Raw genomic sequence first — 72089 nt, forward strand, 5'->3', positions numbered from 1 at the left:
CCAGGCAGTGGGCTGGGGTGCGGTGCGAGCTGCTGGTGGGTGGGGGGCTCAGGAAGTCGTCGGTCCAGATGACCGCGCTGCGTTCGCTTGTGACCCCGACCCTCTGCAGTGAACCCAGAGGTCTAGGCGCCCCATTGCACCAGCTACTTGGGCTCGTCGGTTTTTCCCGTTGGTGTTAAGCACTTTGGCAGGGTTTTGAGGAAAACTTAATAGTTGTGACCCGAGGGAAGAGGAATCCCAACGCGCCCACCTACAGTCTGTTTGAAGATAAACCTGTTCACATCGCCACTACCTTTGTTCAACTGGTTCTAGAACATGGCAGCTTTTCTTAACCTCTGGTGGTTATCCGTGCTCATCTGTAACGTTTTTACTCCTGGGTGCCTTGAGAGGTGTTGAAAGTCTCAGTTGACTATTTTCATCACCAAGTTGTTTGCCTATGCCCACACCACTTCTTCCTCATTAAGATTTGCTGCAGTTCTGTATGGAACCTGTCGGTGCTATCAGTTGCGTTTCATCCCACTAGAGCGCAATCTGACCCTAGGTGTACTAGGTTGCATTTAAATAAGGATTGCTTGACTCGAGTAGCGAGTAGCTAGAATTCACCTGTCCCGCCCGCCCACTGAAGCCACCGGAATGAAAAGGACTAGATTCTTAACCTATCGTTTTTCAGGATCCCACGTAACTTAAAGGGAATCTTTCACGATGTCCGGGGCCCTTGATGTCCTGCAAATGAAGGAGGAGGATGTCCTCAAATTCCTCGCCGCAGGAACCCATTTAGGTGGCACCAACCTTGACTTCCAAATGGAGCAGTACATCTACAAACGGAAAAGTGATGGTCAGTCATTGTTTTAACTTCTTTGCAATTCCAGTTTGAAGACACATTTTGACCCTGTTCTTCTGATGGGTAGTGCTGGGTGAAGTAATTTGTAAATCTTACTTGGTTCTCTGCTGAGTGATAAATGAAACCAGAGCCCTAGATTGGAAGTGGGCTGTAAAACTAAGTAAAAGCGTCCTGGCTGTTTTGAGAAGGAAAGGTTTCTGGATGCCAGTGGAAGAGCATGGCATATGCTAGGCTGTGGGACTTGAGTTGGTTCGTGGAGGAGGTGTGAGATGCGAAGATGATGAGGAAGTTGATTAGCTGAGTTCCAAATAACTTTTCTCACATAATGCCTTATATTTTATAGGTACTGATATAGGTTCAACTGAATTGTGAGGAAAGAGCATGAGATGGGGATAAACATTTTGGCTTGGGAGGGATTAGGAAAGGGAAGGTAGGTTGCCACACAAGTGTGGAAGGCATTAGGATGGATAAGGCAGTTATTCAGCTTAGAGACACAGCCACTGAAGGGTTTAAGCCTGGGAGTGGTATGCTGTAAAGGAGCTTTAGGTTGAGTTTGAGCTCAATGCAGATAAGAAAGTGGTAAGAAGCCAGGAAGTGGGCAAGATCCTGCAGGGACCCAAATGGGGGCCTGGTGGAGGATGACTACAGGGAGAGAGAGACCATGCACTTGGCCTACGAATCAAGGCTGCACACTATTAAAGCTCAGGGTGGAGGCCAGTCTTGGCCAGTGAACTTCTGAGTGTCGGAAGTGTGCTATATTAATGGCAGGATTTTCGCTAACACCAGTAGAGCTTGTCTCTATGACTGGAGTTTGATAGTACTTTCTGCCACATTCAACTTTTTGAAGATTGTCCACTTGCCAAGCTAGGTCAGGTGTTCAAAGTCTTCTGTCACTAGGCATCTACATCATAAACCTGAAGAGAACCTGGGAGAAGCTTCTGCTGGCTGCCCGTGCCATTGTTGCCATTGAAAACCCGGCCGATGTCAGTGTCATATCGTCCAGGAATACTGGCCAGGTTTGTGGAACAACATGCTTGGTTTTTTATTCTCAGAAATAAAGATTATAGACATTTTAGGATATATAGAGGAGTATAAAAAATAACCTGTAATTTCACTGTTTGGAAATCTTCAGTTGCCAATATTTGACATTTTCAACATACCACTTGGTACCTGACAGTATGTGGAGCTTCGTTTTGCGTGGCATGTAATTTCGTATGCCACTAAAGACCAAGAAATGACCCTATTAAAATAGCTGCGCTGTTTCTGTTTTGACGATTCTTTGTTGCTTTTCTGTTGAGAAAACTAATGGATCCTGGAAGAATTTATTTATATGAGTTCCAGCAAGGATTTTATTCACCCCATTTCTGGTTTTTTAAAATGCTTGACTTGGATTTGGACAGCACTTTTAAAATTATGTAGGAAGAATCCTTTTGTATCCATTGTTTCGATTGACAGTAAAACTGGTTCCTGTGAACGTACGATGTGTTCTGTAGAGGGTTGTTCCCCAGAGGCTGGCTTGTGACTGGACCCCTATAGTTCGGTGCCGGGTAGAAGAGAGCTTTAATTATTCCTGTAGAGTGAACCTAGTACCACTCATGCTCCCTTAGCAAAAATGTACTGCGCATCTAGACTGATCTAGGCAGTGTTGCTAGGTGCTTGGGATACAGCATGAAAACGGCAAGTCTGCCTTTGGGGAGGGCGTATTTCTGCTTAATACAGGGTAGCTGTGAGGAAATTTGACCAGAGGCTGGATGTGCTTACTGGGTACCAGGTACTGTTCTGTGTATTGATTTGTTTCATTTTATAACCCTATGAGGAACTTGCCCAAGTCACTCACAAAGCGGCCTCCTTGGCATTAGAAACCAGGCAGTGTGCCTTCAGCCTCCAGAAGCAAGGAAGCCAGTGAGCCTCAGATGCCTGAGGGGAGTGGGAGTGGGGTGCGCATTCCAGGCAGGGGGCTGAGGGCAGGCACATGCTCAGCATGTTTCCTGGCGTCCAGGTTTGTAAGTACTTTTCAGGTAACATGGAGGACAGAAGAGTTGCTGTGATTTGATGCTTTTATTTTTGAGGAAGGGCTATTGGGGGTTCTGACTAGATAGTCTGCTTCGTGTGATTATAGAACTGATTGTCGGCACATGTACACTCATTTACACTCAGGCTTGCTGTGACCCATCTCTGGAGCACTAACTCTTAGTGTTAATTCTTCAAGCGAGCTGTGCTGAAGTTTGCTGCTGCCACTGGAGCCACTCCCATTGCTGGCCGCTTCACTCCTGGGACCTTCACTAACCAGATCCAGGCAGCCTTCCGGGAGCCGAGACTTCTGGTGGTTACCGATCCCCAGGCTGACCACCAGCCTCTCACAGAGGCGTCTTATGTTAACCTGCCAACCATCGCTCTGTGTAACACAGACTCTCCTCTGCGCTATGTGGACATTGCCATCCCTTGCAACAACAAGGTAATGACTTGCTGATACAAACTAGAGCTCGAGAATGAGTCCTCTAGAAACAGTTGGGCATTCCTGTGCACATTGTTAGAGCTTGGAGTTGAGGCCACTGGCTGGCCGATGAACTCACAAGTGTAGGTAGTGTGCTACACGAGAGGCAAGTTTTTCGCTAACACCACAAGGGTCTCTGGCCCAATGAGTGGAGTTGGATAGTAATCCTTGCTACAAGTGTGATTTGCATGTATTAGAATTTTGATAGAATATGAAAATAGTCTGTTTTCTTCTGCTTTTCTCTGTATTTCTTGTTGTACTTGGGCCTCAGGCGTTACTTGGCCTTTCTGTTTTCACACCAACTGATGAATCCTGCTGTAACATCATAAGGTGGGTTGCATATGGTTCAAGTTGGTCCAGGGTCTCAAAACCCTGATTCTACATTAAGAGTCACTCAGATTTTAAAAATAACCAATGTCTAGGCACTGATCCAAGGGGATGTTTCATTTTGTTGCCTAGGGTGGCATGTCAACAATAGTACTTTTTAAAATCTGTTTGATTCCAGTGGCAATCAGGGTTGAGAACAACTGATTTATTTTTTGAGTAATCTTCTTTGTTATACTTTTAAATTACGACATGTCTGTTCTGGTACCAAAGACTTCGCTGATGTGGAGCCAGGTTAGGTACAATGGGGAGGTGCTTGCTGTTTGGGGTAACCAGATGGCATTCTTGCAGGGAGCTCACTCTGTGGGTCTGATGTGGTGGATGCTGGCCCGGGAAGTTCTGCGCATGCGTGGCACCATCTCCCGCGAGCACCCGTGGGAGGTCATGCCTGACCTCTACTTCTACAGAGACCCTGAAGAGGTAAGCTTCTGCAGAGGCTTATGGCTGTCACATAAGCAAATGGGATACCTTGGTCTGCTTCTTGGAAGTAAAATTTGTCAGTCCCTATTAACCTTTCCTCTTTTTTAAACCAGATTGAAAAGGAAGAGCAGGCTGCTGCTGAGAAGGCTGTGACCAAGGAAGAGTTTCAGGGCGAATGGACAGCTCCAGCTCCTGAGTTCACTGCTGCTCAGCCTGAGGTCACAGACTGGTCTGAAGGCGTGCAGGTGCCCCCTGTGCCCATTCAGCAATTTCCCACTGGTATGTGTCATGATACAAGTTCATTGAGCTGTGGTTTGGGATGTCTTGTGTTTTTAGTCTAACTTGAATGATCTCCGTGGCTGTGTTAAAAGTTCATCTCAGTATATTGTAGCTGTGCTAATAACTGGACAGGTTCATCTGAAATGGTGTGGCCTTAGTGTGCTTGAAATGGGTGTCTGATGGGATTCAAGGCAGATGCTGGTGGGGTGAGGTGACTTGGGAACGGAGCTAATGGCTTTTTTCGTCATTTTCTTAGCAGAAGACTGGAGCGCTCAGCCTGCCACTGAAGACTGGTCTGCAGCCCCCACTGCTCAGGCCACTGAATGGGTAGGAACGACCACTGAGTGGTCCTAAGCTGTTCTTCCACAAACTCTTATGCAAAATGGAAATAAGGTTGACGGAAAATAAACAGTTTCTAAAAAGTTATGTCTATTTCAGTTTTTTATTGTAGATCAGGATGCCTAGGATTACTTTTCAGTCTCTTGACATCATTTTCACTTCTAAAGCCTACTGCAGATAAAGTATATTGCTTTTCACATGGGAGTTTTCCTCAGCTTCCTTTTTGTGTAAGGAACACCTGTGTTCTGAAAATGTGAATAACACCTAAGTGTTAACTCTAAAAATGTTTTTCCAAGGTCCTGATAATCTTGACTTTTTTTTTTTAAGATTTTTATTGGGGAATGCGGTGGAGGCAAACAGACAAGTTGCTGTCCTTTTGTTCTTCAGTTTAGTTGTGGAGGACGTCACTTCACTGGCCCATGTTGGTGTTATTGCGCTCTTCCCAGGTGAGGCAGATCTGCTGCCGGCCACACATGGTAGCTTATGGCAGCGCGTTGCAGCCTATGCAGTTGCTGGCGACTCATGGCAGCCCAGCTCCAGGTTGAGCTGTTGTTCAGCATCTTAGCTGTAGAGGGCAGTGTCACTGGCCCTCATATGTGGGATCCGAACCGGGGCCCTGCTGCTCAGAGCTGGCGTCCCAAGCCAGCTCTTAACCAATGCGCCACTCGGTTGGCCCTAATCCTGACTTTTATTAGCATCTGTAGGTTAATTCTGGAGTCCAGATTTTAAAGTAAATGGGTTTTGATTGACAGCCCTATTTGCCAGCTGTGTGGCCAATGTATGAATAACGTCTGGTGTTAAACACACCTTGGGCAAAGGCAGAATGTAGTCACCGATTCTGGAGAAGGGGATCTTGTTCATGTCAACAGCTGCTACAGATCCTGCCTCAACCCAGGACCACAAGCTGGCCCACACCCAAAGTCACCCCACTGTGGGACTCTAGGTGATCCATGGCTGTGGAGGCAGTGCCCTTGAGCTGGCACAGACCAGTCCAGCCTAGTATTCTTAGTAGCCTGGTGCCTACCTAAAAGGGCAGCCCAGAAGCACTGTTGCATCGAAGGGACAGGATCCCCTTGGATCACCAGGCGTTTACTCCGCACCTGCGCCTGGCAGCTTTCTCCGTTGGCGTTGGCAGTGACAGAGAAGCCCTCTGCCCCTCGCTTGCACTGCACTAGTAAGCCGCCTTCCCTGGGAATAGTAGCTCATTCAGTTCCTTGTCCTGCCTGAGCTTGGTGGATAACATCGAGTGGCGCATTGGTTAAGAACTGGCTTGGGATGCCAGAGGGACCTGGTTCGGATGCCACATTTGAGGGCCAGTGACACTGCCCTCTGCAGCTAAGATGGTGAACTGCAGCTCGACCTGGGGCTGGGCAGCCATGGGTTGCCGACAACTGCAGTCCCTGCTGCAGTGGGCTGCCTTAAGCTACCGGGTGTAGCCGGCAGCCAGTGTGAGCGGCCGGCCAGAGGCCGGCGAATCAGCCTTGCCCGGGAAGAGCGCAGTGATGGTGCTAGGTTGGGCCAGTGAAGCAACATCCTCCACAACTAGACTGAAGAACAAAACGACAGCAACTTGTCTGTTACCCTCCCCCAAATCCCCAATAAAATCTTCAAAAAAAAGAGTTCACAAGTTCCTATCACAGCTTCCAGCTCATACACTTCTTGGGGCTTTGTCTTCTAAGCTAATAGAAATGCAACCCCATGCAGAACTTTTTTAAAATTATAGGTTCAGGTGTACAAAGCATGATTATAGACATTTACACCCCTCACAAAGTGACAACCCCAAGTCTTACCCATCTGACACTGTACATAGCTATTACAATACCATTGACTATATTCCCTCTGCTGCACTTTACAACCTGTGACTATATTTTTAATTACAGTTGACATGCACTATTATATTAGTTTCAGGTGTATAGCGTAGTGGTTAGGCATTTATATAATCTAAGAAGTGATTACCCCATAAGTCCATTACCCATCTGACACCCTACATAGTCTTTACAACATTATTGACTATATCCCTATACTGTACAACTTTGAGTTCTTCTCATTTTTCTAAGCTTCTTCCATAGGACACATTTTCCTAATAAGTCCCAAATACAAAGGTGAATCAACCCCATTGAATTCAACCTAACATAGAACTTGACACTTAGTAGATGCTAATAAGCACATTCTGAATGAATAGAGAGGAAGTGGTTAAGAATAAATCTCATAGACTTATTAACATTTGAGAAAGAGCTGGAGTTAAATTCCATTTGGCAAGCCTGAGACTAGCGTGGTGTCCGGGATGGGTGGGGCGGGGTGGGGGCTGTATCACCTACTTTGAACTTCACTGGGCTGTTACAATCCAGTCCCCTACAGCTGGCCACTGCTGTTTTGTGAATGAGCTACAGTTCCCTCAGGTCGGCATGGGTTGTGGTCTCCTGGTAAGTGGGTGGGTGAGACTGGCTCTGGGCAGAGCCATGGCCCAGCACCGAGGATATCCTCACCTCCAGGTGGCCTGGGAGGGGTCTCTGGCCATTGCATTACCATCAACATCATGTGTTGAGTCATGAGGGGGAGAGGAGTGTGGGAACTGGCAATGCCTGAGACGGTGAAAGCACTGCTCAGCCCATTACTAGTGTGTGTCTGGGCAAGAGATGATGTCTCCTGGCCCAAGTGCCCTCAGCATCAAAGGGATAATCATGAGGTTGTGATTCAGAGATTGTCTTGCAGTTAGCCTGGGTCTGGGGATGTAGCAAACACTCATTTTATACATCACTTGGTCCTTTGTTAGTGTATAATGTGAAAATAATTTTTAATGGTAAATGTATCAATACAAGACGTATCCGTATATTCTTGAAGTATCAAGTTCAAGCCCCTGTGACCATTATGCAGGTTATGAAGTAGAAAGGTGCCAGGACCTGAGAAAGTCTTCGCTGGTGCCTCTCTGCCCCTCCGTGAGCTCACATCGCTTGTCTCCTGCTGGTCCCTGGTTGACTTGATCGGTTTACGCAAGTATGCTCTTTTCAATCAGGAATTGTTAAGTTTCCCTGTTTGTTTTACGGCTTCCTACAAATGGAATCATATCTTCTTGTGTGACTAGCTTTTTTTCCCTCCATGTTATTTTTATGCTTTTAATACTGTTCCCATGTGTCTGTAAAGGCATTCATGATGTCTGTACAATACTGGCTATTCGGGTTGTTTCCATGATCTGGCCATTATCAACAGAGCTATTTTGAACATTTGATAGATCCTGGTGCACAGAAATTTCTCCTCTGTGGGTTTTAAACTCTTAACTTCTCTAGAAAGTATCAAATGGTTTCACAATCATGTGAAACATATAAAAACACAACCACAACCCTTAGCACTTTCTGTTGAAAACACAGTCCTTTCTTCACTGGTCATAAGTGCTGCTTCTCAAAGATCCAGGGTCCGTCCATGCCAGGTCTGATCCTGGCCTCTCTGTTCCCCTTCCCCATCCCCTCACTCTGTGAGTCTGTCCCTGGGCCAATGCCGCACTGTCCTTCCTCTTTACCAGAATTTTATAATCTACTATGACAATGGATAGACCAATCCCCCTGCCTTCCTCCTCTCCAAAAGAATCTTGGCTAGTATTGAACCTTTTGCACTGTCACATACATTTTTTACCAATGAGTACAGTTCCACTATAAAGCCAGTTGAGATTGCATTCATTCTATAATTTGGAGCAGTATTGACTGATTCATAATACTGAGTTTTTCAGTCCATGAAAAATCTATGTATCTTGCCTGTCTTTCATGTTTATGTCCCTTCCTCAATTCAGTTTTATAATTTTCCCAAAGAGGTTTTGCATATTTCATAAATTTATTCCTAGAGATTCAAGATGTTTTAAATTGTACAAGATATTTAAATTGTTAAGAAACTAACTACCATTAGGGATCCTGTTGGAATAGCTCAATCCTTATTCTAAATAACACAGACATCCAGTGGTAAGTGTCACTATTGCCACGGCGTTTCTGATCCTGCCTGAGCAATCTAGGCCTTTTGTGCACGTCAGGGGTGAGATAACTAAATTCCACTCACGAAAAACCTGCTCCAAACCCACAGGCCAAACTGTCCTCAGTTAGTGGAGCAGAACCTGCTGCACTTCTGCTTATGCTAAGGTCAGCGGTTTCACTAGGAACAACCCAAGAATTATTCCATTCTGCCTTTGCAAAGAACCTCAAGGGAAATAAAATTCAACATTCAACAAACATTTATTAAGCACTTAATCTGAACCAGACACTATTCTAAGCTCTGGGGATACAGCAGTGAGTGAAGGCAAAGCTTGTGACCTTGTGGCAGTTATATTCCAAATGGGGAGGCAGATAACAAGTTACCAAGCATACTACCTTCCATGGGGACAGAAGTGAGGATGACGGAAACATGAACGTTTGTCTAAAACAAGAATCACAGTCATCAGGCCATAGAAAAGAGACAAATGGGGAGAGTCATTGGGCAGAATCAAAAGAGAGCACAGAAACCCATCTGAAAGGAGGCCCTCAACTCAGCCTCACCAGGTGGAGCTGAGAGAGGTTCTGCCCTCACGGGGCGCTTCTACCGGAAGCCATGGAGTCTCTTGGACACTAGTATGTATGAAAGGTGTAGACCTCCACTGCCCAACTCACCTAAGTTTTTTATGTCCTCTCTTTTGGATATTCCTGGAAATGATTCAGGGACCAGAAAAAAAGCTAACTACACAGACGTTTACCCCAGTTCTGCCCCCTGCTGTACCCTCGAGTGGCCCACGGAGCACTCCCTTCTCCATGGGTGGCTGGCTCAGTTCACATTGAGGCAAAGGGCACCCAACAGTACCAGAAGCGTCCATTATGTCCCCTGGAAGGCCCTCCACTCACAGCCACTGACCTCTACTTCCCGTCCATCCAATACCCTATCCCACCCCAAGGGGTATCTTCTATTTATGATTTGCAAGAGACAGTTACAGCCTTCATCATGGGAAAATAGTCCCGGGTCATCATGGCCTACACGGGACTCTGTATAGGGGCCTTGTAGGCTTTCAAGCCTGGAGGGATGAATGGGCTGGCTTGACATCTGTTTCAAAATCCTTTATACAGGATTGGTTTTTTTTTTTTAAGCTGAGCCATCCTGCCACCTGTTGGCATCTCAGCAGCAGCTCAGCTCGGGCCAGGCATCAAACCGCTCTTGCTCAGAGCTCAAACTCTTGAGCGAGCTCTTAACCAACTGAGCCACTCGGCTGGCCCCTGTTTTTGTTTTTTTTTGTATTAGTGTAAATCATTTCATTTAGATACAATTCTGTTAAGTAAATTGTCTTTTTCCAAACAATGTCTAATTATCAATACTCTGTGCTCTTGCAATTTAGAAATAAAGAATGTGATCATCATAATTGAAAACACAATGGGCATACAGAGAAAAAACTGATGGTTGCTAGAAGGGAAGGGATTAGGAAGTACAAATTGGTATCACAGTGTAGTCACGGGGATGTGAAATACAGTGAGGAATATAGTCAATAATGTTGTAAAAGCTATGAATAGTGTCAAATGGGTACTAGAGTTATCCGGGGGGATCACTTCATAGATTATATAAATGCCTAATCACTGTGCTGTACACCTGAAACTAATATAAAATAATAATGAATATAAACTATAAATATACATATGTCATCATGGGATACAAAGTACAACATAGGGAATATAATCAATGGTATTGTAATACTTTTGTATGGTGTCAAATGGGTAGTAGACTTGTTGGGGTTATCGCTTTGTGAGGGGTGTAAATGTTTAATCACTGTTGTTTGGTATACCTGAAAAAAAAATAAAGCCACTTTTTTCATTCTCTATTAAATTGTACATAATTTATTATCCTTATTTTTCATATAACCTAATAGTTTTATGAAAACAGGGGTGTTCATCTCACTTGCATTTTTTTTTTTGTGTATAATAATGTCTCAAGTGAGTCACTCCTGCATGTCAGGTAAGGCTCACTGAAGGGACCCCTCCCAGAACTAGAAAATCTCTACACAGACGACAAACTCAAGTCCACACTTACTGCCAAAGAAGGCAGTTTTAGAAAGCTTGCTTTGTCCTGCTTTTTGGTGATCCAAGTTTCAGAAATATTAAAATCACCTTTCTAGTTAGGTATTTTAAAGTTCAAGCACACAAAAATAGGATTTCTTTGCTGCTGTATTGTATTTTTAAAATTATCCTTTAATCAGTCAGGACACAGAAGGCAGGCAGGCATGGTCAGGTTTAATTCTGGGCAGTGGCGATACTATACTTATAAATGTTGCATATTTTGTCAGAATTTAAAATAAAACCAATCGGCCCCTGAGAATTTCACTTTACTTACAAAATAAGGGATTTGGTTAAGTGCCCTCTAAGTTCTTTTTTCTCCCAAGTAGTCTTGATGGACCAGGCCTCAACCTTCCCCACGTGATTGGATAAAACTGAGCGTGGGAATGGACAAATTAAAGAAGTGAGGCTGCCTTCCAGGGTCACTCAGCTGCCTGGTGGCAGGATGGACACTGGTACCTGCACCTCTGGAGAGTGCAAAGCTCCTTGGGTCACATTCCCAGGCACGGGTCACGGACAGAGACTGACTCATCCCTTGTTAGGCTGTAGCTTCAGATAGCAGCTGATAGATGATGGGAAAAGGTCTCTATAAAGTTACCTCAGAGGGCGTCAGGCTGCAGGGGCAGAGCAGAGGTTGCCAAGGCCTGACGGTCCTTGCTTCTTAGTCCACTTAGCTGGGCCCACACTCAGGAGCTCTGGTCCATCCTGTATCCTCGGACTGTGTGTGTGCCCCATAATAGCCCCTGTCTATGAATGTAATTTGGGCCCCTGGAGATAGAAACTAAAGAAGGAATGAATAATATAGTGATTGCAAAATTATAGGTCCTCTGGCATATGAATTATATAATACACAATAATTCTTGATTCAATTGTTTATTTACCCAAAAACTATGCACTTGGAAACCATGGGGATCCAATCTTTGTGCTGGTTGCTGGGGCAATAATGACCAGAATTCAGAAATTTCAAATAATGAACTGCTTTTGCTCAGCTTAGGGACTAAACTCCCCATGTAACCAGCAGAAAAAGTCATAGTTTTTCTCTGCTCATGTCTCCAGGCCCATTTCACTATCACCTTATTAAACCTCTAACCTCTGTTTATACAATTGTCCTGAGGAACCCTGATCCCTCTGCCTGCCAGGACTTCACAGGAACTGTTATCTTTTCTTCCACAACTTTTTGCTTGTTTTTGCACATGGCAGTTTCACACGTTTCTTTGGGGGGGTGGGAGGGGTGGGAGGGGAAGGACATATTTTTATTGTTGAAAAATACGTTTCAACAACTGTGCAATACCACATGCTGATAACCCCAATAAAAAGGAAAAATGTAATAGCTATTTGCTTTAAAAATGCTACTGAAAAATTCGTAATCGCAACTGTTTGTGTGTGCTGCCAACTCCAAATTATCTTATGCTTGAATTATTTATTTTATGGAATATCTGTAAGAAAAATTGAAATCCCAGATTGCTCCTGGCTTGTGCTCTAGACGTAACACCTGGAGCTCTCTGTATTTTCAAGTTAGTATATTCCCAGAGCATGTGAACTAATTTGAGTGGCTGCCTAATGAAGTATTAATCCATGCTAAAAATTATGTTTTCCACAGCTAAAGAACACAGCAACCAGAGTTTTCTTCCATATTCATAGAAAACTAGGACTGGCATAATTGATATTACAGATATAATCAATAAGTTACACTTGTTATAGAAAGAGTAAAAAAAAACAAACCAAACACCCAACATCTAAATTCTTTAAATCCCCAAACCTGGGGACTATGTCTAAAGCACTGAATACTTAAAGAGCTTTTCCATTTTTAAACTTGTAGAAAAATAAATATTACAGAAGCCACCTACCCTGTTCCACAAAGTCCCTCTCAGTGGAGGTAAAAGGAGATGAGATCACTACATTCAGCTCTGGTTTTCTTGACACAACACACTGATACCTTCTTTTCCGGAGTCTCTCTTTTTCCTAGAATCCATGTATCTTGTCACCCTTTCCTTCTCTAATAGTAATATTGCAAGGGGTGAAATCCATGAATTGGACCCAGAGAGTTGAACAGGAGAAGCATGTCTCCTAAAGTGTGAGTTTTAACACAGCAAGTTGGATAAAACTCAGTCCCTTAATTACGGAACATAATGTACATTACTACACAGGTCACTACTGGCCAGAACACAATTGTGACTGGGTCCAAGCACAGGGGAGAGAGAGTTGGGTGTGGAACTTGGAAACACACAGAAGCTTTGTCTGTTCGGCTGGCAGCTCAGTTGGTGTCGTATTCTGTTTACCATTGAAAGTTGGGGACTGTATAGCTAAAAATCTGTCAGATCAAGGCCAAAGTCTTAAGAGGAGATAAATTTGCTCTGAAAGTGAGGATTGAAGGGCAAATGAAGAACCATTTAGGTTTGTTTCTCTCAGATTTGATCAACCAATTCATTATATACTTTGAAATAATTAAATGGTCTTATAGCTATTTATCTATTCATAGTTCATCTATTATCTATTACCATAGATAATAGCTCATCTATCATATATTATCATGGCTTATCTATAGCTCATCTGTTCATATTTCCACAGGACAAATGTCATTGTTGTCATGAATCCGAAAAATCTCTGACCTGTCTTTTATCTTTGGAGTCAAAAACCAATTTTTACAACACATAATTTTGATAACACAATTTTGTTAGGTAAACAATTATTTAATTGTGGATATGACTTTATGTACATTTAAGTTTTTAGGTGAAACAATGGCGATATCATCTCACCAGTATCTTCCCTAAGGTAACTTTCTTTTAAAGACGACTGACTCCTTTTATACTAATTTTCAGTAATTCCCATAACAAATGTTTGTCACACCCTCCAGCCCTTTTTATTCTTGACTCTTTCTATGTGCACCTATAAAATAGTATGTTTCTCTGCTAATGAGCATGGATTTATTTTTGGGGTGATGAAAATGTTATAGAATCAGATTGTGGTGATGCCTCCACAACCCTTACATATATTAAGTATCTCTACATTTTATACTTTAAAATTTTGAATTTTATGATACATATGTAAATTATATTTCAATAAAAACAGTTACCGTGTTTTTGGTAAAAGATGGCAGGTTAACTGCACATACTTATTTTATCTACTCTTTCTTCCCCAAATGTACTAAAATTATAGTAGTAAAATATGTTTAAAAGGTAAAGAATTAAAAAATAATTTACTCCATACAGTGTGGGGAATGGAGTCAGTGGAATTGTAATAGATATGTATGATATTGGAGTGGGGGGATGGTGGATTGGGGTTGTCACTTTGTGAGGGGTGAAGAGTATAACTAGTGCATTGTTTTGTACACCTGAAACTAATAAAAATAATAATTTACTCCACCGGGGTAGTAGAGAATTTTTAAAAAGGTTTTAACCTCCAAAGAAAAGGAAACACCAGAAATGATAGATTATAACACAGTTTTGGGAGATAGAAAGTGGATGGAGGATGGTAACTAACTTGGCAGAGTGGAAGAAATTCCAATTTAAGTGCCTGTAGAGGAGATGCCAGAGAAAAGCGTGTATAAAGTAGGTGTTAAAACGCCAAGAATCTCCACACTTGGAGTGCCAGGTGGAGTGGAAAGCAGAGCTGAGGCACGGGAAGCTGCACATCCCAAACAGATTCCCAGGGTCACGGCACCAGTTTGTTGTTGTTGTTTTTAATTTTTATAATCAACAGACATTTATTTCTTAACAGTTCTGGAGGCTAGAAGTCCAAGATCAGGCACCAGCAAATTTAGTGTCTGGTGAGAGCCTGCTTCTTGGTTCCTAGACAGCCATCTTCTTGCTGTGTCTCACGTAGTGGAAGGGCCACTGCACCAACTTGTTCACAGGAAGTCCATTATGAAGAAATTTCCAGACTCAGAAACTGTGGAGCACATGGATGAAGGGCAGGGCTTAGAAAAGGGAAATGTCCACATATTTATGTGGGTCCCTTACCTACCTTGATCACAGAATATCATCAGCAAGATATTCCAACTCCCCTACCAAGCTATAAAATGGATTGCCCTGCCCTGAAGAAACTGAATGATCAAGAAAAATCTTCCAGCTACTTAGACTTTGAGGTCTGCCCAAGAAAAGGCCAGCATGGCTGCCCATTACATCACTCATCAACAGGCCCTGTGCTTGTACTTGGAGCTTTCAGTCACCTCTTGCATGCCTAATTATTAAACATCAGTGGACAGTGAAAGATCACTAGACAAAATGGGAAAACTTCCAACAAGAAGGGGAGAGATGAAAACAAAACCAGGATGAAGAGACCTGAAGTAAAGAAGCCTACTCAATGCAAGAAACAAACAAAACAAAAAATAAACATTCCCCAATGTAGTGTTATTACTATTTTCCTAGAGTTTAGAGAAAATACCATGTACTTTGGAAAAGGGAAAGTCAACGAACAAGAATGAGGTCTTAGAATTTAAAAATACGATTACTAAAATAAAATATAAAATTCAATAGGAGGTATATAATGAATAAAATAAAAAGTTACGAAAGATAAAACAAAAAGGCAAAGAATTTAAAACTAGGAAAGAAGAATGCGGAACAATTTAGTTTTCTGTCATTAGTTTTCATTAGTTTTCAATAGCCAACTAATATAAATTTCAGAAAGAAGAAAGAAAAGTGAGGGAAATAAATTCATAAAAACAAAAAAAATTACAGACTAGAATGGTATAAATTTCTAGATAAAAATGGTTGACCAAGCAGGGATAAAGAAAGACTCACGATGAAGCATGGCACAGAGAAGTTTCAGGACAAGAGGGTTAAAATGAGATCTTGAACATTTCTAGAGATTAAAAAAAAAAATCTTAAAAGAATGGGAATCTGAAAGGCCTACAACTTCTCAACAACACTGAAGGAAAAATACAGAAAATCCATCCACAAATCTGAGGGAAAATGATTTTCAACCTAGAATTCTATACCTAGCCAGATAGGCAACAAAAGCAAGTGTAGAATAAAGTGGCAGGTATGCAAGCACTCAAAAAAAAAAAAACAATCACTAAATATATGCCCTTTCTAGTGGAAGTACTAGAGGGTAAGCTTCAGAAAATGAGAGAGCATGCAAACCAAAAAATGAGAATGACATGGGACCCAATACAGAGGTGATCCATTACAGCAAAGCAATGAAGGGAAATCCAGTCCATCAGGCTTAGAGAACAACCAGTCTAAAACAGAACAAGAGAATAGAGGATTACAGAAGACAATAAAAGTAAAAACAATTATTTGACATATTGGAATGCTTGAAAAATTGATAGTTCTTGGACAGATCTGTTGGAATATTTGGAAAAAATGAGTGTGATAAATAAATAAGCAAATTAAAATAAATGAAAGCAAACAGGGCAATTATTAATTTCAGGAAAAACAAAATTGTACAAAGAAAGGAAACAGTTATAATTGATCACAAGGTTGTGTAGAGATATTTACATATTTATAATAATATAAATACTGATACAGCTACATCCAGTGGGTAAGGGAAAAGGGAGAGGAAGGACTAGATTCTAAGAAAATTAAACCCTTTAGGAAGCCAACAGCCTACAATAAATAAGTACATAATAGCTGTTTCTGAGAGTCATTTAACGATACTGAAATAAGTAGAGAAAAAATAGCTAAAAAAAGTTAAATGTGGTTGCCTCAGGTGAGTGGGATAATGGAGTGGGATGATGTGGCAAAAAGGGCTATTTTTCAACATAAGCCTTTTACTACTATCAGAACTTTGTGCAAGTATTATTTTGATAAATATTAATTAAAACTAATTAAAATACTTATAGGAACAGGTGTATTAGTTTGCTAGGGTTGCCATAACATAGTACCACATAGTACCACTGGGTGGCTTAAATAACAAAAATTTATTGTCTCCAGGCTAGCAGTCTGATATCAAGATGTCATGAACGTTGGTTCCTTCAAGGGATGGAGAGAAGGATCTGTTCCAGGTCGCTTTCCCCGGGTTGTAATTACCATCTCCCTGTGTCTCCACATTGTCTCCCCTCTATGAGTGTTTCTGTGTCCAAATTTCCCCTCTTTAGAAGGACATCAGTGTCCACCCTAATGACCTCATTTTAACTTAATGACCTCTGTGAAGACCCTGTCTCCAAGCAAGTAACATTCAGAGGTACTAAGGGTTAGGTCTGCAAAATATGAATTTGGAGGGGATACAATTCAGCCTATACCATGTGGGAATTGCCAGTTGCACCCAAAGGTTCTATGGAGGAATTATCTGTCATGTTAGCAAGTTACTTAATTTTGGCCATGAGTCCACTTGGAGTTCTGGGAGGCCTTGCCCTCTGCAACACAAAACTGCCGTTCACAGGAGTGACACTGACTCAAATGTGACCTTCTAAATTGTCTTTCTGGGACTGAGAACACCACTGCATGAAGGACAAACACCAAAATTTAAATAGGAATAAAAAGAGATGGCATAATGAGTGTCCTGTGGGACCTCCATGCTTTGGTCGCGTAAGTTATATGTCACTCCATATATTAAATGGAGTAGAAGATATAAGATGGGACTTCACAAAAATTTGCATTTAAAGACTTTCTTCGTAAAGGTTTGAGAAGTAGAGTCCTTTAAAAAAGATGAATCTTTATAATCTACCCACTCTACCTTGCACATTTTTAATAAGAAAATTACCACTTTATTAGGTGTTTAGCAATAGAAAAATAAACCCTCCTTGTACATTTCCAAAAAAAAAATAATTACAATAGTAACAGTGGGTTTTTTCAACTCATTTACATGTAAATTTATAAAGTGTTTCAACTAATCCATTATTTTCTATATATTTACTTCACATCAGAAATATCCAAACATCCCTTTCGAACTGCCAGAAGAACAAGCAACTAAAAATAATAAAAATATTTAATATCACAGATATCTAGAAGTTTCAAGATGGCTATCTTTGATAAAAATAAACAATTTGGGGTAAAATTAGTTGATCCTAATTAGATGCAAGCAATAGAATTATGAGACTGCTTAATTATACCACTTAAGCAATGTGAGTTTCCCACAATGCACTTAGCTCCATATTGCTACTATTATGTCTTCCAATATTACTTAAAATTTCATGTGCTTTTAACTTCCACTTTTAAACCAGACAGAACTCATCTCCAGTTGCTTTCTAGCTAGAAAGCGTGTCCTTGTAACTGCTGCCCACACCTGTTTTGCAAGCTTCTTTAGGGCCAGAGCCACTATAGCTAACATTGATGCATCTCTATGTGCTAGGCACGATTCCAACCAGTGTGATATCTTAACTGATTGAGTGACTATCCCTGAGACCTCCAGAGCCCATGCTTTGAACCACCTGGCTCTGCTCCCATCCCTCAAGCACATCCACGGCAGCCTAAGCAAAGGGCTGGCCTCACAGCAGGAGTGAATCAACCAGCAAACACGTACAACTGGTTGCTCAGATCACGAATATTTAATTAGCCATGAAGTCAGTGTATGATGAGATGTATATTGGATGCATGCCGTCTCATTGGACTGCCTCTTCAAGGTCCCCTAGGATGATTCTTTTTTGCATAAACTGTGACAAGAGCCTAAAAGGAAACTTAATGACAATGTTGGCATGTATATCTCACCATCATGCAGGGAGCTATTGTGGCTGCTGATTGGATTAGTTTCAGAAATGTCCTTTCATCTTTCAAATCATTGGTATGTAGTTCTACACATATGCGTATAAAATAAAATTTAGCAGAAGCTCTGGGTTATAGGACCTGTGAAATTTAACAGAGGCCCAGAGTTGTAGGACTCACTGGTGTGATGCCCAAATTTTAGGAAAGTGATAGGAAAATGCCCATATCTAAGACTGAAGCAAATATCATGCCAATTGAATGAGGTTCATCATTTACAGAAATCATCTACCATCAGATATGGTTTTTCAAATGTGAATGCAAATAGTAATTGTCATAGAATCCTCCAGATCCAATCTCAGTTGTCACTGCACTGAGGTGCTCGTGTTCCATTGTGTGAGGGCTCGCACGTGTGAATGTAGTCAGGTGTGAGTGTGTGTGTGTGTTTATGGGGGGTGTGTTAGGGAGGTGGGTGTGGATAGGTAATTTCTCTGTGAAGAGTATGAAGACAGGATATCCCAAAGATAGGAATTTGTCAGTATGATGCCAGTTCTGCTCACAGCTTGTGGGTTTGGCTTGTGGGTTTGGCTTGCAGCATGTGTGATGAGGTATAGTATGGTGGGGTGGGATTGTTGTTGTGTTGGGTACCACACTGGCAGAAGGCTGTGTGGTTTGGGGTGGGTGAGCTGACGTGTGGTGAGGTGTGATGTGGTGTGGTGTGGTGGGACCTGACATGTAGTTTGATGTAGGTTAGAGTTGGTGTGGAGAGAGCCTTGGTGAGGGGTTTATCACGAGGCATTCATGATGTGGGCTGTGGGAGGTGGGAGACTGGACTGTATGAGTGTGTGTGGGGATGTAGTATAGATAGGGTGTGAGTGTGAGTGTGTGTGTGTGTGTGTGTGTGTGTGTGTGTGAGAGAGAGAGAGAGAGAGAGACATGGTTGTTACTAAGCTACAACCATATAGCTTTTGTTTAGATTTTCTTTTGCCCTTTGTTTGGGTCTTTGTTTTTCTCTTTGTTAGCCTTTGTTTTGTCTTTGTTTCACTCTTTGTTTAAACTTTCTTTGGCTTTTGTTTGGTCTTTCTTTAGCCTTTTGTTTAAACTTTGTGTGGCCTTTTTGTAGTCTTTGTGTAGCTTTTGTTTTTAAGTGGATCTTGGCTGAGGACCCATCAAAAACACCTTGTGTAATGAAAGCCCAGGATATATAATCTCTCCCTATATATTCTGCAGGCATTGAGCACCCTCAATCGCCCCAGGGACCTGGTACAGACGTGGAAGCTGTTTCACACGACAACTGCTACTTGAAGGTAAGGGGATTCCATGGGTTTTCATCTTACTTCATCTTCAAGTGGCAAGTGCACTTGTTTGTATAAGGAGTGGGACCTGCCTGTCCTTTCAGGGTCTACACTGGGGATCCCACATGTATGAGCCATTTCCTTACATCCCAGGGGAAACTTGCTATAATAGCAGTCAAGATTGGGAGGACATAAAAGGATGGAGAAAACAAGAAGAGAGGACACCAAGTTTATGCAGAGCGCCCTCCATTCCGGCTAATGTTTGGGAACTGGCTGAACCTGGGGAGAGGCTCTGAACCCTAACTCAGGTTCTCTCGGGTATACAGCCCCATGTTTCTGGAGCTAGATCAATGGGGCTAACGGCTTCTTCTTTGTCTAGTTCTTCTTTTATTATTTATCATGATTGAAAATGAGTTCTTCTTATCTAGGAACAATGCCTTCCCGCGTACAGCTGGGTTTATGTGTGTGGGATACTAATGGAACAATGAAGTTCAAATCTTGTAAGAATTTTGTTCCCTATAGACTAGAAACCTTAACTGGAAATGCATTCATACTTTATCTTGTACAGACTTGCAGAAATCAGGTTTGGTTTTTTCTTTTTTCAGTTTTGTGGTTGATAGAAAAAGACAAAAGAGCCTGTCAGGGGAATAAAGTCATGAACTTGGCTGGAGTTCTAGGAAGAAACTGGGGAAAAGAATGCTTTGTGAATAAATCAGGGAGACAAAAAACAGATTGTTGTAAGATGTGCAGCTATGCTATTTTATGTTTATTTAGAATAGCAGGAGAATGCCTTGGTGAGTGGATTTTAAAAATTGTTTCATATGTACAGAAAAATTGGAAATAATACAAAAATTCCAGACGTATCCAGATTACTCAAATGTTGACATTTTACAACATTTGCTTTATCATTTTTTCTTTCCCTGTGTACACATATATGTTTTTTTTTTCCTGAGCCACTTGAGATTAAATTAATTACAGACATGGTCAAAATCAGGAAATTAACATGGAGAAAGTACTATTGACAGACCTTGACGTGACCTTGACAGTTTGAAGAGTATAGGCCTGCTATTTTGCTAAATGTCCCTCAGTTTGGGTTTGGTCTGATGTTTTCTCATGATCTGGTCCGGATTATACAGTTTTAGAAAGGATATGCTTGCATTTGAGATCATGCATATAGAAATTCAACTTGAATCTGACTGTACAAATTTTTAATTCTTGTTTACCTAATGGTAACTAGGATTTTACATGGGTGCCTAAAATCTTACAAGAAAATACAAAAATTGAAAACTCCAGGGCGTTTTGGTGAATAACCCCCAAATATTCACCAAAAATGTATAAACGCTGCCCTTTATTTATAAATGGTAATTACACTGATATGTACGTGAACTCGATAGGTGTACAGTAAGGTATTTAATCTAGATTCTTTGTCTGTGTTGGATTTATGTCTACTACTCTGAGTATTCATTGCATAAATGTGGAAATTCTTTTCTAAGCAAAACCATCTGCGGAAAACAGATACAGTTCAATAAAGAGCTGTCCTGAATAGCCACCCTGGGCTTGCTGCCACCTTAAGCATGTCGACAGGAGAAAGAACTTGCATTTTGTTTGTTTGTAAGTGGGAAAAATTCTATTTGGAGGTGGCTGACAGTTTTATTATACTTAAAATACTTTTTTTAAATACGCAAATCTAAATCATCCATTTTTTTGTCCTCCAAGAAAACTCTGAAGTCATCATAAATGTGGGGAAATTGATTAATTGGTTATATGCTCTTTATAGTCAAGTGAATGTATTATGACTTGAACAGGACTGTTCCCTGGATGAGGTAGATAAATACCTTCTTTTCTACATATGGAATTAAACGAGAAGCTTGGGTTTCTGCACGAGGTGCAATTTAAGCTTGAGAAACTCGGCTTTTGGGAAAATGTAGCATTTGCTATTCTGGTTGTCTTATCTGCACTATAGAAGTCACTCTGGAGTTTGAGAAAGTGTTTTCTACTTAAAGGATGATGTGTTCCTATGATGAGCCATTCTGGGGTGGAAAATGAAAGCCTCCTCTCACTCAGTCAAAAGAATTGGGGGTTAGGGCATGGAAGACTTGGAAGGCCCTTGTGGATGGGATTTGAGTTGCTTTCCACAACCTGGAAGCCTGGAACCCTAGGATTAGGTCCCAGCATGTGGGATCCCAGAATGACCTCTTCTATGGGCTGTGCAGGCTATGGTGGCTTCTGGTGCTTTTGTTATAATGCATTAGGTGAAAACTTGGTGTGAGCTGTGCTCTGGGTGGTTAAGGAACCAATGTGTTTTTAAATGTACCTGGGGTTTGTTTTTATTCAGGCATGGTGAGGCCAGCAGATCAGGAGATGACTGCCACTGAAAAGATAGTTCTCACAGTTTCCAAGAGGAGGCGGCATGTCAGGCCAAGAAGGGCCAGATGGGGAGGCACCAGGGTCAGTCAGGAGCCAGAAGGAGTGAGGAAAGCATGGGCCAGAGAGTTTATTGCATTTTTTTTGCAGGGCGGACTGAGCGAGGCAGGGTAAACCATGAAGATAAACGTGATTCCCCTGGTGGCAGAATGTGGAATGAGAAGAGGGTGTCACTATGCTTCGGGGCACTCCCACATTTACAGGTTAGGTGTTCGAGGGGTGATTGGCACAGGATAAAGAGAAGAGTCGGAGAGGAAGGAGGGGATATGGAACGTGGTATCATGGAAGCCAAAGGGAAGGAAGACAAAAGAGGGAGTGGCCATCTTTGTAGAACGATTCTGAGATGTGGCGTGATGTGAAGGGATATGTGATTAGTGATATTCGATTAAGTGATATGGAAATAATTGGTGGCTTTACCAAGAATTGTTCCCATGGAATGGTTAAAGCAGGAATGAGAGGGTTTGTGGTGGGGAACAGGGGCTGAAGAGTTGGAGAGAAAAATTATAGTCATCTCAGACCAAAAGTTTGAGATATTTCTGCTCAGTTATCAGCCTCTTAGCAACCGTTTTTTCTTAGGATTCCCACAGTCTCACTCTGAAATTGCACAATTTTGGAATTGGCTAAGTATCTAAGAGAAATTTTATATATATATATATATATATATATATATATATTCATTCTTAGTAGTTCCTACTGTTTGTTACTCTCCCTTCCACCCCCTTCCAGAGCCCTGCAGTCTTAGCAACCCCTTACTCTGATCTCTGTTTCTTCCTCTTTCTGCTTAAGTTTTTTTCCCTGAATAGAAGTTGTCATCAAAGACAACCAATCAGAATAATAGGTTTCTTTCAGAGGTTATTTTCGTGTCTAGAATCTCCATAATCTTTGTTCAAATATCACTTCAAAGATCATATATATATTTCAAAAGAATGGGGCAAATGGTTACAAATAATCACATAAATCTCCATATTGCCTGGGAAAACAAGATTGATATTTTGAAGAAGCTCTCGATTTAATGCTTTATCCAGTTGGATTCCTTCTTTGAGTTTATAACACAAAAAACACATCTTTTTTCCAGAGGGGAGGACAGTCCTTCAACTCCTTTCTTCAGGTGCTTTACTTAATTGCGAACACTTGCATTTTTGGATACAGACTCTGAAATTTCATTCATTTCAGAAATTTCACTTATTAGTGGTATAAGCAAAAGTCAGGTTTATAGAGCTCAGATGTACTAGGAGAAAAGCCTAAAGATTTTTTACTTAATGACAGTGAATTCATTGGACAGACAGCATTCTTCCTCTATAATGATAAGATGGGCTTCAAAAAGTTTGCATGTGATCTTGTGATTACTGCGAATCCTCCCTCTAACCCCCCAACTGACTGACAGCACCTACATCCATCATATCCATCATCACAATCCTAGAACCATGAGAGTGAAGCTCTGTGTATAACACACTTGAATTAACTACAACCTAAGTAACCAAAACACGAAATTAGTAACCGGAACACATTCTACTGCTTTATTTTCAGGAAAAAAAGAAGCAAATGATACCAAGACCAGCTCATAATAGAGATCTAATCATCAGATGTGTACGGATGAAAATACAGGTACAAACGGATCTCTTTTATTGTTCTGGATTTGCATCTGAATTATTGTATAACGATTACTAGGTATTCAGAGTGTCAAAGTAGAATGCAGAATCAGCCAAAGACTAAGCACTCAAACTTTGAGTAAGAGTTAAACACTTTAAATAACTCTTCCAGGTGTTTCACAGTATTCTAGGTTTGGGAGTAGAAATTTGAAATAAAAATGTGTATACATCAGAGGCACAAGGACCTAAGCCACCATTTGTCTACCTTTGTCCAACCCAGGTACTATGCACTCTGCCTCGTTCATTCATTGTCATGCTGTGGAGCTTGTCAATCCTTGAAACTACCCCATCTATGAATCAAATAGTGCAAACATCTAGGATCTCATTCACAACCTCCTTTCTTTCAACTTGCTTGGTTAAGCGCCCCATTACAACTCTTCTTCCACTTGGTAGTTCAAGTTGATTTGCCCCTCCTCCTGTCCGTTCATTTATGAATCCATTCACCTACCCAGTCATCCTCACCCTTTTCTGTTTACTTCTGATTATGGATAGATTCTAGAATTCATCATTTCAATTGTTCTCTTGCAAATTCTTTGGCAAATCCCAACCCTGAATGCATATATTTTTCTTCATGTCTGCACCCAGGCTGCTGAGAACAATTGCAGAAAAGCAAAATGGAAGAGATTGGTACCACTAAAAATTAGTGACTTCAACTAGGCTGTCAAAACTACCTGGCGGCTTGGTCTCCAAATTTCTGCAAAATGTCTTTTAAACTCATTCTATTCTCAAATCTCCAACTCTCTAATTCTCAGCTGATAACCTTATCTCCCACTTCACTGGAAAAATGTAAGGTATTAGATGGGAACTTCATACAGCCAACTGTTTTCCCTCTTCCAACAAAGGCAACTCTTCTACATATGCAGAGCATTCCATCTCCTCAGTTTTTCCTCAAGAATACTAATTATTTCCACTTTCTGATTTTATTTTAATTTTTTCCTTTCTACTAGACTCTACCCATCAGCTTTTATGTATGCTCTCATCATTACAAAAAACAAATGAACAAACCAACCAATCACTCCTCTACCACCCTCAAAAACAATACCCCTCACCCTCAAGACAAAACAAAACAAAACAAAACCCTGGAAAACACTTTTCTAGCTACCATGACTCTACTCCCCTTCGCTCTCAGACTTCTGGCGTGAGTTGATTATAGGTTTTCTCTCCAAATCCTTAGCCCCTGTTCCCCACCACAAACCCTCTCATTCCTGTTTTAAATATTCCACGAGAACAATTCTTGGTAAAGCCACCAATTATTTCCATATCACTTAATCGAATATCACTAATCACATATCCCTTCACATCACGCCACATCTCAGAATCGTTCTACAAAGATGGCCACTCCCTCTTTTGTCTTCCTTGATACCACGTTCCATATCCCCTCCTTCCTCTCCGACTCTTCTCTTTATCTTGTGCCAATCACCCCTCGAACACCTAACCTGTAAACGTGGGAGTGCCCCGAAGCATAGTGACACCCTCTTCTCATGCCACATTCTGCCACCAGGGGAATCACCTTTATCTTCAGGGCTTCAATTGCCACTTGTACTTACTCCAACAACTTTCAAATTCTATCTCCCACCCATATCTCTCTGAACTTTCCACTTGGCATCTCCATCTAGAAGCTCCTCTAACACCTCAACTCATGATTCTGCATCTTCCCCCAAACCTTCACCTCCAGTAGATGCTTCCACCACCCACCGAGTTGCTCCAACTACAGACCTTGGAGTCACCCTGGACTCTTCCTCTTGTTTTTCTGAATAGATGAATAATTCCAACACAGCATGATAAATATAAAGATGGCGGTATATAAATTACAAAATGGAACAAAGATAAGAGGCGTTTCATCCAATCAAAGCAGTCTACCAGTGTAACTGCCGTTGGATGACTCGGATGATGGCCTTGGACTCAGAATTTAGGAAAAGGGGTGGTCAGCAATCCAGTGCTTACTTTAGCTTGTCTCCGGCCTGGTCTCTTTGTTTCCCCAAGACTGACTCCCTTGGAGAACCCAACGCACTGGAGCAGCCCTCATCTTCCACTAGCTGTCAGTGGAGCAATAAAACAGCCCATCAGGTAATCTAGGTTCTCTCCTTTGGCCCCTGCTATGACCAGAGGCCAAATTAACATTTAGGTTTTTTTCTATAAGAAAATGCAAATCTGGAAGATAGGTTGCCTTCTTCATCCCGGAAGAAATCTGAGAGAGAATCTGTTTTACCTACATGTACGTACATTCAAAATCCCATCATTTTCATAGAGAAGGGAAACACAAACACAAACAATTCTTATTTCTTATATCACAAACAGATTAAGAAAGGCAAATAATTATAAAAGTAAGCACACCTTGAAAAAATATTTCCTACTGAGAGACCACTTTCTGTTAAAACCTTAATTCTTGGGAATCTGACAAAAGCAGCCTGAGTCCTACATAACATCCTAGGGAACAGAAGCACCTGGGGATTTTAAAGGCACTGTCAATTCAACCAATCACAGTTAACACTCATTCAGTGAGGGGAGGGCACAGCAGAACCCTTTGGATTCAGACAGAAGCCCTTCCCTCAAAGAGCTCAGGCTGGGATGACAGCCACACAGCCACACTATTATAGGGTAAGGCATGCCCACCAAGAGAAGTGTGTACAAATTCTAGAGAAAGCCCAAAGGAGGGGAGGGTCCTTTGAGGAGGTGAGACCTTAACTGGGTTGTTTAGGATGAACAGAGGTTCACCGCACAAACATGATGGGGAAAAGGCATTCCAGGAGAAGGGAATGGCATGCTCAGAGATCTTTTGATCATAGGTTGATGTTTCTGACTATAGCAGTGAGGGGTGGTGGTGAGAGATAAAGGGGAAAGGTGGGCGGGGGAAGGGGGGCCTTGTGCGCCATATTAACTAAGAAGCAGGACTTTCTTCTGTAACTGGGGAGAGCCCCTGAAGTTTCTGAGTAGGGACAAACAAGGAGACAAACTCATGCCCTTGGTTTTTTTTCCTGGGCCCTTTGCCCCGTCTGTAGACTATCATGGAATTATTCATCCACATACAATCCTAGTGTAAGTTCATATGTCCATAAGCTAAAACAATGCACTGTGTAATTTCAGATGTTAACCAAATAAATCATGTTATTCAAATCATGTTCAGAAAATATTTTACTTTTTACATGTTTATCTGGCTTTGCTATAATCAGCAGGTTTCACTCCTAAAACATTTGCTAAGTATATTGTCTGTGTGCTAAGGATACCAACCTTAGGTCACACTAGTTCCCTCTTCTAGAATAGCCGAAGTCAGAGGTCGTGTTGTTTGTTCAGTCAAAAAGGGCTTTTGCAAAAATCTGTGAGATGGTTGTCTGTGGGCAGTGTGGTCCTTGGTCCACTTTAATTTGTCCTTGTTGATGGAGCAAAACAAAGCAATGAGGGCTTTGCTTTGTCTCCTGAGTGGGTTGTCAACAGCAAGACAACCAGGACCTGCTTATGCTGTTATATTGGATTTTGGCAAGATGCTTCTCTCTGGGTAAAAGCACTCTGATTCAAAATCAATACCTGTATGACGTTTTCCTTACCCGGAACTGGTGTGCCAACAAGAATCTACTGTTTAACGTTCATTGTACTAATGTGTAAACATTTTGGTTGCCAAGGGCACAAATGGATAAACCAGGACAAACAGATAAAGATATTTTCAGAGACAGCATGTGGTAGTTAACAACCAAAGTTCACTTCCCACATGTATTTTTGCTGCTGTGGACTGATCAACAGGGCAGCCATTGTCTTTTACTGTGTAAATCTGGAAAGCATTAGCTCCTGGCCAGAGAGAGAATTAGCAAGGTTTTAGAAACTACTAAAGTCTCTAAGGGAGGTGGGGAATGTGGCGTGAATTTGCTCTGCAGTGATGCTTTTCATAGCAGAGGAGTCGGGGTTGGCAGCCTTTGGAAGGATGTGGGAGGTGAAAGAACCCCGGGCCTGGAATGGAAACTTTGAACCCGCGGTTTTAATTCCAGAAACAGCTCGACAAAGCTCCCATCTGCATTCTTCACTTGCAGGAAGTCATGGGCACCCTTCTGACAGCGCAGGGCTCACAGCCTGCTACGGTTCCTTGAGGCGAGCTCCAGCCCAGTTCCTGTTTGCAGAATGCTCCTGCCCCCTGCCCTTTTGGGGGCTAATCGGAATGGTCATGAATTGATATTTCTTTGCTGCCATTTCCCTTCTCTTTACTATTACAATGAATCATATTTGTATAGGACTACTGGCTTTTCAAGATTCATCTTTTTCTATGATTTGCCTGTTTTTGTTTTTTCAAAATTCAGTTTTTTCCTTTAAACATTCTGATTATTAACACTTTATACTTTTATGTGTTTGTATATTTTCTTCTCTACCTGTACAGCTCTTTTCACTTGTAACTTCATGGTATCTTTTATTCTATTAAATCGTCATCTTTGATTTACGTCCCTCCTCTTCACCTCTGCTGTGTTAGAAGTCGCATGATGTCAGGGTTAGGATCTTGGGGTCATCATTTACTAGCTTTATGTGCTCAGCTTTCTCATTTGCAAAACGGGGCTATTGTGAGGTTGTGAGGATTAAATGAGTAAAATACATAAAGCCCTTGAATAGTATATCCTGACTTGTGTTTGCTATTATTATTCTTATTGGGAGTCTTTGGTCTACTTTGATTTTGTCTCTCTTTTGAGTAGTTCATCCATTTCCTATTAAAAAAATGCCCCCGCTGTTATGAACCATACTACTATACATATGTGGGTCTGTTTCTGGGCTCTCTATTCTGTCCCATTGATCTATCGGTCTATTTCCAAGCCAATACTTGACTGGTTTTTTTGGTTTGTTTGTTTTTAGATTTTTTTTATTGGGGAATTGGGGGGATGGGAACAGCGCTGGGGAATTGGGGGGAGGGGAACAGACAAGTTGCAGTCGTTTTGTTCTTCATTCTAGCTGTGGAGGACACTGCTTCACTGGCCCAAGTTGGCACCATCATTGCACTCTTCCCGGGCGAGGCAGATCAGTCGTAGGCTTCTGGACGGCCGCTCACTGCGGCTGCTGACCTATCACGCTGGCTGCCGGCCACACACGGTCACCCATGGCAACCCACTGCCACAGGGGCTGCAGCCTACGCCGTCAGGTTAGCCCAGCTCCAGGTTGAGCTGTTGTTCAGCATCTTAGCTGTAGAGGGCAGTGTCACTGGCCCTCATATGTGGGATCCGAACTGGGGTCTTCTGGCGTCCCAAGCCAGTTCTTAACCATCGCGCCACTCGGCGGGCCCTACTTTACTGTTTTAATTAGTATAGTTTATGATGAGTGTGGAAACTTGGGAGGACAAGACCTTATTGTTATTCAAAATTGTCTTGGTTCATCTTGGTCCTTTACCTTCCATAATAACTATGGGATCATCTTATCAATTACGTGAAATATGATATTTATTAGAATTGCATCACACTTATAGATTTACTAGGAGATATTCAGCATACTTATGATATTGAATATTTCTTTTGCAGCCTTCAAAAAGGAATTGCAAATTTCTTCTTGAAGGTCTTGCAGTTCTTTCATCAGGTGTATTTCTACCTGTAGGTATCCTATGGTTTTGTGGCCAGTATAAATGGCTTCTTTTATTTTATGCTTTCTAATTGGATCTTCCTGATCTATAGAAATGATTTTTATTTTAGTATATTGATCTTGGGCCCACAAATCTTGTTGGACTTTCTTTTAGTTCTAATAGTTTGTAGAGTATCATGGTTTTTATTTTTTTGGTTCTATTTTATTGATTTATTTGTGTGTGTGTATGTGTGTGTGTGTGTGTGTGTGTGTGTGTGTGTATGTTTTGTATTGGTTAGGATTTTAAGTGCTCTGTTGAATAGTAGCATCTATTCAACATGATAGCATCCTTTAGCATCCTTCTTGGGGTGTCTGATTTGGATGAAATGTGTCTAAGATTTCACCAGCAGTAAGCTGTTACTATAAATACTTTGGTAGCTAGCTTTTTATAATGTTAAGGGTATTCCTTTCCCTTTTTATGATGATCAGACTATCATAAGTGGATACTGAGTTTTATTGAATGCTTTCTTAGAATCTATTACTGATCATATTTTCTCCCTTAACCTGTTACTATGGTAAACCAGATTTATAGGCTTTCCAGGTCTAAACCATTTTGAGATTTACCATATCTAGTTTGCATTAGACAATACTTTACCTATCAGATTGGCAAAAATCTAAGGGTTTAATAACTCACTTTATCGCTGAGGTGATGGGAAAATGGGCATGATATACACCGCTTGCAGAATGATAATTTGTACAAACTGCATGGAGAGCAAGTTGAAAAACCTATCAAAATCTGCAAAATGACAAATGCATAGATTCTTTGACCCTGTGGTCTCACGTTTAGATATTCACCCCTCAGATATTTGCACGTGTGTGAAATGCTGGGCACACCACTTTATTCACTGCTGCATCATTTGTAATCATGACAGATAGGAAACAATCAAATTGCTCACTTATTGGAGACTAGCTGAGCAAATCATGATGCTCCCTGACAATGAAGTCTGAGGCAGATAGACAGGAATGAGGAAGCTCTTTGTGTCCTCTATGGAAAGATATATCGTTCAGCGAAAAAAGTAAGGTGTACCAGTTGTTCCACTCTGCAAAAAATAGTGGAAAAAGGACACACACCAACCCATACAAATGTATAGATCTACAAACTAAAACACAGCGATAACTAATATTTACTGAAGGCTTTCTGTGTACTAAAAACTGTAGAAGGCACTGAAATAGAATGGAAAACAAAGTGCCTGCTCTTATGAAGCTTATCTTTTCATGAAGGGAGGAGAAAATAAACAATAAATACCTAATAGAGTTCCTACTGATAAGATAGATATTGTCAAAGATGCATCCACACACAGTCTCTAGTTTAGCATCTGTTCATTTCTGGAACTATTTTTCATTCAAAAGTAAGTGTTTTGAGAGAAGATGCAGGGCCACATATAGAGATCGAGTTAATTCTTTTAGACTGCTGCACAGAACCCCATTGCATGAATGTACTGCATCTTATCCATTTCTCTGATGAATCTATGGTTTATGTTTTGTGTCTTCTGTGTCTGTTTCAAATGAAGCTGTAGTCCCCATTGTTGTATATGCCTCTCTGTGCACCTGTACTACGATTCTCTCAGATATATACTCAGGAGTGGGCTTCCTGACTATGTACTGCTGGTTTCCACACTCCCAAGTGGCTCTTCTGAGTGACACGCCCACCGCTGTGTGTGAGTTCCTGTTGGCCTGTACCCTCACTTCATTTGATGTTAGGCTATTTAACATTTTTTCCTCTTTTATTTGATTTTTTATTTTTCTATTACAATTGACATATACTATTATATTAGTTTCAGGTGTACGACATAGTGATTAGACATTTATATACCTTACGAAGTGATTACCCCAATAAGTCTAGTCCCCATCTGACACCATACATAGTTATTACACTATTATTGGCTATATTCTCTGGGCTGTACTTTACATCCCTGTGACTATGTTGGAACTACTAATTTATACTTCTTAATTGCTTCACCCGTTTCACCCTGCCCCCTAGGCTATATAACTTTCATCAATGTGGTAGTCTTGTAGAATGATATCTAATTATTGTTTTCATTTGTATCTTTCTGATATTGATGAGTTTGAATGTATTTTGATATGCTTATCAATCTACTGCTTCCTCTTTTATAAATTGCCTGTTCACATTTGCCTAACTTTCTTTTTTTTTTTTTTTTTGAAGATTTTTATTGGGGAATTGGGGGGATGGGAACAGTGCTGGGGAATTGGGGAGAGGGGAACAGACAAGTTGCTGTCGTTTTGTTTTTCAATCTAGTTGTGGAGGACACTGCTTCACTGGCCCAAGTTGGCACCATCATTGCACTCTTCCCGGATGAGGCAGGTCAGTCACCGGCTTCTGGACGGCCGCTCACTGCGGCTGCTGGCCGCTCACGCTGGCTGCTGGCTACACACAGCAGCCCAGCTCCAGGTTGAGCTGTTGTTCAGCATCTTAGCTGTAGAGGGCAGTGTCACTGGCCCTCATATGTGGGATCCGAAACAGGACCCTCTGGCGTCCCAAGCCAATTCTTAACGATACTCGGCCGGCCCCACATTTGCCTAACTTTCTATTTCTGTCTTCTTCTGTTGATTTTGTTATTTAAAGATCCCAGATAGTAATTCTTTGTATGTTATATGTGTTATATTCTTCCAGTGTTGCTAATTTTTTATCCATGCTTATGGTTCTTTTGATGTACAGTAGTTTAATTTTGATGTAGCTAATTATGTCATCTAAGAAGTTAATGATAGCAACATTATCTGTTGACACAGCTGCCTTCTCCCCACTGATTTGTAATAACATTTCTATGATACACCAAGTCCTCTTGTATAATAGATTTTGTTTCTGAGTTTTTTCTTCTCCACTGGTCTATTTGTCCATTTTTAAGCCAATGCCAACTATTTTAATTACTGTCTCTTAGTAATATGCTTTGCTATCTGGTGTAAAAAGTCCTGTTATTCTTTTCAGAATTTTCTTGGTGATTCCTGGTCCTTTGCTCTTTCATCAGATCAGACTGTGATGTTCCAAAAAAGATCTTTGGTAATTTGAGTAAGAAATGCATAGTATTTGTGGATTACTTTTGGCAAATATTGCATCTTCATGATATAGATCTTTCTCATCTATGAAAAAGTTTTCCTTTTATTTATTCACATGTTCTTTCATATTTTCACTGAAGTTTTGGAGTTTTTTCCCCATCAGGATTTACACATTTTTAACTTTTACTTTATTTCTAGGTATTGCAGGATTCTTGTTGCTAGTGGGAATAAAATTTTTTTTCCAGTTATTCTTTTCCATATGCCCTCTCTCCCTGAGTGTTCTCCTGTGTTCCCTTGACTATAAATCTCATCTATATGTCAAATACACTTAAATTTTTACCTCTACCTCCATCTCTATCATCTCTTGACCCATGTGGCCAGTCACTTCCTTTCCACTTGGAGGCTTCATAAGTTTCTCACACTGAACATGCCTGAGACTGAACTCTTGATTCTTGCCTTCCCCCATCCTTAAATCTATTTCCATCCTAGTAAAATTATTCCTCGTCTAACCTAATTTCCCTTGGAGAAACCCTGTTTGTCTTTCTTTCCTGCCCCCATTAATCCATCTACATGTCTTGTTCTTTGCTGGGCTCCCTGTGTTGCTCATTTGATACTCTGATCCTTAGTAATTTTGAGGTGTATGTAAATTCTTCTAGTACAGACCAGTCTACTGTGTGGCATCACCAGTACTAGATCATCAGAAGCATCTCAGCTTTAACACGTTTCGCACAAAGTGGGTGCTCAATTAGAATTTGTCGAATAAAGGAATGTCCAAAAGTGTACCCTTACTCTCCACCCCCGCTGCCTTCCCCACCTCAGCAAACTGCTCCATTGGGCATTTGCTCAAGCCAGAAGTCAGGAAGTCATCCTTGCCCTATCCTTTCCAATGAGCCCCACATCCAGTCGATCCTCAAGTCCTATTAATTGTGCCTCCAAGATCCATCTCCACTGCCACTGCTCTGGTTCAAGTCCCTGTGTTCCCTCACTGGTCTCCTTGCTTCCACTCCTGCTTCCCTCCAATCTACATTGCCAGAAGTCTGAGTGATCTTCATGGAACATAAATAGGGAGATATGCCCCCTCTAGTCAAGACCGGTCAGTGCCTTCCTATTCTTTAGCTCACTGTCAAGGCCCTGGACCACCCTGCCCACCCTCCAACCTGACAATGCTCCAGCCATTGTCCCGCTCTGGTGTCTTGAGCACATCAAGTCTCAGGGCCTTCTGTCTGGGACTGTCTCCTCTCCTACATGTGGATGGCTCCCCCGTGTCCTTTAGACCTCAAATGAAATGTTTCTTCTTCAGGAATCCTTCCCTAGCCCCTCAATCTAAGTTGATCGCACTGTTATATTCTCTCCTAGTACCCAGAAGTCTAATCACATTTCAATCAGACATCGACTACACTGTTCACGAGATGACCTATTCAAGTCCCCTTTGCTGTACCCTAAGCTCCATGATGAGTACAGGCATCTTCTTTGTCTTGTTTACCACTGGCACACATAGCAGGTACTCAACTAGTACTTGAACAAATGGCTGAGTGTTACTATTGTATTTGGCTGCATTGGCCTTCAGTACACATTTTTCTGTGTATATGTTTGACACATGTAGCCTGATGTCACTTGGCCTCCTCTGTCCATGAGGTCCATTACGGTCACTAACTGTCTCAATAGCTCCCACTAACAGTGCAGAGGGCTCTTACCAGCCTGAGATTTAGCCTGAAGATGGCTCCTGGTCTCCAGAGTACCAGTATCTCATCTATTCAAGGCAGGGTCTTAGTGTGTGGTTCTCCCCTGCTGAAGCCCCCCCAGCTCCTGTTCCAGGCCCCTGCTGAGGGTATCTGAGGGGACCTGCGAGAGCTGTGAGCCCTCCTGATGTGGTCTGCCACTGGCTTCAGCTGGGATGGCTGGCTACCTGGAGTTGATGCCATACAGTAAATAATCTAACTTTCGGCTGCCTACATTTGATATTACAGAAGTATTGGGTCGTCGGAAAAGTCATGGTGTATTTTTCTGTTTCTTGTTGCAAAAATGTGTCATGACGTTTCCGACGACCCAATATTTTCTTGTCAGTAAACTTCTTCATCAGCACCTTTTAAAATGGCTGCCTAATATTGTTGGTCTTCAAATGGCTACTTAATATTTCCCTGATTCACCAATGATAAGAATATTAATAATTAAATAAAAATAAAAGTTTTATTGCTTACATTTCATTTTTACAAAACTGTAAGGATTTCCTGCGTATCTTCTCTCCTTTAATAAACTAGCCTGATTATAAGAAACATACAATTATAAATGGTTCACTTTTTCTTTCTGGCAGTTTCTTGAAAGACCATCCCGATTCTGGGGAATATTCAGAAATTAAGTTTGGGATTTTCCTACCACTCCCCCCACCCCCGCCCCTCTGTCCCTACCAGTAAGTAAAATTGCATTTACTATTCTCATCTATATTCTTACATTATTACTGAAACTATATTTCTGTCTCTTCTCATAGCATGAAAGGTTAAAAGATATTGCTCTCAAGGGCTTTGAATTTCAGAGAATAAATATTACATTGTGAAATGGAGGCAGAGTCTAACAGAAATTCATTCAAAATTTATAAATATTTTAAGCACTTGAAGTTAATTCTTCATGCTTTGAACTAATACAGTGTTTTAAATGGTAGACATTTCATCCTGTTCTCGAAACCAATCTATAAAAATTGCAATTTCCCATTACTCACATCTTTTCTTTATAATTATCCCTAACCCTCTGAGGGCAGAGGGGGGCGGCCGTGTAGGTTTTAATGAGAGATTATCACCATGGATAGGAAGGAGCTGAGAAAAAGAAAGAAAAGGCCTAGGAAGAACATCTCCTCCTTTGCTCAAGCCTTCTCCACTTGGGGACTTTATGGGGGAATTCCACATCCTACGGAGCACAATCAAGGTTGAGCGAGAGAGGGAAAGCTACGCAGGTAGACACCCAAGTTCTCTCTGTCCTCCAGATGAAAACTCAGAATCATGGTGGGGATGTGGTAGACGCGGTAGAAATATGCAGAGGTTTGAAATTGTGTGTGTGTGTGTGTGTGTGTGTGTGTGTGTGTGTGTGTGTGGTGGAGGGGTCCTACTGACACACTTCCACAGGAATAGTGGGGACAGGCTGCAGGCCCCTGGGGGGAGAGGGGGTCTGTCCTCAGCCTCCCCTAAGAGTGAGTGCACAGCTTTGGATGGGGAGCTGTCTAGGCCAGTGGACCCCAGATGGGGCTGTTGATTCCCCATAGGAAGAGCATGGCCTGCGTGGGAACCAGAAGTTATCTGTAGTGGATGTGACGAGCTGAGAGGACAGCTGGACCAGAATAGGAGGGTTCTGAGTAGAGACCCTGATGTCCAGTGGTCAGCAGTAACATATCAGGGGGTTGACCACATGAGGCGCCCTGTGGCACAGTCCAGCAGAGGAGGACACCACCCAGACCAGCCACCCCTTCCTTCGTTGCCATGAGACTTTCAGCCTCCCCACACTCCTGTCCACCTTGAAAAGAAATGGAAGGAGGTAAAGAATAGTCCTGTGAGGGAACTGAACTTTAACTGACTGCTTAGTAGGAAGAGGGGGTTTAGGCCAGAAGTGATCAAGGCAGTATAAACTCAGAGGTTTGGTTCCTCTCTCCTTCCCCCCCTCTCCCAATATTCAGCATGGGATGGCTTGTCCTATTGCATCACCATAGAGAAATGAAAAAGTTGTGATTTTTTTTGGGGGGGGCGTACAAGTGAACTGAGTTTGAATAAATTTGAAATTTCTTGCTTTGATTGTTAACTTAGTTTTTTCTCCATATATATTAAACTCCCCATTCCTTAATCCATATAACATATTCAGAGGTCTTGGGACTGATCACGGTCTTCCTTTGGAGTTTTGATATCTGAAGCCAGAATGTTATTCTCACATATGGTTCAAGGCTTGCGTCCTATCCCTCCCACACTGAGTTTGTCATACAAGACAAAGGCAGGCCCTTGTTCATGGTTCAGAGGGACCTGAATTACACGACTTGAAGAACAGTTCTGTTTTTCAAATACTGACTGGAATCCACTCTTCACTTTGCAGAGCCTGTACCCATGTCCATGCTTGACTTTCTGTGGTTCCGTGTAGATGTGAAAGAGTACGTGGGCTGCGACATGTCAACTTAGTACTTGAATTGCATTTCCTTTCCAGAGGACTGCCCAAGGCTAAGGGCCACATGCCACTTCTATTAAATAATGACCTTGCATCCCAATTGCCTTTTAAGAGAAGATGGTAGAAGGAAAGAATGATGAATGGAAGACAATCCATTTTATGTTCCGGGTTCTCATCTCCACCTGCAGTCTTCTTAGGGATGAGTGAAGCTCTGTTTAAAGATAGCCATAACACAGGTGGTTACATAGAGATGCTAATGCCATCTCCAGAATGCATAATTAAATGTGTGTGCTGAGTAAAGCTTGCTTATTAATTTGCATGAATTGGGAAAAGGCGTAGTTGGTTCATAAAGTCTTCAAAAAAAATTTTTTTTTTTTCCTAAAGAGCAACGTTTTATAACCTTCAAGGTCAGTTAGAACGGTCCTTTCCTGTGTTGCCGTTTTTAGTGCAGAGGGCCCTGAAAACTCAAAATCATGGTGGGGATGTGGTGGACGTCCCTGAACAGACAGTGTTGCCTGAGCCAGAGCAGAGGGCCCTGAGGGGACGTGGGACTGCTTAGAGAGCATCTGAGGACAGGCAGGGACAGGCTGAGGGGCCCGGCAGCTGTTGTAAGAGACACCCTTTGTTCATTCTTTCATTTTAATCAAGCAGCTACTGAACATTTGTTCTGAATCAGGCATTGTACAAGTCTCCAAGGACAGAAAATTTAAGAAGACAATGACACAGTAAGGATAATGCTAAAGATTCCAGATGCTGTCCTAGAATTATGTCCAGCATACAAGGTCAGGGCACAAAAGAGCGAGGAGTGACCATTTCTCCTCGGGGGAAGGGAAGGCTCTGGAAAATTTCCCAAAGAAGTGACTTGACTTTGGGCTTAGCTCCAAGGTGGTGGAGGCGTGTGCTGTGTAATTGTTGGATGGGAAGGTAGCAAGGGTAAGGACCCTCAGGGGATGAGGTCCAAAGGCTTGAAATAGTCCTACCTCTTAGGGGCCAGGAACAGCTGGACTGCGATAGATGCCCTCACCAGAGGAGGAGGGTCCCTTCTTGAGTAAACACCTTATTATTTAAGAAAAGTCATCTTCCCCATGGACTTTTGCCTACATCTCATTGGCCGGAATGTGGTCACAGGGGGAGTTGTATATATTTAACTGGGTGTATCACGCTGCCAAACAAAATCAAGGTTTGTTATTGAAGAAAGGGAGTGGGTTGTCAGCTAGTCATATTGACTGCTATGACTTTGCTATTTATTATCATTATTATTATTATTATTATTATTATTATCATTATTTGATCTTGGAGAGTTCACTTCTTCAGGCCTCTACTCTAAAATGGGGACAGTAGAGATGACCTGGAAGGGTTATTTTGGGAATTAGAAATAATAGACATAAAGCACCTGGAACATAGTAGGTGTACAATAAATAGTGGGGGAAGGTTCTTGTTCCCCTCCCTTGGGTACCTGTCTACTTCCTTTTCCTTCTTTCCTCTCCTCTTTAGTTTTAGAGGATATCGAAACATCTGGAAAGCCTGGAGAAGATTATATTCTATAGCTTCAAATTCAGGTACTTTTCTCTTCGTCCTGACAGATAGTTCATAATTATCTTTGCTCTGTGATGAGGTGGTATCTTTTGTGAAAACATCATGTAGTGTTTATGATGATTTGTTTTTAGCCTCTAAAGTAAAGATGTAACTAATGCTTGAATTAAATGTCATCAGAGATAGATCTGAGACATAAAGAGTATGTCTGAAGAATTCAATGGAATTAGGTCATTTGAATGAATTCTTAGTAAAAGGGAAATGGGATTTATTAAGCAAGTACTTCAGGTCCAGTGCTAGATTCCTTATTTACTTCACTTTATTTAATACTAGCCACAGCCCTCTGAGGTAAGTATTGTTATTATTTGTTATTATCCTCTGTTATGGACTGAATGTTTGTGTCTTCCCCAAATTCACATGTTGACATCTAATCCTCAATATGATGGTATTTGGAGGTGGGCCTTTGGGAGGTGTTCAGGTCGTGAGAACAGAGATCTGATGGATGGAATTAGTGCCCTTACAGAAGAGACCCCAGGGAGCTCCCTCACTCACTTTACTGGTCTATGAACCAGGAACGGACCCCACACCAGATACCAAATCTGCTGGCGCCCTGATCTTGGACTTCCCAGCCTCCAGGACTCTGAGAAACACATTTCTGTTGTGTATAAGCTGCTCAACTTGTGGCATTTTGTGGCACCTCAAACTGATGAAGAAATCCTCTTTTAGATGAGGAAACTGAGTGTATTCATTTGGAATTGTATCTGATTGCTTGTAGCTGAAATAATAGTGGTGTAAATAAGGTGGACATTTGATTGTGTCTCATGTTAAAGGTGCTCAGTGTTCAAGGGTCAATCAAGGCTTAGAACAGTGGCTCCACAGCGATCCACGATTCGGGCTCCTCCAGGCTTTGTGCTCAACCAGGAGGCCTCACCTACAAGGTTGAGCCATGGTCAAGATGGCTGTTGTGCCCAAGAATAGATTGCTAGACCATAGTTTGTGCATATTTTTATCTTCATTAGATAACTCCATATTGTTTCTAAAAATACACAATCCTTCCCAGCACATGAGGAACATGTAAAAATATTGACGATGTAATAGTCCATAAAGCAAATCTCAACAAATATCAGAATCGTGATCATACAGACTATTTTCTGATGAGAATGCACTAGAATTAGAAGCCAATGGAACAGTAAGGACTCCATATATCTGGAAATTTTACAACAGATTTTTAAAAATAACTGATGAATTGAAGAAGAATTCATCCATATTTAAAATAAAGTGAAAATGAATTATGTCAATAGTTGTGGTATGCAGCTAAAGTTGTATTTAATGGAAAAGTTAGAATCATAAATGTACATGTGAGAAGCATTTGACTCAAGAATAGAGAAAAAGAACAAGAATATAAACTTAAAAAAATTGAAGAAAAGAAATAACAAACGCATACAGATATTAATGAACTAGAAAAAAGAGCAAAGGCAAGCAAGAAAACCAAGAGCTTGTTTTTGAAAAGAATAATAAAGTAAATATCTTATGGCAAGATTAAGCAGGAAAAATGAGAGAAGATGCAAATACATAAACTATAAAGGGAGCTGTAACTATAAATTTATTACAGATTTTAAAAACCATAAGAGAATACTATAAATAACATGTCTATATGTATACAACTTTCAAAACAATGATTTTCTAAGTATAAATTTGAACAGTTTATAAGGTATGGTCCTACCTTTTATTAAGTATACATTTACATGTAAATATACTAAAAATATTCAAATATTTTATAAGTGGTTAAGTATGGGATAAGAATTTAGAAATGTTTATTATTTTTTATTCATCCAAGTTTTCTAATTTTCAACAGTGAATGTAGATTTTAGTAAAACTAAGGACCAGTGGGGGAAGAACAAAGGGTCCCACTCCCTGCAGGACCCTCTCCAAGTTTACATTCTAGGCCCCCACTGTGGACCTTTTTACTCTGACAGAGAGGTCCTGGCTGCCACACTGTGTGCCGTCTTTAAATTCCATTCTCTACCTTTCCTTTTTCAGTGAGCTGTTTCCCCGACATCCAGTCTTTTTTACCCTAGGACATAGAGCTCTGCATCTGTGCACCCTTATCCCATCCCTGGCCCATCTCCAGTTCCCCAAAGTCCACTCTGGACCAGGTCAAAGGACATGGGATACTGGAGTCACACAGACATGGAATCAAATCCCCTGTCTGCCTCTCACTGGCTTTATGAACTGGGTTATCTTCCTTAGCTTCTGTCATCTTTAGTTTGTTGGTGATAATGCCATTTCATAAAAATGAGGTGAAGTATTATATATAAAGCAACCGCCATACACTAGGTGCTTTAGTAATGTTTGGTTTTGTAATAATTTTTTCTATCCTAAATGGATCACTGAACATAAGGGAAAAAAAGAGTCCATTTCCAGAAAACATTACAAAACACACAAAATTTAATAAGCCCTTCATTTTGCTCTTTTTCATACAGTTGGGCAGGATATTGATATGCCAGACTTTTGTTAAGTAGGACAACCCTGAACGTTAATTTGGACTCTGAGAGCAGCAGAGAGTGTGTTTCTTGAGTAGAAAGCTCCCTCATGTGACATGCTATTTTATGTCTCCCTGCCTCTCCCTGCACGGATGATGTCCAGTGAGATGAGTCAGAAAACGAGTAAGGAGGGCCCCAGACTCTCCAAGAACCAGAGGTTTTCCGAGCACTTCAGCATACATTGCTGTCCGCCATTCACCTTCCTCAATTCCAAACGCGAGATTGTGGACCGGAAATACAGCATCTGTAAGAGTGGCTGCTTCTACCAGAAGAAGGAAGAGGACTGGATCTGTTGCGCCTGCCAGAAGACCAGGTAAGGGGTCTGCACTGACCACGCAGCACCTGGGCTGGGCGCCGGCCTGTCGTCGCTCAGCTCCAAGCCCCGCCCTTCCTGTCTACTCCGCTCTGTGATGCTGGGGCTGGGGTTCTGCAAGCTTCTCTTCCCCCCAACCCCCTGACAGCTGGCTCCCTGTTAGGTTCTGCCATTGCAAGGTACTAGAGGGAGACTGGACGGTGGGAGGGGGAGCAGGGCCTGCCTTCCTGTTTGTCAGCAGCCCTTAAGCAGCAGAGAGCCTCGACTCCAGCTTCCAGCTTCTTTTGGCCCTCTCAGACCCAGCCGCCGTGCAACGTCCCCTCAGAGGCCCAAGCACCAGCCAGCTGCACCCCCCGCGGTGGTCAGAGCACCAGCCAAGCCACGGTCCCCTCCGAGGAGGTCTGAGCCACGGTCCCCTCCCAGGAGGTCTGAGCCACGGTCTCCTCCGAGGTCTGAGCGTCAGCCACGCCCCCGCCCTGAGGTCCGACCACCACCAGCCAAGCAGCGCCCCCCTCAGAAGTCCAAGCCGCCGGCGCCGCAGCGCAGCAGCCCCCAAAGAGGGCCAGGCACCAGCCGTGGGGGGTCCCCCATCAAAGCTTCTAGGTTCTGGTAACACCATCTCTTCCCTTTTGTTCCCCCAGCTCTAAGGTTAGTAGCTGCTTCCTGTGTTTGCTAACACCTGGGTTATCTCAATGGCCCCCTCAAACCCGTGTCATCAGTTCCCTGCATTAAATCCCCTTTGTTTAAAATACCTAGTGTGGCTTCTGTTTTCCTTACAGAGGCCATTGCTACATGCTTCTGATGGCAGTATCCGTCATTTTCTTTGCCTAGTGGGACCAGAAGTTATTAATTTACCAATGCATAGTATCAACCACGGTAACAGATTGAGTCAATGAGGACCTTGATTCCTGTGCCTCAGAGAAAGGCGGGAGGGTCGCTCTAAGGAATATCTGTGTAGGTGTGAACGGGGAGGGTCAGCCACTTTGCCCACCCATCCTGCCAACACACTTCACCGGCGCTCATCTCACTTATTCAGTCATCCAATAAACTGGATCGCATACCTACAGAGTTCCATACACCGTGCTGGAGGGAGGAATATGGCAGTGAAGAGGCCGGGTTGTTTGTCATTCACCAGGACCAAACAAGAGAATAGCTGCTCATAGTGTAGGGTGTAAATGCCCTGATATTATCACAATCCGTGTGTACATTGGGCTGCGGGAGCCTGGAGCAGGGCTCTGCTCACAGGGGCTTCACAGAGGTTAGGCCCCTCTATGAATGAGGAATGAGTAATGGGATGAGGAATGAGTAAAAGGAGGTGGATCCGTGTAGAGAGAAAAGTGAGTCAGATTTTCATCTGCTCCATCTTAGGCAGGTCAGCTTTTTTTTTTTTTAATAGACTTAATTTTTTAGAGCAGTTTTAGGTTCACAGCAAAATTGAGCAGAAGGTACAGAGATTTCCCATGTACTCCCTGCCCACACACATGGCAGGCCAACATTTTAGTCCTGTTAATATTTGGAAATGAATCTGCTTTATAAGTTAACCGTGGGTGTTAATTGTATTTGTATAGATTCTCACATCTACTCTGATCCCCACCCAGCCCCTGCCTTGCACAGTACTGCGTGTGCAGGTCACATGATGCTTACAGATTTAGTAGGCAGGAGAATCAACCGGGGAGCATGTTAAAGGTGACCCCAGAGAATCTAATTCCTTGAGTCACTGGTGAGCTCTGGATTTTCAACAAGCAATCTCCCCTCCCCCAGCATAGTGGCCTGGACCACAGTACACAGACCACACTTTGAGAAGCAATGATCTACATCAGTGGTTCTCAACCTTCCTAATGCTGCGACCCCTTAATACAGTTCCTCATGTTGTGGTGACCCCCAACCATAAAATTATTTTCATTGCTACTCTATAACTGTAATTTTGCTACTGTTATGAATCGTAATGTAAATATCTTTTTGTTTTCCAATGGTCTTAGGCGACCCCTGTGAAAGGGTCGTTCGACCCCCAAAGGGGTCGCGACCCACAGGTTGAGAACCGCTGATCTACATCATCTGTGAATCAATGATCCACATAATCTGTGATGTGTAGTAAAGAAATGTGGAAGGTGACACATTTATGGTTCCCAAAGTGAAAGCATTAAAGAGAACAAGATCAGGCGGTTAATTTCTGAAGGAAAGAACAGGCTACTAGTCATGAAATCAAGGCCTCCTAAGGGGCCTGAGTAAAAGGGGCCTAGGACAGGTAAGTTTGGATATATTGAAGTGGTTAGGAAATGGGCAGAGGAAATTAATTGTATAAGAGGCATGTCACCTATGGCGGTGGCTTCAAGCCATCATCTAAAGTGAGTTGTGTGATGGCTTTGGTAGATGGAGTTCACGTAGGACATGGAAAGGAGATGGGAGACAATGAAAGCAAACTTCATGGGAGTCACAGACTTATATAGATTCAGCCTTGCTGGTTTTATTCACCTAAACTCAAGAGATATTCTAGTGTTGGTGTATTTTGACTCCCTCAGTTAACTGTTCTCAGTGGCTATCAGAGGAGGCACCATGACATGCTGTCATTGCCTCCTCAATCATTGTCCCTTACCTGGGACCCAGGGACCTGATGGCCTCCATTCATAATGTCCCACAACATCACAATGCACCATCTAAGCCATTCCTAAGACGCTCATTTTTCCTTCTCACATCCCCAGATGTCCTAAGGTAATGCATTGGAGCCATCACTCCACCATGTTGTTTATTCCTTCTATTGATACTGGTTGACACTCCTAAATCAGAGAGTGAGGGGAAAGTTAACGGGGAAAAAAAAAATCACTCCTAAGCAGAGCTACTAAATTGCACTTGAAGAAAGGGTCACAAGGTTTTCTGAAACAGCCTTGCTTTCTAAAATGGTGCCATTCCTGAGGTCTGACCTTTAGAGGTCAAACAATTTGGACAAACGCCTTTTGAGTCTTTAGTAACTCTCTTGGATGGATTACTCAAAATCCAGAGAATATTTAAATTTTAGGACCCAATTTATGACTCCCTGCGTCCAGATTGAACATGGCAGTGTTCTCATATTTGATGTGAGGAAATCCTGGCATCTCCCTCTTAGTTTCTTCTGCTCTCAGTTCTTCATGACTATCTTGTACCAAATCGAGCCCTGCTTACCAGAAGCCTGGAGGACCAATCCATGTCCACAGGTATTTTCAGGTCTATTCATGAAGACCATGGGCACAGCACTGCACCAGGTTCTGGGCAATCAAGGGAAGTGAGGCCCACCCTGGGGCCAGCTGCTCCCTTGGGGTTTACGAGTGGCCCATCCCTCGGTGATGCTGCTGTCCCTCCAGGAACCACCCTGAACTCGACTGCCTCCACCCTCAGCCGATCCCTCTTCTCCAGTCTCTTGTCTCATGTCAGCAGATGGTAAAATCAAAGCTGAGGAAAGGTAACTGATTGTCAGAAGGTACAGGTTCTAAGTGGCCTCAGGTTCTCCACGGTATTTGGTCTTTAGGAGGCAAAGAATGCTCTAGTTTTGAGTCTCCAACTGAAGCAAGCCAGGTTTGGTGTTTTATGGACCACCCACCATCCGGGCGAGGCATGGCTGCACCTTGCTTTCTGAGGCTTAGGACAAACGCACAAACCGAATGCCTACATGCTGGTTACACTGGTAAATGGAGCAGAAACTCCCCTTTCCCTTGTAACTACAGACGATTCATGTTTGTATCTTGTTTTGGGTTTGTTTGGAAAGGATGATGCACTGTAAACACTTACGTGCCTGACAAGCTAGCATTTACTGCAGAAAAGCACTGACCAGGAGCAATTAGTACGAGGGGTTGGAGAATATGGGCTGACAGAACCGGGTATCGGGCCAGCTGCTAAGGTCAGGCTGTTAGGCAGAGGTAGGCTGCCTGCTTTTTGGCTATGCGTACCCCAACTTTCCCCAGACATTTTCTATGACATGGCTTGTCTTCCTTTTGTCCTTCCTGATGCCAAGAGGTACACTCTCCATTTTCTCCTTCCTGAAAGTTATGGACATTCTCTCTTTGTGCAAGGTTGGGTAAACGAGCCCTCTGTTTCTTCAGGCAACAAACCCTGACTTTATAGTCATGTCTTAGAAAGACCTTCTTTCTTACATATTGGTGGGATAATTCCATCCAGGCATATAGTATGCTTAATTTTATCTCAATGGTTATGCCCTGGCAATCAATTTTGGTCTCATCAGCCAAACAAAATCAGATATTACCCCATCATTTTCCAGGTAACAGCGGAGTTAGGAAAGGGGCCTGAGCACTGTGTTCTCTTGCCCTGCCTGCCTCTCAGGTTGCATTATTGCGTTTGTGAGTTTGGGTCACTGAACTCTTGAGTCTTGCTCTACCTAAGTCATAAATTCTTTCCCATTCAGGAGCAGGCCTTTGCCTGCATGGTGGTCCCTACAGCACAATGCCTGCAGAGCAGGTGCTTACGCAGCGGTCTGGGTTAGCCAGAGAGGCCTCCAGTCCTATGAGCTGTGTGTGTTTTCTCAGCCTAATAGCTCCTCCCTGGACACATGTCCTTAATCTAGACCACATAGTTAAGCAGTCTCTCTCTTTAATAGCCTGCATCCCACTGTCGCCCATCCTCCTGCTAGCCTCATTTCACAAATCCCTGATTCTAGAACAAGCTGATGACTCACCTGCTGAGCTCCATCGTGGATGCTGGGCGTGGCTAGGAAAGGCTTTGTAGCCTGAAAGGTTGGTGTCACCACAGATGGATGAGCCCCAGCCCCTCTCCAGACTAGCCTGCCTCCACCAGCCCCTCACATTCATCGGGATATACATCTGTCTTTAAATCCTTCCCCTCAGGTTCAGAGGACAAGGCATTTTTTTCTGGTCAGGTCAACCCCTTCCTCCACCACTCACACATGTGATTTTCCTCGCTCCACCTGTCTCTTCCAGGGTCTTGCACGTACATGTATGTGAGATACAAATCATCCCCTCCCCCCAAACATATCCCACATATATGAAGTTTATTACGATATAAGTTGCCTGCAGTAAAATTCAGCCTTTTCAGCAAATAGTTCTACACACATAACCATCACCACAATCAAGATACAGAATAATTTCATCACCCCCAAAATATCCCCTCCTACTTCTTTGTGGTCAACAGCCAAACCCCTGAAAAACACTGACCTGTTTCCTGTCCCCAGTTTTGTCTTATCCAGAGTGTCATATGAATGAAATCATACAGTATGTACCCTTTGAGTATGGCTTCTTTCACTTAGCATAATGCATTTGAGATTGAACCATGTTGTAGCGTGAATACGTAGTTCTTTCATTTTTATGGCTGAGTAGTATTCCTTTGTATCGAAGTACCTATCACATTTTTCCATTTGCCAGTTGAAGAATATTTAGGATGTTACCAGTTTTGGGTGATTATGAATAAAGCTGCTATAAACAGTCAAGTGAGCACAAGTTTTCTTTTGAGTAAATAACTAGGATTAGTATTGTTGGGACATACGGTAGGTGTGTGTATTTAATGGTTTTCCCAAGTGGGGGTATCATTTTGTTCTCTGTCTGGCCATGTGGGATGCTCTGCATTCTTGCTGGCACTTGGTATTGTCAGCTTTTACAATTTTATCCATCCTAATGGGTGTGTAGTAGTATCTCATTGTAGTTTTAATTTTGCATTTTCCTAATGACTAATGATGTTGAGAATCTTTTAATGAACTTGTATATCATTCATTAAAGACATTTATTGGTGAAGTGTGTGCTGAATCTTTTGTCCATTTTAAAAATTGAGTAATTTTCTTATTACTATGTTTTGAGATCTTTAAATATATATATAAACACACGTCCTTTACCAAATATATGTTTTGCAAATGTTGTCTCCTAGTCTGTGACTTGCTTTCTCATTTTATTAAGAGTCTTACGTTGAACCAAAGTTTCAAATTTTGACAAAGTTCAATTTATCATTTTTTTCTTTTATGGGTTATGTTTTTTGTACTGTACTGTAAGAATTCTCTGCCAAGGTCACAAAGACTTTTCTCCCTATGTTTTCTCCTAGAAATTTAAAATTTTAGGTTTTACATATACATTATTATGCATTTTGAGTTAATTTTTTCTAAATGGTGTGAGGTATGAATTGAAGTTCAATATTTTTTGTATATGTATTTTCAATTGTCCCAGCACCATTTGTTGAAAAGGTTTTCCATTAAATTACTTTTGCAATTTTGTTGAAATTCTGTTGATCATAACATGTGAGTTACTTTCTATTCTGTTCCGTTAATTTATATCTTTCCTTTCACCAATATAACACTTGATTACTGTAGCCTTATAGTAAATATTAAAATCAATTAGTGTGAGTTCTCCAACATTGTTTTTCATTTTTGAAATTGTTTCAGATATTCTAGTTTCTCTATTTTTCCATGTAAATTTTAGTGTCAGTGTGCCAAGTTCTACACTAGATCCTGGTAGAATTTTGAATGGGATTGTGTTGTGTTTATAGGTCAATTTGGGGAGAATTGTAACATGATTGAATCCACTAACATGGTATATATCTCTCCATTCATTTAGGTCTTTTTTGCTTTGCAGTTTTCAGTGTACAGATCCTGCACATATTTTGTTTGCGTGATATCTAAATACTGTATACTTTTAGGGGCTAATAAAATAGTACATTTTTTAATTTCAGTTTTTAATGGTTCATTGCTAGTATATAAAAACAATTGACTTTTGTATATTGATCATGTGATCTTGCTAAACTCACATATTCTACCTTTTTTTAATTGGTAGACTCTGGCATTTTATACATTGACAATCATGTTGTCTGTGAATAGAGACAATTTTACTTTTTAAATTTTCAATCTGTGTGCTTAGTTTTTGCATATGGTTTAAATTGCTATTTCACTGAGAACATATGCTTCTCAGAGAGATATTTTAACAAGATTATGTCCTTGACAAATTGGCTTTCTGGGTCACTCAAAGGGGTTAGAGCCCAACCAGATAAGAGCAGATGGCCACCCCTTCCCTGGGCTCAGTTTGTGCCTCCACTGCTGCGTTTTGGACACCCTCGTGTCCATCTCCCATGCTGGAGTGGGCACACGTCAGGAGTAGGCACTCTCTGTGACACTCATATCCCCAGGGCCTGACTCAGGGCTTGACCCATGTTATTGACTAAGTGAGACTTATAAATACACCTAGTCTGGCACAGTGCAAAGGGTAAGGGCTGTGGCATCAGGTCTGAGTCTGAGCTCTTCTGAGAGTCCAAGTTGCTTATTCTCTCAAAACCACATTTTTTCCTCCCTCATCTGTAAAATGACATCACCTATCTCATTATTTGTCATTAGAAAGTGCTTAGTTTAGCGCCTTCTAGCGCGAGGTAAGTGGATATCATTAGAACTGTCACTTCATGGGTACATTGTGTCATTGAGTCCTAACTACTAGCAGATCCTCCTCAACTTAGTGGCTTCCACTTGTTGAAATGGGATTCAAGGGCTTTGAATTCCACTGATTGCCACCCCCAGGCCATCAATGTGGTCGCCAATGCCAGTGAGGTGCCCAATAGACAATTAGATGCTTATATTATCTAAGATGCCATAGTGGTTGATTGCAGGGGTACCTGAACAGGGTGATGTCCAGGATCTGTGGGCTTCCATGACACTGTCAGCATCCAGGGTTTTATAGTCGGCAGGATCTATGTGGAGTTCTTATAGGAACAGACTGTCTCATGTTGGGAGGTTATGGAGGCAACCCCAAAATGTAAAGATTCCCTCCCACATTTCAAGGGATGTGTTCCAATCTTCCAGGCTACCACTCACTCTGCAAATTTCAGTAAATTATTTCTTCATTTATTTATTTGTCCTGGTAGCTTCAATCCTGCCTGAAGGGCACCAGCATTGTTAGCTTGATATATAATTTGGGGTTTTGGAAAATGCTATTGTTAATACCTGGATATGAATATGAATTTTATTTCTAAATTTTTAAAGCCCTCAAATCATGGGAAAAGCTGTGATTCCCATAAGTTAAGTCTTTAGTGTCAAAGTATGGCACATTCCTCATGCATGCATCTTTGTGTTCTTTTGTTTTTCTTGTTTGTTTTTTAAATTGAGAACTTGGATGATGTTCCGAAACTATTTGACATAGCCTCATTTTGAAGGTGGTCGCATCAAGTTCTGTTGTATAAAATAAATTGCAGTTAATATAATATAATCTCTCAGTTGGAGAATAAGCTTGCAAGTAATGCTTGTCTGGGCCACATTTTCATAATATCGTTCCTGGGTTTTGTTTATTTCCTTCTTGAACACAATGTGTTCCACATCAAAATAGGAACATGTCTATGATAATTGTCACCCCAATAAACTTTAATATAAACCATAAGAAATTATGGGATCTAAAAAAAAGGAACATGTCAATATGTCAATATGGTTACAATTTCATAATGTGAGTGCATATACCTATGTGTGTATGTGTGTACATTCACGTCCTCATGTCCATGGGCAGTAAAACTAGTTGCTTCTAGGACTGGGCTGGCACTTTGATTTCCTTTGTGTCTTTCTGTTTCAAAATTACCTGCGATGACTAAAGACAAAAGCAATAAAAATAGAAGGACTTTTAAAGGATATCATTCCCAGGCTCAGGCCAGGAAAAAAATATTATATTATTTTGGCCAGCTTCTGCCAGGGTTGAGAAATTAAAGAGAGGGATTCTAAGGCTGGATTTCCCAGAAGAATAATGAACTCAAAGCTAGTCTATAAATTCACAATGACATTAACTGAGCATGGAGAGTGTATCACTCACCAGTGTATCACTGTGGTTTTTTATGTTTCTCTCTGTAAATCAGATTGAAAAGGAGGAGCAAGCCGACCCCAAGAAAGAAGTGACCAAAGAGGACTTTCAAGTGAATGGATGGCCTCAGCTCATGGACTCACTGCTTCCTGACCCTCCTGCCCATGCTCAAGCCGGGCAGCCTGCCTGGAGGTGAGAGCTGCCTCTCTGTGTTACGGTCCAGTTGGTGGGTCCCACCAGCACCCTTCGGCCTCCAGAATCAGTGTGTAGTTCTGGTCTCACCTGCAGTCCTTTCTCCCCCAGGGTATGCACAGACCCCAGGGTCTTTGGATCAGGATGGCTCAAGTGCCAGCCCATATATTGCCCTCCAACCTCAACTCCTTTCTGTCCCTGGCATCCTGTTCCCAATCCTTGACCCTGTTTAGATCCTTGAATGCAGACAGTCCTCTATTTGCGTTTCTCTCGCCCCTCCGCACCCCCCACGTGCTATCTGGTTTCCATTTGGCCTCCCTAATCAGTTGCCAGTGCTAGCCCACCGTCAGAGGCACAACTGCCTCTGGAGAAGATCCAGATTCTTTTCTGAGGAAGATATTTGGCTAGCAAATAATGCAGAGATGCGAAGAAATTCCCAGGGAGGGTCTGACTTTTCTAAATCTACATGTCAGATGCAGACAAAGTGCTGTGTCAGAAGCCGAGAGAAAAGGCACGGAGGAGCAGCTGCCCCCCATTCACTCCCCAGGCGCCCATCTCCAGCCTCCACAGGGGTTTGTGTCTCCTCCTTGCCCCCACCTGGCAGAGAGCAAATACTCAAAGGCACTGCTTTTGAGCTTGTCCGGCCCATCAGGAAGGTCGCAACTCCAGAATGCATTACTTTGTGAACTGTGTAGCTTTGGGCAGGTTATCAACTGCAATCATGACGCCCCACCGCCATTCCCTCTCCTGAGGGGTCCTGGAAGACGGGCCCTCCATGAGGCAGGAGATACTGCCCTCCCACCTCTTTCCCTTTGCTACATGGACAGATGCCCCAAGGGCACTTGCACAGACTCAGAAGGGGTGCTCAGCTTCTGTTTTCAGGCCACAGTGCCCCAATTCCTGGACAGGGTTGAAACCTGGTCCCTCTGTGCTCTCTGTAGCTGGGCCCCTTCACATTCCTGTCTGATACCATAGTGGGATCAGGAAAAACAGGAGAGGAGCTTGGCCTGGCCAGGGGTGGGGGAGGGGTGTGGGTGGGTGGGGTGATAATTAAGATAATTAAGTGGGAGAGGGGTGAGTTAGGGGAGATTAAGCAGTCCAAGACTCCCTTCCCTGTGTAGGAGGCCATTCAAGGCTGTGTGAGGGTCTGAACCCAATTATAATGAAGCAGGGTTGGGGGTTGGCTTCCCACCTCATCTCTGTTTTATTCCCAGTCTCTTAGGAAGGACTTTGGTCTCCAGTATGAGCTCTCAGTCAGGGCCATAGGAACTAACCCCACCCTCCTGGTTCCACCACATCTACACACACCTACACACCTACACACACCTACACACACACACACCTACACGCACGCACACACACCTACACACACACCTACACACACACACATACCCCTACACACCACACACACACACCTACACGCGCGCACACACACACGCACACACATCTACACACACACACCTACACACACACACACACCCGCTGCAGGGAGGAAGTTTGCCCACAGGTTAAATGGAGGCTCCTCAGCTCATCCTGTGGATTGGTGTGTGTGTGTGTGTGTGTGTGTGTGTGTGTGTGTGTGTGTGTGTGTGTGTGTGTTGGGGAACTTGGCTTTGGGAGAAAAACTTTGGGCTCTCATTTTCTCTCCCAGGCACAAATACTGGAGAGCCTCTCCAAGTCCCATGTTGGTTCCATGCCCCCTGAGGACCCTGACCACTGAAGTTGAGGACAAGAGAACAGTGCACTCTAACACACTCCTTCTGGGGCCTGCCTTTGGCTTTGGGCTCCATTGTGTGCCCAGCAAGAGCCTTAGAGGACCCTCTCTTGGCCATTTTCCCTCAGCTCAGAGCTGGGGGATGGAGGGAGAGGGGTTGGAGTGGATCCAGTGGGGTTCATTCCAGAAGCCACCCCAGCTTGTTTTAGGCTCAAGCCTGGCTGATTTGTTTGTTGACTCTTAAAGTTGGAATTAAAGGGCGAAAGATGCAGGCAATAGACACTTCCCCCACTTCTCCCCACCTCCTGCAACCCTTTCCTACTTAGGAGATCCATGGAGGGGAGGTGAAGCCAGGACCCAGACCGTAACAGTATAAGGTTCTTCCAGGCTTGGCTCACTTTGCTTATGACCCAGAAGCCCTTTCCCTACCCGGAAGACCACACTTTCTTGCCTTCTTTCTGTTCCTCCTTTTGTATGTATAAACAAGATGTTGTCATAGCTACTCAGTGCGTGTGCCCATCTTGGGGCTCTGTTGTTGCTGATTCTGTCTTTGATGCTCTGGCCTAATATCTTTGCACTGTTGCGTTCAACTTAAATATCACCTCAGAGCCACTTCCCTTGGAAACAGAGTGGTTTCCATAGTTACTCTCTAGTCCATTACTCGAGTTTGTCTTCATGGCACTTATCACCCTCTGGAATGATCTTGTTTATTGCTTGGCTCCCCTCCCGCTCCTAATGTAAACTCCAGGATTGTCAACACCTGGTTCCTGTTACATCCTCAGCTCCCAGCACTAGTAAGAACTCAATAAATGCTTGTTGATTGAATGGATGTTTGTTGTTTTTTTATAGGAATAATTTTTCAAAAGTTTAGATGCTTTTGAGGAGTCAAAGGTGTCTATGGTATTTAGCAATAGGAAATTCGGTGACCTTGTAGGAGACCCTCTGCATGGGACAAATGGGAGGTGAGGATCAGGAGTTCATGAAGGTAGATGCAACCCCTCAACGAAGCTTGATCATGAAGGTTAGAAGACAGAAAAGAGCTGGAGTTTTCCATGAACTCAGGAGACACTTTTGAGCGTGGTGAACGCTACTGGGAAGAAGGAGGAGGAGATAACTGATGAAGTCAAGAACTGAAGATGCGGGAGGGGGCATAGATGAGGGGATCAGGCGTGGATCAGGGGTCCCTTTTCATTGGAAAAAGAAGGAAAGGACAGTATAGACTCTGGTGGGTTTGCAGGGTCCGTGGTAGGAGCTTGAGTCAATTCCTACCTGTGGCTTTGATTTTCTCTTGAAGTGGGAGATGAAGTGGCTTGTTTACAAAGGCGGGTACTGGGGTTGGGGTCAGAGAGATGAGAACAGTGGAAAGGATTATAAAGAAATCACTTCATCCCAGTTCTTTGTAATCTTCTTAAAAAAACCCTTCTCCGGATGAATGGAATTGAATTGAATTGAGTTAATTAACTGACAATTCAAAGCAATATTTTGCCACTAAGTTGTGGCCTACAATTTCATATTTAGATGTAAATCCCAGATCTAAACTTGAGACCCATATAGTCTCGGAGGGAAGATGAAAGAGTTGGATAAAGAAAGGCAAAGTCTAACCTTCCCAAGGAATAAAGCATCACAAGGAAGCTTTCACTATACGAAGTTGCAAAATTTCTGACAGCTCACAGAGAGATGGGGTTGTGCTGTGAGATGGTCCTTTGTTGAATGTCATCTGGGCTGCTGTTCTAACATCAGAGGAATGTGGGAACTCATGCCTGGAAGGGTCCTAGGAGGGCTTCTTGTCTGACTTCACAGCACATGTCTCAGTCCCATTAATAACACCATTAACAGGTACTTATTATGTCTGCTTAAATGAAATGAAGTGTTCTTAATGAACAGCGATGATTCTGTTGATCCAACAGTAGGGTGTACAGTTGTGATTTGGAGAGGTTTTGCATACTCACTCTTTTTATTTGTACTACAGGACATACTTGCAGGAATGTTGGTTAAGGATAGTGATAAAAATAGCTTCTTTTTACTGAGCATCAACTATGGATCTATCCTATCCTACAGGGTGTTTTGCGTTTGTACATGGGAGAGGTTGGTCATGGCCCCCAGGACCACTGAAACCATGACCTTGACCTTATTGCCATCAGACTGCAACCTAGAAGTTTCCAATCTGAGCTTAGTAGAGCCCAAAGGTAGTTGGAGATGCCACCTTAGGAGATGAGCGGAGATGAAGTCACCAGGGATCCTGGCCACAGCTCCGCATCATCTAAGGCAGTTTTTAGGATCTATGCCAACTTCTAATTTTATGTAGGTAAAGGTTTCCGCTGGTATAAAAGAGTCTGACGATCTCCACTTTTCATGACTGAAAGCAAATATTGATGGAATAGTTACGTTAGTGATTATTTAAATGATTTAGTGAATTGAAGAGTGTACTGTCTGGCATTACATCATAGGTGTGGGTTTAGCTGACTGGAATTTTGGTGACTGCTTATTTCTTCTTATGCGACAGTTCACCTACCATCAAGTTGAAGGCTTTGACTTTCAACAGCTGGCTAGGTTTATTCAAAGTACAATGAGCAAAAGCACAAATTAGTAAACAGTCTTCATAATTATACCTATACTTTTACTTTTGAACAGATTTAGGTAAAACTATTACATTCAACATGGTACTAAAATTTATTTCTTTTGCATATGCTACATTAACTGTATAAACGACGTTAATAATGCATAAAGTAGGCTTGAGGAGAGTGGAGAAAATGGGAGGCTACAGCTAAAGTGGTGGCCTTACTTCAGAGCAAATCAAATATCTGTCAGATTTGAATGCTTTGGCTCAAAAGATCTCTTATATAACTAAATTCTAAAAAAATGTTAAATCTAGTTACCAAAGTGATATTCACATTGGATTTTGAAGACCATGAACTGTCCCAGGAGTCCATTCATAACCTGTGGCTGGAAGCCTGTGGGACCCAGTGGTATCTGGAGAGGCTTGTGGGCTCCTTTCTGGAACCCAAAGTCTGTAAGTATTTTGTAGAGAGAAAGGTATATAATCTCAAGTAATTAGGGTCCAGAAAGAAGATACTCTCTTATGGCAAGAGGATCTAAATTTCTACAGGTTCATTTAGTCAGGAGATGTAAGTTCACCAGGAAGAATGGGTGGGAAAGAGTGTCTGGGTCCATTTTTGGGAAGGTGGTTAATGGTGGTGGAAGTCCTTTCTGTGATGGGTTAATGACAGATATTCCTGATAAAGACAGAATGTTATTTGCATCACCTTTAGCCAAACCAGCCCTCACTGCAATAAGTAAGGGCTTCTTGGGCCATTCTTTGTTAATGAAGCCACACTAGGGCCAATATTAGAGGTAGATATTTTATCAGATATTGAAAATAGTGCCTTGGCCCACGTGGTGGTCCATGAACAGCCTCGTGTTGACCTCCAGGAAAATCTATGTGACTAAGGATGAAATAGAGCTATCCCTAATGTGTCCACTGTCAAGGACGGTTGGGTAGTCTGTCATCAGAGGGTGTGGGACCCAAAAGACATTCTGGCAACTGCTCAGCAATTAAATCCTGTTTGCATGCAGATCAGGGGATAAAGTTTTTCCTGACACCTCATATGTCCCTCTACCTAGGGGCAAGTCCATTCACAACAAATTCATTTCTAGGCATGCCTCTTCCATATCAAGACAATGGTCCAGTGGGGAACACAGAGCCTCAGCCGTCACCAGGAGTGCCCCATGTGAGCCCGCCTCTTCCAGGACCTCTTATTGATGGGCGTTATTTAGTAGATCTCCCTGGAGTTTGTTTTATTTCTGAGATCTCTGAAGTAAACCAGTCTTTGAGTTTGCGACCTGCAATTTCTCTCAGGAAGCAGCATCTCTCTTCTCTAGAGGAAGACATTGTGATGCACCAAAAAGAAAAAAGCCTGGTGTCCTGGGGATTTTTTTTCTCCACATGGTGATCCAGCAGATTTTTACATAATCTGTTTTCACTATAATTCACCCTCCATTTCTTACATTCTCTATGAACATCCTCCCTTTGCAGCTGACAGCTTCTTGTCCTTTTTTTAAAAAAGATTTTATTGGAGAATTGGGGGAGGGGAACAGTGTTGGGGAATTGGGGAAGGGGACCAGCCAAGTTGTTATTCTTCAATCTTCGTTGTGGAGGGCGCCAGTCGCCATCTGGCTTCTGGTCGGCAGCTCATGGCCTCTAAGCTCAAGGCGCAGAGTTCAGTCTTAGTTACTGGTGGGAATAGCCACCATCCTATGCGGGAGGCAAACCAGCAGCTTTGTTGTTAAGAGCGCACGCCCTATCCACTGAGCCATCTGGGTGGCAGCTCAGCCCAAGGTGCTGAGTTCAGTCTTAGTTGCGGGTGGGTGTAGCCCACCATCGAACAGACAATCTTGTTGTTACACCAGCTGAGCCATCCTGCCACCTGTTGGCAGTTCAGTGACAGCTCAGCTTGGGTGCAGCGTCACTGGCCCATGTGGGAATTAAACCGGTGGCCCTGTTGCTCAGAGCTCATGCTCTTAAACCAACTCTTAACAAACTGAGCCACTCTGCCGCCCCCCGCTTCTGGTCTTTTTCTTCTGGCTTAGAAGCTTTCCGAGTCAGGTCCTTTAACAGAGTCTTAGTTTTCTGCTGTTGGGGATCATTAAAGATCTCTACTTCCAGCTGCAAGATTTTGCATTTGTTTTCAACCAGAGCTTGGGCTGGAAGCAGTAAAAAAAAAAGAATCATTTTCCAACTTTTTTCTTTCAGCGGATATCTTGCTGACACCTCATTATTTGGCTTGGCATGTAAATGATGTCTGTTTTCTTCAATTCTTGATACCACCTGACCGGGTGGTTTTGGTACCACCTGACTTCCCTCACTTTTCATCTTCTTACTGTGGTAATCTGTCAACTAACTTTTTAGTTTTAAAACAACCCTGTCCATGTCTTTCCTAAGATTTTCTTCTCCTCTGATGCAAAGATTCAAAATCAAGTGGTTTCAGCTACATAACATTTATTCAGAATGTCAACTTCATTATTTTTCTAAGCCATAGCTTCTGAGGTTTGAGATATTTTTTGGCTTGCTCAGTGATCTCAGTAGGTAGGGCTGGGCAGGCAGGAACGCTACGGGCAGAAGGATAACCACACCCTTCTCTCCACGTCAGGCTCCAGTGCACCCTCCAACTGCCACTCTTCTTTTGGCTTCTGTCTTCCTTCCATCTCTTTCCCTCACTCATCTGTTTTTCTACAACGTAATTTCACAAAAGACTTTGGCTTTTAGAATTCTGGCAGAGCTACTAACAATCTTTCTATATTTTTATTGTTCTGGGATTCACACTGTCTTCACCGCTTTCTTCAGATCTTGTTCCCAGGTGTTAATTGAGATTCTGCCCAAACCAGCATCACTTTGACTCATGCGGGTCCCCACTGTCAGGTGACCAAGAATGGCCCCTCATAGGGCTGCTGACCCCCAGCCAGATACATCCTGACTTCAAGTCTCTCAAATCCCGGTTTTCTTCACTTCCCCAGATGACCTGGTGCCAAGGTGCCATCATGTCTTGTAGACGATGGTTACATTATTGCTGAATCTACCTCCTTAACTTGTTTTCACCTACAGTTTTAATTTGCTGTTACTTGCATCGTCTCAAATCTCCAAAAGTCCTCAGCGAAATGCTTGAACCCAGCTTCTCACGTGCTACCTTCCTTTTCTTCTGGTGTAAGTTTCCCTTTGGTGAGCTCTTGGGATCCTAATTAGAGGATATCTGCAGTCCAAAGGAAGAGCTGGAAGCATTTAGCACCAAAGGTTTTATTTCTTCCCTGAAAAGCTTCCTCTCTGAACTCTCAGAGGCAAGGGGCCAAAACAAAGAAGATGCATTTCCAAAACATGGAGACAGCAAGGCTGAGAGTGTCCAGAGCTCTTTCGGTCTTTCTTCATGTGCCTACTCTTGCCAATCATGTGACTGGAGGGAATGAGGTTCTAGGATTTGCCCAGCTTCAGAGACCTACCCACCCACCCCTTTGGTCAAGGAACAGTATATATTTCTGTAGAAGGTGGGGAGACCAGTCAAGAATGCACAGATCCAAGCACTGAGAGAACAATATAGAATTCTACTTTGATAGGTTGTTTTTTTTATCACCCCAACAGCATTTTGAAGATATCATCTTATTTTCTTCTGACCTCTATAATTGCCATTGGGAAATCTGCTGTCATTCTACTTGTCCCTCCATTGTAAGTAAATTATATTTTCCTTTTGGTTGTTTTTAAGTTTTTTTGTCTTTGTCTTTGGTGTTCTGAAGTTTCACTACAATGTCACTAAATATGGACTTATTTTTATTTATTTTGCTCAGGATTCAAGTTTCGTCAATATGAAGATATATATCTTACTTCAGGGGTGTGCAAAAAAAAATATTGCATAACTATTACAATGGTCAAAAGCTAAAAATTATCAAGTGTTGGCCAAGGATGTGGGGAAAATTCTCATACACTCCTGATGAAATGTATAAATTACTATAATACCTTTGGGGTGAAATCTGGGGATACTAGCAAAGCAGGATGCTGTATAACCTATGACCAAGCAATTATGACTTTAGGCACCCATATTAGAGAAAAATTGCATTCATAGAAAAATGAAATACATATAAATCTATTCAGTGAAGCATGGTTTGCTATTGGAAAAAAGAAGAGAAAGCCATAGAAAGAAATTAATAAAAATGTCTACCAATAAGAGAATTAATGAATCAATAATGGTACATTCATAAATAAAATCTTAAACAGCAGTAAAAAACAAGTGAATCAGATATACCTACATGAGGAAGGTAAATTTGGAAAAACAAAATGAGGAATATGAAAAGCAAATAGTAGATGTTAAATGCAATATGATGCTCTATGCATAAATTTGAACAACCCACAATACTATAATTGCCAAATAAGCAGAAACCATAAGATTTCACACTTTCTGTATAATGCAATGGTATAAAAAAATGACAACAAAATAAAAGACTATCCAAGAAACATCTAGCCACTTGGAAATCAAAAAGAAGATTAGAAATAATTCCTGGTTTGAAGAAATAACAGAAATTAAAAGCTATATAGAAATGGTCAACAAAATTAGGCAGGCACACATGTTTTTGGAGAGATAAGTGAGAGACTAGTGATAAGCGTGGGGTCTTTCCAAGGTTACAAGTCTTAGAAAACAAAAACACTTGTTCTGAGTCCATTTTGGATCTGGATTGTACTGTGGCTCCTGCAGGTTTCTGACATAGAGGAAAAAGGGAAGACTTCAAATACCCTCTCCCTCCCAACCTTCCTTTAGTAACAGGTAGGAAAACACAGCAGAAGATCATAGAATGTTGCAGAATGTAGAGGGATGTAAAATGGGCAGAATTAGGTGGAGGAAAACTCAGAGTAAAAGAGACAGAGGGCATCGGGAGCAGTCTTGGGCTGGCAGCCAGGGTGGCCAAGCACAGGCAGATGCCTGCATCTCCCAACAAGGCATGGCTGTGTCCTTGAGTGAACACAGCCAGTCCCAGCCAAGTTTAAGGGGCAAATACAAATATGGAGGCAATGCCAGAGAGCAGGGAGGAAGAGTGGTAGACTTAGATGAGCTATAGCTCAGAATATCAACCCCCTGGAAAGAGGACTCAGGACAAGGACTGTCCCAAGGCAGCTGGAGGGCGAGGCCTGAGTGTCCTGGCTGCCTCACTTGGGAAGGCCATCACTCTCTGGTGAAGTGGCAATAAAAAGGCAGGAGCATTCGACTACACAGAGCCTTCAGGTAGAAATGTTTCTCCTGCCTAAATTCAGGTGCTAAGTGAACAAGATAAGAACCTCTACTATAAACAGTTTCCAACGTTGAGTTTTCTGAGGCCATTACGTTCCTGGGAATAACACCAGAGGTACCATGACAGACTACTAGAAAGAACAAATGAGAGGGCCAGCCCCACTAGACCCAGTAAGGAAACTTAATATTTCTTCTGTGCATTTCAGATTTGGGCAAAGCCAGACCACATACTCAGAGCTTACTAGACTCTATCCTCCTTGTTATCCAGAAGACACACAGTTACTATAGAGTGCAAAATTGGGGAAAAGAGAGCACAGTGTGTATTAATGCATGTAAAACATCGGATGTTAGCACAGAAATGTTAATAACTAGAAATTACTGAATTCTCTATGTTTGCCTGTTGTGGGAATAAAACCCTCTGGAGATGGATCAAAAATATCTGGAAATTACTTGAAACTGGTGGATAACTGAATGTAATGTGCCTTGGATATTATAACTATACTCTACCATAATCTAATTGCACTTTTTGTTGGTTCTGGGGACCATTACACAGTGAATATTGCAGAAATTATATAAAGCTCCAAAAGCTATTCGATATAAACTTCTTGAGTGGGAATTCTCAACCATAATGTTTAGCCTATTACTCTGATAATTCTGGATGCTATTTGATTTTATGTTCTGAAATTTTGACTGGTTTTGGGAAAACTGTAAATGCTTAACAACCGGTTCTCTGGGTGAAAAGTTCTGATTTATGGTGTTCGCCAATTTCCATAGTGTAAATACTTCCAATATGGCCAACTGCAAGCTACGAAAGTAATGTCACTGAATGCGGAATTAGGAAGCAATATGCACAGTTCACCCTTGAGTTGGTACCGACCACCATCTGTACCCCATAGGCCTCTGTGAAACTACAGATTTTTACTAAAAATTCTGTTCCATAAGTATACAAAGGCACCAGGAAAGAAAAAATACGAAGGGAAAATAAAATAAATTCAAATCGGGGAGCGCAAATGGAGCTCAGATTTTTTTTGAGACTTTCAGAAGTGGTATTTGTCTATAATCTACATTTTCTTATTTTCTGTTATTAAGCAAACAAGCTGTCTATCACACTGAGCGCTTTGAACTCTTAATTTCCTTGGTGTTTCACTAGAAGGAGACGAGGGTTTCTTTCCTTTCAGATATTGGTGCTAAGGAGATGCTGACCACAAAACTCAGCAGGACTTGCACTGTAAGCCAGTTTCAGAATGGCTGAACTGAGGGTCAAGAAAGAAGACAAGATATGGAGCCTGCTGAATTTGGGGGAGGCAACCCTGAAATTTAGAGCTGTGGTTTGGTATGATGATATATATATATCATTTAAAAATTAACATTAATGAAAACAAGAAAAATAAATTATTCAAAAACTGAAAAAAATGGATTCATAAACTCTTCTATTAAAGTCAAGAAAAACTTGTTAAAATAGAGGTGAAGTGGAAATATCAATAAGAATGCATGTACATTTTTAAAGGAGAATATATCTGTTCTGTTCCTATTGTGATTTATACTATTGGATATTTTTGCTGCCATCCTGCCAAATTCTAGTCAAAATGTGGAACAAGCTTATTTGTAGAGCTAGTGCCTGTGGCTTCTAAAGCTATTTTCCAAATGAAAGGAACAAATACCCTTAGAAGACAGTTGATTCCATATTTCTGGACAGGGAAAAAAATTAATCAGGATTAGTTTGTGAATTCTAGATGTTGAAAGAAAGCAAGGTTGCATTAGGGTATCAGAGAGTTATAAGTCCACAATGATGCAAAAGAGAAGATAAGACAGAATTGCTTGAAAAACACACCCGCTTTCTGGAATTGTTTACTGAAGAAGCTGTATATTGCTTAACACAAGTTATATGAGACCTGCACTTATATGTGTATAAACCAACAGTTTGAAAATGCAGGATGCTGTCATTTTCTATAAGGAGATGAACCTGGGCACAATCAGAAGGGGTATCATAGGACATTATTGGTATTTCAAGATTTCTGTGAAATGTGGTTTTATTTGATAGAAAAGGATGCAAGCAGTTTGGAGAGAATCAGGATTTTGGAGGGATGCTGGGGATGATCTTTTAGAGTTGTTCCTCTTATCTTCCCAGCCACAGATTTCTTCCTAAGCATTGCCAGCCATGGTTGGAGAGTGGATAGAGGCAACCCCTGAGAAACCACGCTGAGTTTGATCTACTGGCGAGCATGTGCACACTATTGCGTTATATCATGGTGCTTATGGCCAGTTATCCACAACGCTTCATGTCGCCCAAGCAGGGACTCGTGTTACATTATTTTTGTTACCATGTGGCTGTGCACCTCAGGTGGCAAATCAGAACTAGCTCCTCTCTTTGCAGTAGACCTCACTATGTCTCACTAAAGGGGGACAAAATCCTACAGATGTCATAAGATGTGCAATGGACACTGATGAACAGAAAAAAATAAAGCATGTTGGTGAAAAAATATCAAAACTAGTTAAAATGTAAAAAGTGAAAGATAAAACAAAGGGAAACTATGCCACAAATAAGATTTTTTTACTGAGCTTCTCTTTCTAGTGAGATTTTAAAATTAAGGAAGCATAGGAAATAAGTGAAGGAACAGAGAGTCAAATGATAATGGGTAAGTTTGGGAAAAACCCGTCAACATAATGCCAGTGGATGCCTATAAGAACTAAATGTATGACAAAAAAGAGAAAAACAGGTCATTTTAACACTGATTGATGCCTCTGGTGACACTTGGTACTTTGCAAAATCTGTATCTTTGACACATACTATGGTTTACACATAACTGGAAGAAAGCCAACTAACAAAAGGTTTATCATCAATAAAGGACAGCACAGTGCCAAACTGACACAAGTAGGGCGTCAACCCTTTTTCCCCAAAGGAGGAGGTAGTGGAGGCCTGCTCTGGGCCAGAAGTCAGCAGCGCAGTGGATGGTATGGTGGACGTAACGGGTGGAAAGTGGGTGGGATCAAGGGAGGAAGAAAGAAGGAGGGATTTTGGCTTCGTAAGAAAACAGAAATCCAAGGGTAGGTGTTTTTGAGCCTCGGAGCACTGCCGGTGGTCACTGTGTGTCACTCAGATTGGCAGGCTTGCCTTGCTTTGGGTGTCACTGTGGGAACCCACCCCGGGGGCTTACGAGCCAAACTGGATTTGTAGTGATTGAGACATCCCACTGCTCTAAATAAACTGTCTTTCTTATTCCTGGCATCTCTGAAGGAAAAGCTGAGACCCCTGGAAAGAGGGTAAAAAGGGGGGCCGTCAACACGAACATTCCTCCTTTACTGGCTCTTTAAACCATCATTTGTGGCAATTGGGGGATCCTGCTCTGGACTGTAGTGAACACCTATCGTCTGGATAGATGCAAAAAAAGAAAAAAAATCCAGAAGGCTCCATCTCTAGACCTTCCATGAACCGGAGTTATGGAGGCCTTTGCAGATGGTGAACATCAGCTTGAAGAGAAGAAAAGGCAGACTGTAATGACAATGGCTGAGGAAGGCCGGTTTCTCAGTCCTACTGCGATCACTCAGACAATTCGGGGGTATTTTGAGGAGTTCAAATTCCCTCCTTCACAAGTTGGGGACTTGAAGTTGTTTTGGAGCATTACTATTATATTATCCCATTTCTGTAGATACAGGCTGGTGAGTCCATAGTCAAAATGACGTTCCACATACAAATTCACACACACATCTACCCCTCACTGTCCTGCCGCCCTTGCTTTGCTTCCTTACTCAGGCTGAATGGACTTTGATGGTGCAGCTTTGGATGCTGCTGTGCTCCTTCCAGATTCTCGCGTCCCTATCTGAGCTTCGTGTAGCCCGACCTAGCTTTCCCTCTAGGTCCTCAGCAGCGACTTCTTTCTTCTTGATACTGAGGCTCTCTTGCTCCATCTCCTGCTTCTGGCTTTGCTCCTCTCACTGAATTCTAATACGTATGGTCCTCCATGCCACCATCCCAAGGTACAAGTGTACCACATCGATCGTCTCTCACACCATGTGGTCAATCTCTCTGTTCTCTTGTAAACCAGGAAACATTTTGCCGGAATTAATTTTTCACATGAGTGTGAAAAATTTTTAGCATGAGTGTTACACAGAATGGACTCCACAGTTTCTTATATGAGCAGGGGAAGTTTTGGAGTCAGAAATGTCTCCATAAATAGGCATCATCTACTCTGTAAGACAGGTTATAACACAAGTATCGACGTTGGAGTTGATATAGTCCAACATGCCTAATTTACAGGCGAAGAAACCGAGACCCAGAGAAGGTACATGATTTTCCCCGAGTCTCTCAAAGAAGCCGTGCTGGAAGCCATACTTCCTGACCCAGCGTTCGAGACATTTTTTTTTTTAATCATTAAGAACAATTTAGTAAGTTATATCATTCTTGAGGCTGTGAGGACAGATTTGAGTGGGGAAAGACTCACAGGAAAAACAGATTGAAGGCTGTTGCAAACAGGAAAGAGTTGATGAGGGAAGAGTCTAACGTTGAAAGAGTAGACAGCACTTTATCTCTTAGACTTACAGTAAATTTCTTCACCTGCCAATGGCACAGAGACCCACCTGCCCTGTCCCTATGCTTCCCAGGGACCAGACATTCTAAGCTTAGGCAATACTGTGTATGGTCATGCAGAGGCATGGAAGGGGTCTCAAGTTTGCTCAGCGTGGATGATGTGTAGGAAGCATGTAGGATCAAAACAGGAGATAAGGCCACTTCCACGGAATCAGGATTTCCTTGCCAAGTCTGCTCATTTTCAGAAGGGAAGTGGTAAGACTAGTAGATGTGGATCATTTTCGCTTTCTTCCCAGAGATAAAGCCAATGCTTTTAGGAGAGCCACCTATTTGGATTTCCACTCAGGAACTTCTGGGAAAGGAGGATCAAAATCATTTTGAAGAAAAATACCTGGAATTCCAACATGAACTTGTTTGTGTGAGATAGTAATTTTCTGCTCTTGTGTATCACAAATGAAGGAGAAATCTATTAAACATCATTTTAGCAATACTAGAGACAAATACGATCTAAGTTTTAAAAAATTAGGGCTGCTTGGGGTGACTGGTTAGCTCAGTTGGTTGGAACATCGTGCTGATAACACCAAGGTTGCCAGTTCCATTCCCGCATGGGCCACTGTGAGCTGTGCCCTCCCTAAAAGAGTCAACTATGCCATCGTAGCATGAAAGCAATGTGTAACCAATGACCATGGCTGTTCCCCAATTAAAAAAAAATATATTAGGGCTGCAAAGATAACTAAAATAAACTCAGAAGCTGCTTAGGGAAAGTCAGTAAAAAGGTGGCCCCATGACAGTGGATTTTGAAAATATACTTCCTATAGATAAGGCTACACACTGAAGTGATAAACACATTTCTTGCACATGTCAAGAGCTGAAGGATCGGGGAAGATGGAGTGGAGACTGAGCGGAAACTATGTGGGGACGGGAGAGGAAAGGCAATGGAAATGCATGATGTATAGCATGCAATGGCCAATCTCAGAAACATTAAAAAAAAGAAAGAAAAACACAAAACATCAAAAATATCCACCTTCTGCAAACAGCCAGGAAAATTAAACTAATTCAATGCTGAGATAAACAAAAAATAGCTGACCCAGGATTAGTGCGAAGATATAATTTTAAAGAGTCAGCAAAATTTTATCAGATAAAGAATACCAGAAAAACTTGCAATGCAATAGATGAACATTCCAATTAAGTTTTGTCATTAGTTAAAAAATAATCTTGAGAAATCAATTGCCACTATGAAGGAATATTACCAAAGTGGAAATGCAATACCCAAAGGAGATATAATGTGAGTTGTCACACAGAAAAAAGAAAATGAAAAGCAATAACTCAGTACAAAGCAATGCTCCAACATCCTCATTTATCTTTTAACTAGTAAATTCTATCAGTCAATATTTGTAAGAGTTCCAGCCGGGTTCAAAACTAACCCAGGCAGCCCTAAGAAGGAAGGGAAAAGTTCAGATCCACTATAACAGCATCTTTCCCACAAACCTCTGAAGAAGAAATGCACACACAAAAAAACAATACAAACTACAAAACTTAAAACAATGGAGAACACGTAATTTAATAACATGATGGAACAAAGGTCAAATATATTTGTTATATTACTAAATGTAAATGAGTTCAATTCACCTACTAAAAGAAAAATATTTTCAGATTGGATCACAAAGTACACCTGAAAAATTCCCCTCTTCACTAAAAAAAGACAAGGAAGGCCACAATCTTAATATCGAATAAGACTAGTTAATGTAAAAAAGCATTAAGTGATACTAGTGCTCGTTATATAAGGCTAGCATGCAACTGATGCACAGTAATGAATATCTCTGCATAAAGTGATACATTAACATTTACTTAACTGAAATTACGGGATATGAAAGTACACAAAGATCAAAATACAGTAGTAGATGACTTTAATTTACTTCTCTCAGTTCACAACAGAGCAACTAGGCAAAAAACAACAAAAAATAACCAAGGCTATAGAAGTCTTAATAACCCAAGATAATAAGATAGATATAATTGATATGTATGAATTTACTATTCCTGAAAATATAGGTGACTATGAAAGATCAACAACATAAACCATTTTCCAAAGAAGACATATAAATGGCCAACAGGTACATGAAAAGGTGCTCCACATCATTAACTATCAGAGAAGAGCAAATCAAAACCCCAATGAGATATCACCTCACACCTGCTGTTAGAGAGCTATTATCAAAAAGACAAGAGGTACAAATGCTGGCGAGGATGTGGAGAAAAGGGGACCTTTGCGCACTGTTGGTGGGAATGTAAATTGGTGCAGCTACTCTGGAAAATAGTATGGAGGTTCCTTGAGAAATTAAAAATAGAATTACCCTATAATTCAGCAATCCCACTTCTGGACATACAAGGTCTGACAATTAAGTTCACGAATTCATCCTAGGAAAAGTGTTAACTTGAACTCCAAGTTTCTGTGTTTTAATGAAGACACAGAGAATATGTATTTAAAAAACTAAACTAAAAATGTACTTTTCCTAGGATGAGTTTGTGAACTTAATTGTCACTATCATAGTGATAATGAATATCACTATGATCATCTTCGAAGTACTCCCCTTGGGAAGACACCAGCGCCCAGTCCACCTTTCAAAGCAATTTTGGAACTCTTTTTCTGCAATGGCCATCAGACAGAGCTGTCATCATATTATCCTTGATGTCCTGAATGTCATCAAAATGCCTTCCTTTCAATATTTCCTTTATCTTCAGATAAAGAAAGAAGTCATTGGGGGCCAGATCCGGTGAGTGGGGAGGGTGTTCCAATACAGTTATTTGTTTACTGGCTAAAAACTCCCTCACAGACAGTGCCGTGTGAGCTGGTGCATTGTCATGATGCAAGAGCCATGAACTGTTGGTGAAAAGTTCAGGTCATTTTTGTCTAACTTTTTCACACAGCCTTTTCAGCACTTCCAAATAGTAAATTTGGTTAACTGTTTGTGCAGTTGGTAGAAATTCATAATGAATAGTCCCTTTGATATAAAAAAAAGGGGTAGCAACATTGTTGCAACAAGTTCGCGAACCTAATTGTTAGACCTCAAATGCTCTCCTTATGCAAATACATAGATGAAGTGGAAAGAGGACGTATCCAGCATACCGATATAAGATAGGATGGCTCTAGTCCTAAAGCATGGATTATTTGGTAATTTCTGAAGATTATAGACCAACACGATGCTACTAATATACTTCCTATGGGCTGGGAAATTATCTTGTTTCTCATCAATGGTGGGAAACTTTCGGGGTGGTGTGGGCTTTGGAACCAAACAGCACCATGACTTTCATCTGTGAGACCCTGAGCACATCTTTTATCTGAGCCTCAGTTTCCTTATCTGTATAATAAAATATATTATCTCCTCAAGAAGATGGCTGAAAGGATTAGAAGTTATGAGTGTAAAGTGTTTAGCACAGGTCCTGACATTAGTAGATGTGCCACAAATGATAACCAGATAGTAATAATAATTATTATTTATGCATCCATATATTTATATAATCCATACTTATAGAGCATATTCTCTGCACAAGGACTTTGGGGGACAGAGATCACTAAGATATGCTTTCTGACTTCTTGGAAGTCATTTTAGTTGGGGAGATATAATTTAACTGTTTTACCCAGACTCCAAATCACTTATATGGGACCCAAATCACTTATTTGTACAGTGGTGGAGTATATTCAATGCTGATTTAATGGAGGAAAGTCACTTGCTCTAAACAGAAATTTCAACCCTAATCTTGGGATTATTAATATCCTGTGCCAGGCTATTGATCCAAGTCAGTCAGAAACTAGCTATTGGGTAGCAGCTCCTTTGGTTTCAACCCACATTTTGGATTGAAAAAAAATAATCAACAGCCTAAATAGTTGGAGAAATAACTAGGGATTCTGTCTTACTGGTTTGTGGCAGAGAATGACACAGAGTGATACTGTGGTTATAATGGCAAAGACACAATGGTCAGTTGTTATTGTGGGGATCAGGTTATGAATCTGTATGTTAAGCTCAGGATGTTTGCTCTATCTCTCAGAGTTGCTGTGCTGTGAGGATCCAATCAAATGTGATAGTAAAGGTGAAATGTAACATGCAATATCAGTGCAGTTGATATTATTTTTTAGACTATATTTTTATGTCTTATATATTTTTATGTAGTACTTTAAAAAAAATCAGTGATCACAGATCTCAATTTTCTTGTGTTCATCACTGTCCATATGACTAGGCAACGAATTAGTCAAAATCATCCAACATGGCAAGTAGGCTGATGTCAAGGAGAACTACCCCACACTGTTGCTGACTGTGTAACAGTAATTTTCAATTTTCTTGTTGTTTTAAAGCACCTTGAAATCAAGTGTATTTGAGTTCCCCAGAGAAACAGAACGAACAGAAATATGTGTATACACATATATTTGAATGGCTCACACTATTATAGAGGCTGAGAAGCCTCGAGATTTGCAGCTGCAAGCTGGGGACTCAGAAGAGCTGATGTTGTAGTTATTATAGTCTGAGTCTGAAGGCCTGAGAGAGTCAACAAGTTTGTTTCAGTTCAAAAGCTGACGGGCTCAAGATCCAAAAGCGTAGGCCGGAGAAGTTCCCTCCTACTCAGCTTTTATGTTCTATCTGGGCCTTCAACTAACTGGATGAGGGCCACCCACATTAGGGAGGGCAGTCTGCTTTACTCAGTCTACTGATTCAAATGTTAATCTCATCCCAAAACACACTCACTCAGAGCAGCTGGTTAGCTCAGTTGGTTAGAACGCAGCGCTCATAACACCAAGGTTGCCGGTTTGATCCCTACATGGGCCACTGAGCTGCGCCCTTCACAACAAGATTGAAACAACTACTTGACTTGGAGCTGATGGGTCCTGGAAAAACACACTGTTCCCTAAACAAAACAAAACACTCACAGGTACACCCCAAATAACATTTGGGCATCCTGTGGCTCAGTCAAGCCGACACAAAATTAACCATTACATCAAGTAAGTTTAGTTTTCACTTATACCAATATGATTTTCAGAGGTAAGAATATCATGGTTTTCTATAACCTGAAATGGGCTGCAAATGATCTAGTCGGAAAGGCAAATAATGACTCATTAGACAGTAATAATAAAGTTCTCAACTCTAAAAGGCCAGAAGTATTTCATTTCCCCAAGAATTTGCTGTCCAAATAAACAGCCATTAGAGGGAGCTCTGGTTGCGGCTTAAAAACAAAATGATTCTTCATGAATTGACAATGTTAACTTGAACTCCAAGTTCCTGTGTTTTAATGAAGATACAGAGAATATGTATTTAAAAAAACTAAACAAAAAAGTAATAAGTGCCCTTTAACATCACAGTTTGGTATACCTGAGCTTAGTGAGACCACACTTGCTTCATGGGGTACAAGAGCGAAGATGAGACAGAAGCGAAACTGGTGGAATGGGAAAAGCACTGGATTTGAGTGCCAGCCACGTCACGAAGCAGCTGTGTGCTCTTGAGTCTGTCGCTTCCCCTCTCTCCTGGCCCATTTCCTCCTCTGAACAATGAAGAAGATGACAGAGATTAGTGTTTATCACACACTGGTGTCTGTGGATGGGGAAATTCTAGGAGAATTTAAATGTTTTGCTTTTTTCAAAAGACAACCTTCCTAAAAATGCTATGTCCTCAAAAGTTGATAGTTTTGAAAGGATGATTTTAACCATATTCTCCGTGATGTGGGTGATACACTCACACACAAAACCAGCTTCTGAGCTGTGCTCATAATTATGTTGGTACCGAGTGATCTGTCTTGAAGTGACAGCACTGAACTTTTAACGTGAGGCTAAGCCTCTTGATGACTTTAGGCTGGTGTTGTCAAAATGACAACAGCTGACTTATAATTACCATTGTACTCATGTTATAAAGATAAATGTTCTCTTTAGCAGAGATAATATGCATTTGGAAGCATTGTCATAGGAGAAGGCTTTGGAGTCATAAGTCATGTTGCAGACTGAGAGTCTGAGTTGCCATCATAAAAATGATTGCGAAAGAGGAACGTATTTACTGCTTTCATTTCGTTCACTTCTTAGGCTAATGAGAACAGCACAATGTTACATAACTAATGCATCCATGCAAGAGAAAGCTGCATCACAATATATTGGGTGGAATAAGCGTCATACAGTAAAGAGCTGTATGGTGGTTTGAAAAGAGAAATGAGGTAGGAGAATTGAGTCCTCACTCAACACCTCTATGATAGACATTTTAGAACTCAAAAGACCTAGACCACAGCAGGCAGGAGTATACTCACGGAAAGTAAAAGCCTTGTGCACATCTCATTGGTTTTTGTTTGTTTGTTTGTTTTGTTTTGGGCTATCAACTCAAAACAGTTTAGTAGCAGCAGCTGTGAAGATTTTTAATATATTCTCATTATTTGGAGATCACGAGTTGATTGATTGCTTCATTATAATAATGATCATCATTAAATGAAAAAATAGCAATGACTCAGCATGCTCGAAAATAAAAATACTTGAACAAAAAAAAACAACCCTAAACAACCTCAAAATACATTTTTCTATTATTAAGTCAACATGAATGTTTTAGCTTCACAAAACAGCATCATCTATTACATTAAACTTGTTAGTTTGAATGAGAGCAGTTTTGTAGCTTTGCTTCTCGACTATGATCCAGAAAATGCATCATGTCAAGAGGAGAGTGCGAATCAGGCTTTTACTTTCATATTGTTACATATCAAGTCTCCTCATTGCCCATCAAGAGTCCGCCTGGCAGGGCCCCTGGGGGCCTCTGTTCTTTGATCTTGGCCTTCGTGCTCCTGCAAGACCTAGAAGCTGGCTAGACAGAAGGAAAAGAGGAAGTACTGGAGTCAGCAGGGAAGTTCTTCCAAAGCAGTTAATCCCGTTACAGATCGCTGGGAATGGATTGTGGTACCTAACTCAACATTCTGGCGTTTCCTGCTAAAGTCGGATTACGTAGATGACAGCTGAAGGTGTTTTGCTGGCACGTAAAGCTTTGAGCTCCTTTTGCTAACTTGGCCCTAACTCACCAAAATCTTGACTTACAAAAAGATGCCAAGAAGAGGATATGCAGAAAGGTGTTAAGCAAACTTTGGAATTACAGAAAGAGTTTTGCATCCCACGTTCTTAAAGTGTGATAATGGTTTGGGGCTAAAAGGGAGAAGACAAGTCCAGGGGGCCACAGTCTCCTGGGACTTCCCAGGTGCAGTGTCATTTCTGTTTTAGGAGAAGGGTGAAACTTGCTCTCTCTCTTCCACTGCTTTTATTCTTTCCTATTTTTACCCTTGTCGAGAACTCTACCATTGAACGTTTGCTAAGAGAGGCAGTCAATCTTATCTAGAGTGTTTTATTTGTCTCATAGAATCTCGACTGTATCCTCCACAGAAAGAAGTGGAGATTAGGTCTTCCCAGGCCCCACCAAGGACTGTGGCAAGATGGCACTGGGTCTCTGTGGAGAGAACAGCTGGGTAGTAAAAGAAATGGGGGGAGACCAAGGGAGAAGAGGCATTGGGTACTTATCTGAGATGAACTCTGGGTGGACTGGATGTGGCCAGAGAACAGTAAAGAAGGTCTTGCTTCATCTTCAGGACTCCGAGGATATTCATGTGATAATGAAACTCTTTGGACCACAATGATAGAGCTATGGCAATGTGGTGGTATTTAAATTTCACAACAATGCTGTGAGGTAGGGATTATCATACCCCCTTGAGAGATGAGAAAACTGAGTCTTGAAGAGTTTAGGTGACTTGCCAAAGGCCATACAACTAGCAGTGACAGGGCTAGACTTCAACCCCGAATCTGCCTGACACCTGCGCGGACGCTCTTTCACCATACCACCCGGCCTTTTCTCTTCTCTACCGGTGTCTCCCAAACTCTCCCTCTGTCTTCCCTGCTCTCACTCGGATTCAATCTGACTGATGGGGCACAGGGAAGAGATGCAGAGTCTGGGCACAGCCTGACACTCTGTGCCTGGGAGATGCTATCAGCTGTCAAAATGCACAACCTGCCCCACCCCACACCTACTGAATCAAAATCTTCATGGCTATTAGCCAGATCCCTGAGCAAATAGCACAAGCATTAAAGTTTGAGAAGTCTGCTCAAAACTACTCAGGCGAGCTATCACATGGTGAGACAAATTTTAGGTCTCTATCATCAACTTATTTTAAAAATAGAAAAGAACATCTGTTAAAAAGCTTCCCATATCAATTAAGAAATATACTAGAGTGGATTCATGTCCATAAATGCGTGAGGCAGCTGTGGATTTTAGGGACTTACATGGATAATATCTAG

General features: G+C 41.8%; 2 protein-coding genes across 15 annotated transcripts in view; both read left to right on the forward strand.

Annotated features, from left to right (window-relative positions):
- RPSA (ribosomal protein SA) overlaps positions 1-9908 on the forward strand; it is a 10214-nt gene extending 306 nt beyond the window's left edge. Inside the window, exons 2-8 of one of the 4 annotated variants that reach the window (XM_019662792.1) lie at positions 671-835; positions 1739-1857; positions 3051-3296; positions 4011-4139; positions 4253-4418; positions 4675-4745; positions 7632-9908. In XM_019662792.1, coding sequence (XP_019518337.1) covers positions 703-835; positions 1739-1857; positions 3051-3296; positions 4011-4139; positions 4253-4418; positions 4675-4745; positions 7632-7643 — 876 coding nt within the window. In that variant the 5' untranslated portion in view covers positions 671-702 and the 3' untranslated portion in view covers positions 7644-9908. Of the gene's footprint in view, positions 1-670; positions 836-1738; positions 1858-3050; positions 3297-4010; positions 4140-4252; positions 4419-4674; positions 4845-7631 lie in introns of those variants that run through there. The other 3 variants (XM_019662793.1, XM_019662790.1, XM_019662791.1) reach the window with 3 other exon arrangements.
- Positions 9909-19551: 9643 nt separating this feature from the next.
- MOBP (myelin associated oligodendrocyte basic protein) lies at positions 19552-60683 on the forward strand. 11 transcript variants are annotated; one of them, XM_019662774.1, is made up of 9 exons: positions 19553-19688; positions 23628-23705; positions 37967-38031; positions 40652-40861; positions 41159-41509; positions 49664-49800; positions 57114-57212; positions 57642-57725; positions 57845-60683. In XM_019662774.1, exons 4-5 carry the CDS (start codon positions 40656-40658, stop codon positions 41472-41474), a joined length of 522 nt encoding a protein of 173 aa, XP_019518319.1. In that variant the 5' UTR covers positions 19553-19688; positions 23628-23705; positions 37967-38031; positions 40652-40655; the 3' UTR covers positions 41475-41509; positions 49664-49800; positions 57114-57212; positions 57642-57725; positions 57845-60683. The 11 variants fall into 11 exon arrangements, with proteins under 11 accessions (XP_019518321.1, XP_019518328.1, XP_019518320.1 ...); XM_019662777.1 differs by lacking the exon at positions 57114-57212 and adding an exon at positions 22191-22303 and having other exon boundaries at positions 57845-60682; XM_019662776.1 differs by lacking the exons at positions 37967-38031; positions 57114-57212 and adding an exon at positions 25733-25816 and having other exon boundaries at positions 19552-19688; positions 57845-60682.
- The last annotated feature ends 11406 nt before the right edge of the window (positions 60684-72089 follow it).

The sequence above is a fragment of the Hipposideros armiger genome, unplaced genomic scaffold (genome assembly GCF_001890085.2).
Source record: "Hipposideros armiger isolate ML-2016 unplaced genomic scaffold, ASM189008v1 scaffold_380, whole genome shotgun sequence".
In the NCBI taxonomy this organism is placed as follows: Eukaryota; Metazoa; Chordata; class Mammalia; order Chiroptera; family Hipposideridae; genus Hipposideros; species Hipposideros armiger.

What these genes read in the sequence shown, in the direction of transcription:
- MOBP (XM_019662776.1), top strand. Translation starts at nt 40,656, where the DNA reads ATGAGTCAGAAAACGAGTAAGGAGGGCCCCAGACTCTCCAAGAACCAG. An exon ending in TGCGCCTGCCAGAAGACCAG is followed by an intron (nt 40,862 to 41,158) that starts GTAAGGGGTCTG and finishes TGGCCCTCTCAG; the next exon opens with ACCCAGCCGCCGTGCAACGT.